The 72,089-nt window shown below is 36.9% G+C and overlaps 2 protein-coding genes and 1 long non-coding RNA gene across 29 annotated transcripts; all 3 read right to left on the minus strand.

Annotated features, from left to right (window-relative positions):
* Positions 1-722: 722 nt before the first annotated feature.
* Positions 723-6,592, minus strand: LOC110882692 (serine/threonine/tyrosine-protein kinase HT1). Its single transcript, XM_022130651.2, has 4 exons — positions 6,562-6,592; positions 5,251-5,606; positions 3,270-3,743; positions 723-1,031 (listed from the first exon to the last, which is right to left on the minus strand). The coding sequence occupies exons 1-4, from the start codon at positions 6,590-6,592 to the stop codon at positions 759-761; spliced, it is 1,134 nt and encodes a 377-aa protein (XP_021986343.1). The 3' UTR covers positions 723-758.
* A 2,533-nt stretch (positions 6,593-9,125) lies between these two features.
* Positions 9,126-14,211, minus strand: LOC110885801. Of its 26 annotated transcripts, none has more exons than XR_004883881.1 (10): positions 13,960-14,208; positions 13,022-13,574; positions 12,838-12,938; positions 12,515-12,738; positions 11,790-12,015; positions 10,338-11,733; positions 10,063-10,155; positions 9,732-9,945; positions 9,578-9,667; positions 9,126-9,496 (listed from the first exon to the last, which is right to left on the minus strand). It is a non-coding gene; the product is annotated as an uncharacterized LOC110885801 (long non-coding RNA). The 26 variants fall into 26 exon arrangements; XR_004883883.1 differs by having other exon boundaries at positions 12,515-12,595; positions 12,687-12,738; positions 12,838-13,574; XR_004883887.1 differs by having other exon boundaries at positions 12,515-12,938; positions 13,022-13,139; positions 13,389-13,574; positions 13,960-14,207.
* Positions 14,212-15,912: 1,701 nt separating this feature from the next.
* LOC110885802 (serine/threonine/tyrosine-protein kinase HT1) lies at positions 15,913-19,232 on the minus strand. Of its 2 annotated transcripts, XM_022133512.2 has the most exons (6): positions 18,813-19,232; positions 18,693-18,736; positions 18,409-18,472; positions 17,464-18,323; positions 16,885-17,358; positions 15,913-16,393 (listed from the first exon to the last, which is right to left on the minus strand). In XM_022133512.2, exons 4-6 carry the CDS (start codon positions 18,196-18,198, stop codon positions 16,103-16,105), a joined length of 1,500 nt encoding a protein of 499 aa, XP_021989204.1. In that variant the 5' UTR covers positions 18,199-18,323; positions 18,409-18,472; positions 18,693-18,736; positions 18,813-19,232; the 3' UTR covers positions 15,913-16,102. The 2 variants fall into 2 exon arrangements, with proteins under 2 accessions (XP_021989204.1, XP_035841173.1); XM_035985280.1 differs by having other exon boundaries at positions 18,693-19,232.
* Positions 19,233-72,089: the final 52,857 nt, after the last annotated feature.

Genomic DNA, 72,089 nt, shown 5'->3' on the forward strand with positions numbered 1-72,089 from the left:
AACGCACTAAACATATTGAACTTGACATCCATTTCGTACGTGAAAAGGTTCAACGGGGTGAGGTTCGCGTACATCATGTTCCTTCCCGATATCAGATTGCTGACATCTTCACCAAAGGCTTGCCACGTGTTCTATTTGAAGACTTTCGATCCAGTCTAAGCCTTCGGTCACCTCCGGCTTCGACTGCGGGGGTGTAATAGATAATATATTTGTATAGATTATCTTGTATTTATTATTGTTTCCATATTCATTGTATGTATCCCTAAATTATGGGATTATAGTTTGCTATATAATGAAAACCCTAAAGAGGGAGAAGGATCAAGGATCCTATTGTTTCAGTATCAAACAAAATCCTTAGCCAAAGTCGCTTCTGCTCTTCAAATTTTCTTGCATTTCATTTATTTTCGGTTGCGAAATTATTGTAATTTACTGCTTTCTTTTATTTTTTATCGTAATTCGTAATAAAATTGTTTTTCGTTATTTTATACGCGAACTATTCCCGCAATAAATTGGTGTTAGGTGAGAGAACCAACACTGGATCAGGACGTCACCTTTTAATAAAATCCGCCGTTCAAAAAAAAGAGAAGAATAGTACTAGTACATAGATATTTCACATACTAAATCGGACTATTAAGCTCATTAACTAGTTACACTTTCTCAAAAAGTCCAGTAAAACAACATCAATCAATATACTTAAAGAGTATGTACAAAGACAGCCTTCATACAGCAAACAACTACTAGATTAAGAACAAGTCATTTTAATTAGTGGACACAATGGGTGACTTGGATTGTTGATGATGATGACACCCGAGTTTCTGAATCCAGTGACGAAGCCCCTTTTTATGATCTAAACATGTCGAGTGTTGTAAAAGATTCAAATTTCCCTCGCGAGCGATGAATGCCTCAAACTCCTCTAACACCTTCACCACCTGCCAGAATTCGGGCCTTTTTTCGGGATGTGATGACCAACATTGCTCGATTAATGCTCTCATTGCCGGAGGACAGTTAGCTGGAATAGATGGCCGTAGATTCTGAAAACCGAATATATATATATAGATGAGTATATAATATAAAGCTATAATAGATCATTGGAGATGTTGCTTAGATCTGCTTAAGTTGTTTGCATTTAGGGGAACCCAACACTACATTTCAAGGTTCGAGTTGAATTTTGTCTAAACAAGTTGGGGCTAATTAAAGTGGTCGGGTTTGGTTGACACGTCTAACCCGTTTATATTTTGAAAGTGTTTTTTTATGTAATAACTTAAAATGGTGGGCTATTTTGTGTCAATATTTATAAACTAAAAGAAAATTTATGATTTTAGAGCATTAACATGCAAAACATTAAAAACATCAAGTTAAACTAGTTGTTTACTATGCGCGCGCGTTGCGGCGCGCTACACCAAATCGTTCTATAAGAATGACAAAACATGTCAAATAACAAAAAGTAACTCAAACTAAAACGTCACGTATTTTCGGTACCGGTTCGGCACCGGTATTCACCGATTTTTACCCTCAAATACAACCCCCGCCCAAGGGGCCACGCCGAAACCCAAGCCCACCCGGGGTGGTGACTTGGGCGTTTGTACCCAACCCACGACACAACCCCAACCCCATACCCCATATTCTAATATTTCCTAGATTTTTTTAACACATAGCCGTTGGCAAACGGCTCGCACAAACGGCTACTTGTCTTGGCCAATGAGATCCCGTCATGTCATCTTGCTAGCCCCGCCCAACGCTCGGGCTGAAACCCCCCGCCTAAGGGGCCACGCCGAAACCCAAGCCCACCTGGGGTGGTGACTTGGGCGTTTGTACCCAACCCACGCCACAACCCCCATATTCTAATATTTCCTAGATCTTTTTTTTAAACACATGGCCGTTGGCCAACAGCTAGCCTAAACGGCTACTTGTCTTGGCCAATGAGATCCCGCAATGTGATCTTGATAGCCCCGCTCAACGCCCGGGCTGAAACCCCCGCCCAAGGGGCCTCGCCGAAACCCAACCCACCCGGGGTGGTGAATTGGGCATTTGTACCCAACCCACGCCACAACCCCCGCCCCATTCCCCATACCTCATATTCTAATATTTCCTAAATCTTTTTTTAAACACATAGCTGTTGGCAAACGGCTAGCCCAAACGGCTACTTGTCTTGGCCAATGAGATCCAACCATGTCATTTTGATAGCCCCGCCCAACGCCCGGGCTGAAACCACCGCCCAAGGGGCCACGCCGAAACCGAAGCTCACCCGGGGTGGTGACTTGGGCGTTTGTACCCAACCCACGACACAACCTCCGCCCCATACCACATATTCTAATATTTCCTAGATTTTTTTTAAACACATAGCCGTTGGCAAACGGCTACTTGTCTTGGCCAATGAGATCACGTCATGTCATCTTGATAGCCCCGCCCAACGCCCGGGCTGAAACCCCCGCCTAAGGGGCCACGCGGAAACCCAAGCCCACCCGAGGTGGTGACTTGGGCGTTTGTACCCAACCCACGCCACAACCCCCGCCCCATACCCCATATTCTAATATTTCCTAGATCTTTTTTTTAAACACATAGCCGGTGAATTGGGCATTTGTACCCAACCCACGCCACAACCCCCGCCCCATACCCCATACCTCATATTCTAATATTTTCTAAATCTTTTTTTAAACACATAGCTGTTGGCAAACGGCTAGCCCAAACGGCTACTTGTCTTGGCCAATGAGATCCAACCATGTCATTTTGATAGCCCCACCCAACGCCCGGGCTGAAACCCCCGCCCAAGGGGCCACGCCGAAGCCCAAGCTCACCCGGGGTGGTGACTTGGGCGTTTGTACCCAACCCACGACACAACCCCCGCCCCATACCACATATTCTAATATTTGATAGATTTTTTTAAACACATAGTCGTTGGCAAACGGCTAGCCCAAACGGCTACTTGTCTTGGCCAATGAGATCACGCCATGTCATCTTGATAGCCCCGCCCAACGCCCGGGCTGAAACCCCCGCCTAAGGGGCCACGCCGAAACCCAAGCCCACCCGAGGTGGTGACTTTGGCGTTTATACCCAACCCACGTCACAACCTCCGCCCCATACCCCATATTCTTATATTCCTTAAATCAATATTTAATTAATATATGTACTGTTCATTCGCTTCAAATTTTATTAGTATATAATTGTTTGTGTGTCAAAACTTTTGAGTATGTGCCGGATTCGCCTCGCCAACTCACAAACACGACCAGTTTAGCACCCGTATATATATCTGACAAACGAAGGGGATGTACCTTATGAGCTACAGCAAATGCAGCTTGAACTGGAGTCATATCTTTATACGGGATAGTCCCAGCCACCATCTCCCATAAAATGAGCCCAAACGCATACACATCAACTTTCCGACCGTAGGATTTCCATTTAATCACCTCGGGAGCCATCCAACGGTAAGTTCCAAGACCATCTGCCAAAAACTCACAGTACGCCTCCTCACAACTAATACCAAAATCGGCAATCTTAAGCTGGAAATCCTCGTTTATTAGTATGTTTTCGGGCTTCAGATCCCTGTGAACAACGCCTTGTGAATGAATGTATTCCATTCCACGAGCAACGTCTAACGCCATCTTGATAAGCTTACTTATTGGAAGATATTCTTTCTCTTTTCTTGTATCATCCTCTAGCTTATTCAAGTATGCCCTTAATGAACCTTTTGAAAGGTACTCGGTAATAATACAGAAAACCTGAGGTTGTCTACAAGCAGCTTCAAACTGCAACATATAAAAAAATAAATGAGATGTGTTACTAAGATTCATATATCTACCTTTTGCTTGTTTATTATAACTTTAAGAGTAAATTACGTTTTTGGCCCTTGTGCTTATATCAGTTTTACTATTTTAGCCCAAAATAGGATTTTTTAACATATGTGCCCTCATGGTCTCTATAACTAACTATTTTGGCCCCTGAGTCTAACTCAATCCCAAACCTAGGTTAATTATTAGTCACATGACATGCACATGGTGGGTAAATTGGTAATTTCCCCTCCCCTTTGAGATTTATTCAGATCCGTTTGAGATTTGAATCGAAATACCAGATCTGTTTTAAGTCATGGTTGTTGTTCAGATCTAAAAAACATTTTTGTGTACTTGATTGTTGATTGTTAGTTGAAGGTTTTCGAAGAAGATAACAGGCGTATATTTGCGACGAGTCTTGGAATCCAGATTTGAATCGAAACTGAGAGCAGTATAGATCAGTATTGTTGTTTGTTGTTTGTTTCGTCGAGTTAAAATTCTGCATATCATATTCAAAGCTGAGTTGATTGGTTGTTGTTATTCGAAATCATAAAACGGAAGTTGCTGTGATTTAGGATCATAAATATGAAGTTGCCTTTTAATGTGGCTAGAAGTGTCAACGACATTTTGAATGTGTCGTTAATAAAAAAAGGATAGTTAGTTGCAGGTATAGTAGGCAGTTGTATTGTTAAAAAGAAAGAAATCAGGAAGAAGGAGAAGTGATAAATTACCATTATACCCATCAAGTGCATATCATGTGTCTAATAATTAACCAGAGTTTGGGGTTGAGTTAGACTCAGGGGCCAAAATAGTTAGTTATAGAGACCATGGGGCACATATATTAAAAAATCTTATTTTGGGCTAATATAGTAAAACTGATATAACCACAGGGGCCAAAAACGTAATTTACTCTAACTTTAAACATACATAATATAAATAATTTAGTTATTTTATTATAATTATTATATACAGTTATATTTATCATGTATTTCATATTTTTATTATATTAAATAAAAGTTATTGAATAACTATAATTAGATAATCTGGAACTCACAACCTGATGTCTGGATAAACATTTTTTGATTACTACGACTTGAAGTCACAACACCTTTTTTTAATATTTTCATAAAACAATTTTTGCACATGATTATTTGGTTGTCAAGCAAAGTGTACAAATGACCACATGCATTACACGGTTCTCTCCCATAATAAACGTGATATATATATATATAAAGGCCGGTTAACATACAAGTATACGTTGTGAAATTACGCACGCTATAAAACTCAAAACCCTAATTACGCATGTTGTGAAATCATAATCACGCATGTTGAAACAACATAATCACGCTGTATATATTATGGTTTTCAACATGCGTAATTAGGGTTTTCAGTTTTACAACGTGCTTTCACACCGTATGCTCGTCCGTTAAGCAATATTGTATTTCACACTTTCATGTGTATATATATAAGTGTACATACTACATACCTTAATGACATTTTGATGGTGAAGACGAGACAACAGATTTACTTCACTTGCAAACTGATTTTCGAGTCGAATTGCTAGTTTTTTGTTTTCGTTATCACCAGAAACCTGAATTATCTTAACCGCTACAGGTTCATCCTTATATGATCCATGGTAAAGTTGACTATTTGCACCATGAGCAAATCTATGACCAAGAAAAAGCTTTGAAAGGTCAACCATATAGTCATCAACCATCTCAACCGAAAGAACTTTCCCTCCACCATGATTAAACAACTTTGACCAACAATAATAATCCCTTTTCATCTTTCGTTTACTGCTAACCTTTGTGGAATTTTGATGTGTTAAAGGACTCGTAGTACCTATATATATTCAATCACCGTCATGTTCCTATATATTCGAAATAATTTTATGTTTATCAGTTATAAGATAAGATTATTAACTTAAGCTTATTATCTATATGTTTAAAATTATCTATATCTATATATTTGAAATTTAAAAACTAATAAATCAATATAAAAATACATATAACGTAGATTTAGTTATGAATTATTAATATTATTGTATTACACGGTGAAGTTCGGTTTATATACGTTTACATTAAAGTATTTGAAAAAAGAAAATGTGTGAAGTATTTATATTTTCACAACAATAAAACCAAAATATAAACATAGCTTAGGGCTTTCGAAACATATATTAACCTGGGATCTTGGGCATGCCTTAAAAAAGGAAATTTAAATATTAAACCTATTATTTTAGTTACGTTTTGTATTGTATTATTTACCGCTTATAATATATTTCCTCTATATTAATTATCTACAATAACAAAATCTATGGGCGGCAATAGTATTTTAATTGGATTGGTTGAGTTGGGCGGTCACATACCACCCACAATTTTTTTTCCCAAATTACAATTTTGTCCCGTTTATATATAGTAATGCATGGCACTTCCCTATTGGCCCAACAAATTTACGATTTTATCCCGTTTTAAAATTACAGTTTTACCATCAATTCAAAATTATGCTTTTACCCTCACTTAAAGATAAATTTACGCTTTTACTCCTAGCTAAAAATTTTCAATTTTGCCCTCGGCTCAACATTACGATTTTGCCCCGTTTAAATTTACAGTTTTGCCATTAGGCTTTGTTCCTTATAATAACGATTTTTCCATTTGTTGAAAATTATGTTTTTACCCTCATTTAAAAATAAATTTACGCTTTTGCTCCCAGCTAAAAATTTCAATTTTGCCCTCGTTTCAAAATTACGATTTTGCCCCGTTTAAATTTACAGTTTTGTCATTAGTTTTTTTCCTCACACAGCCAAGTTGCGATTTTGCCCTCAACCCCATTGGTCCATTTAATTTACGATTTTATCCCTGAAACAAAATTATGATTTCCCTCTCAGTTCAAAGTTACGTTTTCCCCATCGTTTTAATTTTTCTAGCAAAACTATAAAAGCTTTTTGTTTTAATTGGTTGACTCGATTTAATTTTTTTCGTCTAAAGGAGCTGTCTAACACTCACTCATTAGTCCTGAAAAATTACAGTTTTGCCCTGAGCCCAAAATTACGGTCTTATTTTTGTTTTAGTTTTTTCCCCTAGCAAAAGTATAGCAGTGTTTTTTAATTTATTGAAAACTATTCGGCTATCGCCCCGCAATACGGACCGAACATCAACTAGTTAACAAAAATTTTAAATTTCGATGTGAGGAATTTTACTATTCAATTTTAGAGAATTTTAGTTGTCCACATGTGACTGTATCATCTTTTCGCCCTCTAATATAAAACAACTAGGTTATCACCCGCGAATACTCGCGGATCGAAAAATTTAATTTGCATTAATCGAATTGTTATTAAATAAAATAAAAACACATGCTTTCAAAGGTTTTTGATGAACACGTTTGAGAGAGAGAGAGTATGAACGAATCCATGAGTTCTTGATGTTATTGTAATTGTGTGATCTTTATCTCTCTTTATATACATCCAAATGGAAACCCTTGATTAGATAATAAGGGTAATTGCGTCAATCAAATAATTACTAACTAATCTAATAAGGAATAAATATATTTTGATCAAATGTACAATCAAAAAAATTCAAAAAATCTAAAAACATAAAAAAATTCTAAAGATCTAAAAAATCTAAAAGAATTCTAAAAATAAAAAAAAATCTAAAAAATAAAAAAGACCTAAAAGAATAACTGCACAATTCCATTAGATCTCTCAAAACTATAAAGGCGCATAACGGAACAACTGGAGTCGGTGTATTTGTTTATAGTTAGTCATAGGAGATATGAAAATATTGTTTGTATAATATAACCTCATGGGTCCACATGAATCAAAAAAGAATAAACAGTTAGTTAATAAGTCAAGTAAGACACAGAGGATAGGTTAGATGAAACAACCAATCCTGTACATCTATTTATAATTCAGATTTCAAACATAATCATTGAACAAACACACGCACCAGAAAATTCGAGTTATCATCCGTGTTCATGTTTATTCGAATTTCAGTTATCTACAACCCTCTTCAAGTTTTTCAAACAATAAGTGCATTGCAATAGTAGAAAGATAGAAAATTAAATAATAAAATTCATCATGTTTATTCGAATTTCAAACATCCATTTCAAACATCCACCCCTCCACCTGCACATATAGAAGTAATATTAGACAAACTTCATTGAGATCTCAGAGATATATTAGACTTTAATAAATGCATATGGTTTAGTGATACTGCATTAGACTTTGTGCATGGAATTATTGATGAGAATTTTAGTTTTGGTACTGCATATGCTTACAAAATGTGAATGTATTCACATTTTCGTTACTAATTATATAAAAAAACAATTCAACAAAGTAGGATATATATATTGGATTTTTTTTATGATTCTTAAAAATCTAAATGGGTATTATATTAGTTAAAAAGTTGATTAATAAATTTTCTGTACTTGAGAAGTGTTACATCTTCATCGTACTAATTAGTAATTACACGGATGGTCTATGTGATGCACCTAAATTACGTATACAATTATAGGTCCGTTGCAACGCACGGGTTCCCAAAACTCGTATATATTAATTAGCAACCCGTTGTATCTCACTATTCACTTTATCCACTCACATGGTGTCATGTAGGAGTGTAGGACCTTTTTTCCTTTTTGTATTTTACTTTATATTTTCGTTTACATCATCTACTTTAATAAAGTTCCGACACAGCCCTTAAGCTTAAATCAAGTTAGATTTTCCTTCTTTGATGTCTATACTGAGTGTCAGTACAGTACTGATACTGTTGCAACGCGCGGGATAAAATATTAAAGTTATCACACAGTCCCTAAACTTAAATAAAGTTACTTTTTTTTCCTTCTTTTACAACTATTCCAAGTGTCAGTGTTGTACTAATGTTGTCGCAACATGCGGGGTAAAATACTAATTTATTATTAGTTATTACCTAACAAATATATATTAAGTTAAATATCAAATTAGAAAAGTACATATCGCTTTTTTAAAGTGCAATAATTTCCAATATTAATGGTGTAACTTTTGTAAGACTCATTCAAACTTTAACTAATAGACAGAACGTCAGCTAAAAACCAAGAGTTGGTTCATTAGCATTGGCGAAGCTTGAGATTTTCGACGGAGGGGTCGAAAACGTATATACCCAAAAATTTCTATAGAATCGGAGGTAGAAATGTATATACCCAAAAATTTCTATACTAAAACTACATATATAACACTACTGAGCAAAAAGTTCGGGGGGTCCCCCCCCCCCCCTTTTTCTAACCTGCGCCAATATTCATTAGACTGACCAAAATGGTTTTCGTTTTTAGATCGTAAATTGTAGATTTAGAACGATTAGAGGGTGTGTTATAGCCGTTCGTGAAAAAGAAAAAGAAAAAAAGAAAACGCCTTGAATATCCTTTTTACAGTTACCACCCTTCAAGTTACACAATATCATCATCCAGAATCCAAAATAACTATATACAACACATGGATCTTTGCAAACTCAACTATTCTACAGGACCAAAACCAACCATTGACATCAAAACTTCAGAATATCTCCAAAAGTCCAATTAGCAGCCACCAAAAGTCAAATGTGCCATTTCCTCGCAGAGTACCAGTTTTGGGCAAATTTCGCATCAACCGATAGGCCGACTTTGAGAATATTCTTGCCATCAAAAGGCTTCGACATGCAGTCAACAACTATCGCTTTTGCCACCTCCGCCGACTCTGTGGGCCCTTCCAGTATCACTTCGTCATGGACCTGCGTTCAGAATACCAACTTTATTTAGCCTGCAAATAGTATATTCATCGATTACCGTAACTTTGGGATTTAAAAGAAAACCTGTAAGAGCAGCTTCCACCCAAGCTCTCGCAACCGAGCGTTTTTGGATGTTTCCAGCATGGCACACATCGCCACATCAGCAGTGCTACCCTGAGTTCATAACACTCACAATCAGAACATTTTTTTGGGGTGTTGGAGTGTAATAGAAGCAAACCTGAACGGGTGTATTAATTGCGGCCCGTTCAATGTGGCCTCTATGTGACGGAGTAGCGTTTTTTTGTGGACGGGAAAGTGCGGGCCCGGCCCAACAGTGTATATACACATCCAATACTCCGGGCTTCTTTTTTACGGGCTTCTTGCCATCTGAGCACTTCTTCTCTGCCGTTATACCATCTTTTAACTGTTTCTTTTGCTTCGTTTACCGAAACCTGCAATCAAATAACGTAAAATAAATAAATACTAAAACAATAATAATATTTTTTCTTTAAATCCATCAAATTGTTAACCGTTAATCGTTTAGTTCTTAATGTCAGGAGAATTTTTACCTTCCAATCACGTGCAAGACCAACGGGGATTTTCCCGTACGCAATGGAAAAGTTGAGCATTTTCGCTTTTCTTCTTTCGGAAGCATACATATCCTAAGAAAAGAAATAATTAAATTATCTATGTCACATAATAATACTATAGAAGGCCTTGTTTAATCAAAACACTAAAGCTACAATATAAACAAAAAAAAAAAAACTCAAAATACCAACAATCTAATAAACAAAAAAAACCCTAAAAAGCAAAATAAAGACATAGTATGAAAGAAAATCCATACCAACATCAGGAGAAACACAGTGAGGTTTAAGAGCAACATTGTCATTGATGATCGGAAGTTTTTCTTTGATTGGGGTCCGGGATGACACGTGTAGCTGCAAATAAAACATGTTAAAAATTTGTCACACCATATATGACTTTGAAGTTTGAATAATATATAGATTAAAAAGTCAAAAAGCGTAAATGTATACCTACAACAATTCCTTTTCAGGTGATGAAGTTTGAATAATATATAGAATAAAAAGTTAAAAAGATGAAGTTGAAATATTAAAGCTACATGATCTAATGACCCTGCTTACAGATCAAAACTAATTGGTTTTTAATCAACTTATCCAACAGAGTGGCTCTAGCACTTTGTTTTAAAACCCAAGGTCCCTAAAATCATAAAATCTTATGATGAAAAATTTACTGATTTTCTTAAAAAATAATCATGTCAAATAGCTCGAAATTCACCCAAAGTGTCAATAATCTGCGCGACCCATTTTAACCAGAATTTGGATTGACCCTTTACATAATTTGTGCGACCCGATCACCTTGGTTACATGAGGTAAAAGCTTAAATATTGAGTTTCTTACCGCATCATCTCCTTTTTACAAAGATGATCAGCCACACGCCTATACCCGATTTCTGAAAATTTTTAGTAAAAGCTTACCTTTTTGTCTTCATCTTCTGTTCTAATTTAACCTCAACAAAAACTCTATAATTACAACAGCCATGGAAATTTTTAGTAAAAGCTTACTTTTTTGTCTTCATCTTCTGTTCTAATTTAACCTCAGCAAAAACTCTATAATTACAACAGCCAATAATCAATTATGAGGATTCCATCTCCTAACATATACAAAACACTCTTATAATATTATCATTACTTGATCAATATTCCAAACAAATTCAAAATGTTTGAAACAGAGGATTAGAAGTTGCAAAAACAACCTTAATACCTCCAATGTATCGCACGTTACCAGACTATGGGACAACTTGATAACCTCAACATCAAACCAAGTATATACCTTTTAACCATTTTCCCATCCATTCAGAATAAATCGGTAAATAACCAAAATAAACCAACACATCACATGTTTCGTAAAAACTGACCCTATGCAGCCCCAGGAGTGCCATGTGCCAATAGTTACAGGCTTGCTAGTGTCTGACAAAAATTGGCATATCGACGAATTAACCAGAACTGATTTCATCGGAGAAGCAGTAGTAGCAATGACAGCGTTGAGTTCAGTTCGGTTTTATAAGTTTTACCAGTTGTAGATGAATAGATCCTGAACTCATATAAAATGCAAACCAATTACAACACCATAAGCATATATTCTTCCTGATATCGATATTGTGTCAGTGGTCCCTTCCACTTCAACCAGGCAACAACCACCTACCACCATCAAAGCCCACACCTGTAGAATTCAGAAATGAGTAAGAACAACAAATCTGCAAATATTGAACTCATTACCTTTCATAGTCGAATCCGAAGGTATTTCGTTCAAACTCGCCGGTCTTATTTTCAAATCCTAAAGATTAAGAAAACTACGATCAATTAACTCAAATAATAGAAAATTAAAAGAACCATAATTATGATCCTAACAGTAGATGATGGAATGGATTTTGTGGTTTAGTTTCCACGCCTATTGGTGAACTTCAAAGATTTGTACAATCTCCTTAACCGAGTACTGCGATATCTACAATAATAAAAAATCCACATTAAAAAATCACAAATCCTTGAATTCTAAAGAACAGGTGAGATTAAATTAAATAGTAAAGAAACTAAGCAATCAAGAATAGCGATTGGAAAATGTTACTGGCCTGTTCGAAAACGACTACCAAACTGCAATTAAACCAAATCGGATGAGAAAAATAGATGAAAATTTGTTATGTTACTGGCCTGTTCGAAAACGACTACCAAACTGCAATTAAACCAAATCGGATGAGAAAAATAGATGAAAATTTGTTATTCCTGATCAATACATCTAATCATGATGATGAACTCATGTAAAAAAATGACCAAAAAAATGAAGCATTAACAGTTGTCCAATCCTAAACATCCCAAAAACCTTTAAAGAATAACAAACAAAGGGGATGGGGTGTACATGTGCTTTGTTGTGATTACGGGAGAATGCTAATCATGATGCTGACAACAGATTCAATGATTGAATAACAAAATTGAGAGAAGAAACTAACCATATCGTGAAGAACTTTTGGCGATTTCTCTGGTCGATTAGGGTTTCGGTGGAGGTGGATACGAAAGGGCACAAACAAACCCTAGATATGAGAAAACACACCGTAAATCATTAGTAAACAGCAAACAAATCGATCTCTTCAAATCTGGAAGCATGAAACAGATCGTATTTACATGAAGATGAAGAAAACATCAAAACATTGTCGTCCTTATGAATCAATCTCATCTGAATATGTGTAAGATAGTTGACGAAATCGAAAAAAATAATCAAAGATGTATCAGATTAGCAATACGAAAACAAAGAGGGAATGTCATAATAACATACCAACGACGATGAATCTCTGAAAAATGAAGAAGCAGATTAGGAAATGGTATGTAGGGTTTGTGAAAAGTGAGGTTATGAGATATCGTGGTAACCTTATACCCCTAAACAAATGCAAATAGTGGGCCAATAACAAATTTAGTTTATATACCACTCCCAACAAATAGTTCATACAAATTAAACTTACCAGTTCACGTGGACAAACAACTTCTGATTCATGAGCATTGTTTGTTTCATACGGATCAAACTGCGCTAGAATGATAATGCAATATCTACCACAGATGTGATCCCAAAGGCCATGAAAGCTTGCAACATGAAAGTTGAAAAAGTAAATGCATAAACTATCTATTCAGCGGCATCCAAACATCAGCAAACATCAGAGATCTAATGGAATTGTGCAGTTATTCTTTTAGGTCTTTTTATTTTTTTAGAATTCTTTTACATTTTTTAGATCTTTAGAATTATAGAGATTAAAGTGAGCATCTAGACATGATACTGAAAACAAAGTGACCAAACATATTGAAACACAAAGTGACCAAGCCACAGACCAATACCAATTGAAACCAGAGCCGCCATCGTTAACTGTCGTCCAGAAACCCTAAAGGATTCGAAGACGAACACGGAACAACAAAATGGTGGCAGCGGCGAATCTGTCCTCCCCATCATCACCAAATACTGAAACAAAGGATTTCCACCATCGCCAACGTCCAACGCCAAAAACCGAGTCAGGGATGATTATTCTGAAACAAACTTAACTAAATTAATAAAAAAAAACTCAGAACCCTAAAACAATTTAGGGTAAAAATTAAATCGAATCGTGTCACTCTTAGATGAATAGATATATGTTAAATCAACGTTAGGGTTTCAAGAATAATCGATTAGAGTTGGTATAAAAATTATAGCAAATCAAAAAAATGATAAACAATCAATAACTTCGATTAAAAAATATAGTACATAAACAACACAAATAAAAAACATGCCTGAAAACTTTTATGATCAGATCTACAAAAAAAATAAGAACAATGATGATGTTAATAGCATTCGAATGAATCTTTATAAAATCAACATTCTATGTAATCGAATAACATAAATAAACCAGATGTAGCTTTGATTTCGTAGACTTACCTTTGATCTTGTTTGATTAATTGTTAAAATCAAGCATATGCAGAAGAATTTTGAGAGGGAGAATGAGAAAGAAAAGTGAAGATGTCGGTAGGTGATGATACCAATAATTGAGATGAGAAGGATGAACATTAGAAAGGGGATCTTGTAATCGTGAAGAAGAAGAATGAAGCAGCAGATGAAACCGGCGGTGAAGTTTTCTGTTAGGGTTTACAGGGGGAATAGGAGAGAAAGTTGTCTCCGTGGCTTTTATATATATCCGAAAACACGGGTATTGAATGACCCAAACAAAAACGGATCCCGACCTTTCTTTTTGTTAAAATGGTGAATGATGAAGGCATTTGAGAATTCCCTCCTAAACTCAAAAATATAAGTTGCCACATCAACAAAAATGTCCCAAATCCAATGCCACCTAGCCCAAATCACATCTCATTTATATATATATATATAGATTACCACAAAAAGAATTTCGTTTATGCTTTATTGCTTTTCAAACTAAGTGATGATTTTTTGATTGTATATTGTGCTTTATGATTAGTATCATATCTCATAATTTTTATACTTTTTAAAACCTTTAGTATTTATTTAATTTCTTTACTTAAGAGTATTAATAAGTTTACTTTTATTCACTTAAAATATTACTAAATGAGCTAAGATTTTTTTTGTTTTTCCATTTTAGATGAGTATTTTATTATTTCGACTTAATTTTTAGAAGTGTAGTTCAACATTTTTACGTCTACTTTTTGTTTGATTTAATAATTTCGCAACAACGCACGAGACTTAAATACTAGTTATATTAATAATGAAATCGGTAAGGAGAGTTCTTAGAATTATTTATCTCTTAAACCTTTTAATATTATAGTAGAAATGAGCAATTTGGTACTATTCCTGAAAAAACAGGTATTGAAACGGAACTGGTATCGTATCGATCAAATTTAGGTACCTTTATTTAGTGTTTTCAGGGATCAGTATCTTTGGTTCGGTACCAGTTCGCTACGGCATTGTATTTTACTGACCTTTTATCTTCGAATACCATACCGTACCGAACACTTTCGATATTGGTACCCATTTTTGACGAATTTCAGAATCGGTACTTTCAATTCGATACCAGTACGTTTCTAATCCCTAAATTATAAGTTAATTTAAACGTCATTTGGAGATGGTTTTAGTCCATGCGTAATGGGGCATTATACTGGTGTGAAGGGCGGCTTGACAATGCTCCTAACACCGCCCCTGGGCGTTATAGGGTATGGGGGCCGGCTGAGGCCCGGCCTGGCCCGGCGCCGGTCCCCCACACCTCCCCCCATAGGGTCGGCTAGTCCTATCCGTCACCCACAAGCCGGACTCGCCGTGCCTCCGTCTCTCACATATACTTATACATACACACACACACACATATATATATATATATATAAAGGGGTTCATCCCCCACCCCCCTAGGTCCATCCCCTTCAAGCCCCGCTTACGTGACGGTGACATGGCGGTCCATCCCCTTGGGGATGAGGCTCTCCATACCCTCCAGTCTAATACCCAATTGAGAGAAAACTAAATGAAAGTAATGATTGAAAGGGCATTGCCATTAACCACTACACATTTTTTAAAAGGAGCGTAATGCCCAATTGAGAGAAAACTAAATGAAAGTAATAATTGAAAGGGCATTGCCATTAACCACTATACATTTTTTAAAAGGAGCGTTATGATGATGTAGCAGAAAATGTCCCTTAAAAATCATTAACTATTACGGATAGTCTTATATAATAATACGCGTTGTGAAGTAATTAAAAAGTGTTAGTTGCCACGCTATCGCGTTTTGATGGAATCACAATCAGACAACTTGCTTTCAGTTTATCCAATCACTTGTTTAATTTACTTGCGCATTAACAACATACCACATACAATTCAAGAAACAAATCAAACAAGCAGCAAGTTATCAAACATTTTACCACCAATCTAATCTAAATACCATAATCCAATCTCCAGAATCATATTCACCGTTATAATATGACCGAATCAATATGTTTCGGGTTTTCTGTAAGCAATCATTCACATCAATCAATGTACCGGTAAAAACTAAACATTCACATAAGAAAACGATAACAGAGGACAAAAACAAACACTCCGCGGTTTAATTACATTGCAAAAAGTTTCATGAAAACCTCGGTTTAGGCATGGGCGGGTTGGATTGTTGATGATGGTGTTGATGATGATGAGGGCCGAGCTTTTGAATCCAGTGACGAAGCCCCTTCTTATGATCTAAACATGTCGGGTATTGTAAAAGATCCAAATTTCCTTCGCGAGCGACTAATGTTTCAAACTCCTCTAACACCTTCACCACCTGCCAGAATTCGGGCCTTTTCTCCGGGTGTGATGACCAACATTGCTCGATTAATGCTCTCATTGCTGGAGGACAGTTAGCCGGAATAGTCGGTCGTAGATTCTGAAAACGCGAATGTAAAAAAATTTAAGAGCTTATTTGGGGGGGGGGGGGGGGGGGGGGGGAATTTATGATACCGCACGAACCTAATATGATATTCATAGGTTTGGGTTTAGTCTAAATGCTTTAGGGCCAGCTTCGGGCCGAACCCACGAGCACGTTTAGCTAAGCGGGTTCACGGGTTGACCCTTGTAACCCGTTTATATTTTCTAAATAGTGTTTTATGTCATAACTGAAGGTTGGCTATTTTGCGGCAACATTTAAAAATTATAAGAGATTGTAATTTAGAGCAATTATGCAAAACATAAAAAAAAATCGGGTTAAACGGGTCGTGGTTGTGTCAACCTGAGAATACTCATGCCGTGTTCAGGTTCACCTGCCAGACACAATTTTCAGGTTCATGCAGTGTTTCGGGTTCGTGCCGTGTTCAACCCGCCAACCCACGACCCGTTTAGCACACCAATGTATATATGTGACAAATGAAGACGATATACCTTATGAACTACGGCAAATGCAGCTTGTATCGGAGTCATATCTTTATATGGAATAGTCCCGGCCACCATCTCCCATAAAATGAGCCCAAATCCGTACACATCAACTTTCCGACCGTAGGATTTCCGTTTAATCATCTCGGGAGCCATCCAACGGTAAGTTCCAGGATCATCTGCCAAAAAATCGCAATACGCCTCCTCACAACCGATGCCAAAATCGGCAATTTTAAGCTGGAAATCCTCACTTATTAGTATATTTTCAGGCTTCAGATCCCTGTGAATAACGCCCTGCGAATGGATGTATTCCATTCCACGAGCAATGTCTAAAGCCATCTTGATAAGCTTTTCTAACGGAAGATATTCCTTCTCTTTTCCCGTATTATCCTCGAGCTTATGCAAGTACGCCCTTAATGAACCTTCTGAAAGGTACTCGGTGATAATACAGAAAACCCGAGGTTGTCTACAAGCAGCTACAAACTACCACCACAAAAAAAAAAAAAAAAGTTGGTTACGTCACACGGCTCTCAACATAAAAATTGGTTTTGTAATAAATGTGACATATGTATATATAATTATACATACCTTAATGACATTTGGATGGTGGAGACGAGACAAAAGATTAACTTCTCTTGCAAACTGATTCTCAAGTCGAATTACTAGTTCTTCATTTTCGTCATCATCAGGAACCCGAATTATCTTAACCGCTACGGGTTCATCCTTATAAATTCCATGGTAAAGTTGACTATTTGCACCATGAGCAAATCTATGACCAAGAAAAAGCTTCGAAAGATCAACCATATGATCGTCAACCATTTCAACCGAAATAACTTTCCCTCCGCCGTTATCAAACAACTTTGACCAAGAATAATCCCGTTTCATCTTTCGTTTAGTACTACTAATCTTCATGGAATTAAAATGTTTCAAAGGACTCGCAGCACCATTTTGCGGAGACCTCATGTCAACCGCTGTCATGTTCCTATTAAACGTTTTCTTCCCTTTATACCCTTTTTCGCTTTCTACCCTTTGAGGATGTGGAGTCGAGAACCGTTTGGTATTAGACCGTGCCTCCTTAAAGGTGTCGGGAACCGTCGTTTTGGGTGGCGGGGTTACGGTTCTAGACTTGTTTGTCACGGGGTTTGTTTGGATTTGAACCGGTTTCGGCTCACCAAGAGCTTTCGGAGGCCGGGTCTTCACACCCGCGAATCGAATCGGTTCAACATCCGTTAAATATGAGGCTAATCTTGCGGAATCTAACCTATGACAAACTGTATGAGAAAACTTTGCTCTTCTAATCCAAGAATTAGCATCATCATCCATTCTTGCCCTCTAAAATAACCTACCCTAAGACGGTTTTCGATTCGAATATTCGATCACAAGCAACAAGCTTTTATGAACAAGATGACTCCATATATACAATTATTATTCCCCATATCAAAGCAATCCTAAATGACAAATTACATAATAATTCTTCAACAAATCTTTAAAAAAACTTCAAGAACACAATCAAAAGCAGATTGGGTATTGTACCTTTGATCAATTGGAGATATAAACAGATCTTGAATTCTTGATGAATCAAATCAAATCATGCCATCTGAAATAAAGATGAAGACTTTTGAATTTTGATCATACAAAGTCAAGTTCCACCTACCCCAGAAGCCTGATTAACCCCAAACTTATAAATAAATAAATAAACAAACAATCCACTCAAAATATTATATAAATAAATCAAGAAACAGTCATGGATAGAGACAATTATTTGCCCCCAAAACACTAAAAAAACAACAAAAACAAACCATCAAATCAAAACTTACCAAAAGGGTATATAATTCTATGTCTTCCAGAGAGAATCTATGACCTAAAAATTAAAAAATAAATAAATGTTTTTTGGGGTAATTAAATTAAATCAAATCAAAACAAACCCACATCCCCACCTGCTTATTCTCTCACCAAGAAAGAATCTTTTATTCAGGGTGAGAGAAATTCAAGAACAAAGATGATTGATTTCTGGGTGTTTTGGATTAAATGTGAATTGGGTATATGAAAAAGATTAAAAAAAGATTTGATTTTTGGGTGTTTAGGATTAATTGTGAATTGGGTGTTTGAAAAAGAATAAAAAGATATGATTTTTTTTTTTTTTTTTGAAATTGAAAAGAAGGGGTGGAGGTATATTATACGGATCTTTTGGTGATGGTGAGTGGTGAGTTGATGATGATGATTCGGTGGGCCCGGCGGTAGGCGGTGGTTGTGGTGGTGGTGATGATGATGGTGGATGGGGCCTTCCTTGGTTGGTTATTAATGTGTTTTTGCAAAGTCAAGAAAAGAAACAATCAAAGGGTTGGAAAATGCTATTTAAATCAAGCTATATATAATATAAAAAAAAATAAAAATATATACATATAGATACAGATGTATCTATAGAGAGAGAGGGGGAGAGAGAGAGAGAGATGCTAGCGTCACAATCACAGAATTGGGGTACGGAACAAATGAAAGAAAGCCAAAGGGAAAGCACTTCTCTCTTTATTCTTGAAGAAGTCATCCTTTCTTTGCTCAACTTGTCATTCAACCCTTTTAATATAAATATATGACAAAATGTGGCCCTGACATTTATGAAACTTATGGTTAGGACACTCAAATTGGTTATGGATGTGAAAGTTTTTTATTTGAATCATGTATTTGTTTTGATGAGGTCTTAAAAAATGTAAGGGTTATATGACAAGAGTTTAATCTTGTTTGTGAATTTGTGTGTGTTTAGGAGAACTCACTAGATTTGTTTTAACTTTTAAATTGGTTATTTCAAATATAAAGTTTGGATCATTATTATTATTAATGAATGAAAAGAGTGACGTAATGTATGATTTACTTGGAGAAAAAGTTAATCAGACTCGGGCGTTTTGTTGAACAGATTAAGAAATCAACTGGGCACGAATCACATTTAAAGCTTACATGAATTAATGTGTTGTTTCATTCAAAAAAACATATTTAATGCATTTCTTATGCCTATTGAAACACGTCATTCAACATCCATACAACTTCGATGTACTATCAAATATGGTAAATAATGTGTTCTTTCATTCAATAAAAAGAACATACTTAATGTATTTCTTATGACTATTGAAAGTTGAAACACGTCATTCAACAAATCAACAATAGCTTACAATAAATTTGATTGGTTTGTTAGTTATCATTAGGAGCCCTGATACGGCATATAAAATTATCAAGCTAACATGTAATTATAAACTTGAAACTGAAAATGCTTACTCTTTTCATCATATATCGCTTTTAAAAATCCATTCGCTTTAAAGCTAAAATTAGTTTTAGTATTCAATCGTTAATTCAAACTAAAAACCAAATTGTTCTTCATCAATTAAGAACGGAAACATTAATCAATTGTTTCTTGCGGATATGATCTCAATTTACCATATACTATGTTACGTTAATTATGACCTGTTTGTAAGTATATAACCTTGATAATTCACATACTCACTTGTAAAGTTATAACATATGTATTATACGTGTTTTGTTGGTATACTTTATGTAACATATGTGTATTATCTTTACTATTCTTTACATAAAATATAAAAAGAAAAAAAAATTCATTAACATGGACCCATAACCAATGGTGAATTTAGAAGAAAAATTCAGGGGTATAAAAAATGTTTTTTTAGAGTACATTCCTAAAGAAAATATTTTTTTTCCGTACATTTAGAGATAGTTTGCACTTTACCAAAAGAGTTAGGGGGGTATCCCGAGCACCCCTAGCTCTTAATAGATCTGCCCCTATCCATAACGAGTTTGTGTAGTAAAAAAAGATTTTTATAATTACTTACCACAGTTATAACTATGAACTATGATACTCATGGATTGGATGGGTGCCCCTCTTTGCTACGTTTAACCTAGTAAAATGTAATATTTTGTGATCAATTTTGTAGCTTTATATACCTAGGGACCTATTTGGTCATTATTTCAAAAGTGGAGGTGGAATATAAAAAGTGTATTGTTGTTTAGCGTGTGGGTGTGTCGAATCAAATGCGGTACGCAGTACGCACGGATATTATTATGTTGTACCTTTGTTGTATGATGGGAAGATGCCACCAAAAAGGTAACATAGATGTTATTGTGTGGCTGAAAGTAGAGGATAATTCAATTTAAATGGAGACTAAGGGCATTTTTGTCATTATAGTCATGATCATAATTGTGAACACAAGTCATCTCCTTTCTTATGTTCTATAATTATATCTTTCTTTGACTAATATTCTCTAATTATATCTCTCTTTGACTGTTATGAAAATCATGATCGAAACACTCCTAATTCTAAAAGCAAATGTTAATTTAGAAGTTTATTATTAATAGAGTTAAATGACTGCTTAGTCCCTATAGTTTGCGAAAATTACAGACTTGGTCCCTGTCAAATGATATGAATATTTGATACGAATCACAAAGAATAACACAAAACACAAGAGAAGCGACAAAACGGTGACAAAATCTTTATTATTTAACCCAAACCAAAAAACACCCCCAAACTCTAGATCTTACTTATGTAAGATCTAAATCAATCACATACAAAAAATACAGAGATACAGGTGAAAATCATCCACTGGTAATCATCAATCTCTGAAATGCAAACTCTCACAGATGAGAGATAATACAGTAATCAAGAATGAAACAACTACAAGATGATCACCCTCCGATGATCACTTATAATAGAAGATTAGTCTCTTGTAAAATACAACAGAGAGACTACAAATCAATCTTCAACAATGATGCATAAATAACCCTAAAAACCAGAATAGAGAACTGAGAGAGAAGAGAAAGATCTGCTTAATATTTGAAGGAGGGTTAATAATGAAGATGTCCAGACAACAGCTCTCTTATACCAGTCCCCTTTCATATTTACACTTATGTCCAAAACTCAAGAGCATGATGATCGCGGCCCTTCATATGTTACACAATACACCCTCCAGATATTTAACCTGTTGCAACAACTTGTAACAACTAACAACTTCTAGAAACAGATCAATAATACAAGCCCAATCTCAATATAAGCCCAATGATCAACAACCGAGCCCAGAACATGTGAACGGTAATACAATACAAGCCCAAATGGATGACCAATGTCTTATAATATTTTAACATCCCCCCTTCATCCATTTGGTTTAAACAAATCAACCATTCCCAGTTTTTCACAGAAATAATTGGGTAGATTAACACTTAAACCTTTGGTAAAGATATCAGCCAATTGACCTTCAGTGTCAATCTTTTCAGTTCTTATAAATCCTGTAGAGATCTTTTCCCTTAGAAAATATAAGTCTATCTCAAAATGCTTTGTTCTTTCATGAAAAACTGGGTTTGCAGCTATAGAAATAGCTGCATTACTATCACAAAACAACTTAATAAGTAACTCACAACTTATTTGCAGCTCTTTTAACACATTAACAAGCCAAACAAGCTCACACGTAAGACCATGTTGCAACCTTTCTCAAAAATGCAAAACAAAAATACAACCTGATCCACCTGTAACAGTCATATACACAACAAACTAGAGAAATAAACCAAAAAAACAGGAATACTATAACCAATACCCTAACTCAGACATACTAAGAATACAGACAAATTACAAGACAAGACAGGAGATTCTTTGAAGAAAACACAAATACCAACAACAAATCAAAGAACTCTCAACAAAAGACAGTCAACAAAACAGATAAACTGTTATGACTAAGAACACCAGACAACAATGACAGCCTACACGGTTCTGGCAAAAACACACAACCAAAAACACATCTCTTACATAAGAGAAAACATACAAGGCTAACATCACATACATTCAAGAAACAATCTCGAGAACGTATCACATTAGATCTATTCAAATTAGAAGATATGACTTAAACATACAATATGACATATGAATGAGACACTAAGAAACATTTTATCAGTATTGAAGAGAAAAAGAGAAAAACTTATCACATAATGCATAATAGACCTGTTAAAAATAAGAATCACAAGATATGATAACCATTTACCATACTCATAAACTGATGAAATAAAGACTCAAATATGACAAGTTTTATAATTTCAAATTGAACAATAGGTTTTGACTCTACATTCTAAAGGATCAAATACTTAGCCAGGACATAAAGTCACATGTCTTAACATCTTAGACCTACATCTAAACTCTATACCTGGTCAAGAAACCTAAAAAGAACATAAAGATTCACTTGTTTTTTTTTACCAAAAAAAAACCTTTACAATTACACAAGACGTGAATCACAAAACAGAATCACACGAGTCAAACATATACAAACCAAAAGTGATAAAACACCTAGAAAGCATATTCTATTTGAACAATGAATCACACAATTCACAAACAATAGCATAGTTATATCATTTAAACTAAAAATCACATGATTTTTAAGAATTTGAACCAAGTCCAAAAAACTATACTTTTAAAGAACTTAAAGTCTAATTTGACTTGATTTAAAACAAACCTTTCACGAAATACTGAATCACAAGATTCATACCAAGACTGATAAACAAGAAGTACACACTTCTATATTAGACAACAATTTCAGCTTAAACAAATAATGAAATACAAAATCACATGATTTAATATCTCACATACAAGACAAATAACAAGACAATAAGACACAGCCAAACAAAATCACAAAATAACATAATTTGCAACCAAAAACATCTCACACGAGATTACATACAAGGCTGTCACATATACAGAATAATCTTGACAATACCATCGGTTAAACTTGAACCATACAGCTCAAACTAACCATACAAACAATATCATAGACAAGCAGACATCAAGACTACGAATACAAGACATTTAACAACATTCAAGACAATGATCCTAACATATAGATCTCATAGCTAGGCAGACAGACATCAAGAACAATGTTAACAGAACATTCAACCCACATGGATTGACTAACCATCCCACACACAAAAAAATAAGGCATACGGACTATGTGCAGAAGACACTTTGACAGTCTAAAAATATAATCAAATCACATGATCCAAGACAAAGATTCACACACATCAACACATTAAGAATCAGATAACATGATACCATAAAGTATACACAATCCGTGTGAAACCATCCATAATATGCATGTTTCAAAGAAGATGTGAGGACATGTAATCAACACAACAACGCTTTATTCCTAGTTATTATACTACAACAACAACAACAACAACAATCATACCCAGTATAATCCCACCTATAGCGGAGCTATTGATAGGGTCTGGGGAGGGTAGGATGTAGGCAAGCCTTACCTCTATCTCAGGGACAGAGATGCTGCTTCCAGTGAGACCCCCGGCTCTATAAACCATAACCAAGACATAAGCTTCTGGGACATTATATAAGCACACAACTACTAAAAAGGGAGGAATAAAAATAAACACATAAATGAATAAGTACGTGTTCTTAAAATTACGACACCGGGACTATGTGAGAACTTATAAAAGCTATATCACACCTTATACAAACTGAAAAATTAAACTCATAAGACGAGAACCTAAACCAAAAACCAGGCCACACTCCTAAAAGTCCTTAACCTTAATCCTACATCTCCACGAAGTTCTGTCCTCGACCATGTCCTCAGAGAGGTGCAAATCTAGCAAATCTTGCCTAGTCCGCTCATCCCAAGTCATTTTCGTCCTGCCTCTACTCCTCCTTCCATCTACAGTGAGTGTTTCAACTATTCTACTCGGGTCTGTCGTCTGCCTCCTCCTGACATGCCCAAACCATCTCAATCTCCCCTCCCTTATCTTGTCTGAAATACTAGCGACTCCTAGTCTTTTCCTAAAAACCTCATTTCTTATCTTGTCCAACCTAGTATGCCCACACATCCATCTTAGCATCCTCATCTCCGCTACCTCTAGCTTTCGAGCATGCATTTTCTTGATGGCCCAACAATCTGTTCCGTATACGCTAGAGGGTCTAATTGCAACCCTATAAAATTTCCCTTTTAATTTATCAGGGAACCTCTTATCGCACAATACCCCCGTGGCTGCTCTCCACCTACACCATCCAACCTGGATACGGTGAGCCACGTCGCTGTCTATCTCTCCATTACTCTGAACAAACGATCCTAAATACTTGAACTTAGTTGCCTGTGGAACCACCTGGCCCTCAATGGTAATCTGAGTGTCTTGTTCATCGCCTGCTCCGCTAAAATCACAGTAAAGGTACTCAGTCTTTGAGCGACTTATCCTCAAACCTTTGCATTCTAAGGCTACACGCCATTCTTCCAACCTCGCATTCAAGCTTTGTTTACTTTCTTCTATCAGCACAATATCGTCTGCAAAAAGCAAGCACCAAGGAACGGACTCCTGAATCGACTTTGACAACTCATCTAAGACAATCGCAAAAAGCAAGCACCACGGAACGGACTCCTAGTTATTATACTAAATGTCAAAAAACATATAAGCCATTCAAGGATAAAATAATACTAACAAATAATACCCTAGAGCAATAAAGACCTTCTAATATTTTGATCAATCAAAACCAAGCAAAAAAAACTAACATGAATTTATACTTATTCAAAAAACACTCGTTTGTCACTTGATTATGAAAGATTAGAACATTTCCAACGCATAAAGATAAGATTGTTACATGCCCACTCAATTCTAATCAGAAAATACTCAAGTCTAGTCATTTAAACCACATTTAGACCCTTGTTTTAATCTATATACTTGTTAGACCAAATAAGGAGACATACAAAAAACAAGCATCAACAGATCATACAAGAATAGTGACAAAAAATTTATTATGTGATGAAATCACGACCAGTATAAAGAGCAAAACAATATAGATGATAAGCAAACATAAATCACCAATAAAACTACACAACCAGATCAAGACACCAGATTTGAAAAAAAAAACTCACATTAGACAAGTCAGGACTTTTGAACTAATATAACCTTTTTATGAACATAAAAAGAATCAAAGTTTCATTCAGTAAATTTAATAGACAAATAAGAATGATTTTTTTAAAACCCTTTTACCAAAAACCATATAACATTGAGAAAAAAAATACATACAACTCATATAACAAACAGACATTTTGACTGTTCTCAACAAAAGACATTGAGCAGACAAACAATAAGAATTTTCACATAACAAATAACAATCTACACAAACAACAATACCCTAACATAGAGTTTAGAAACATAAGATCTCTACTAATGCTTTTATGGACCCTTTTTTAAATAGTTTAGCATTTAAAAAACAAGACAAAAAACAGATAAACAAACATAATATAACCAGGAGAACACAAGTCATCAGACATATAACTAAATACCAAAGCAACAGACAATAAGAATAAACAACTCTAAGGCGAAGCTGAGTCAGGGACAAGATTCCAGGTTCATCACTCTATGGTGCCTGGACATGCCTTTAATCGGGAGCCACAATCTAACAAATGACAATAACAACAGCAAACACTAGAAGCAATAAGAGCACAAATAAACAACAGAACAACAACCTGAACAAGAAGAAACAAACAAACAACAAACAAGTAACCACAGAATAGACAAGAATTAACTATAACAAACAATCAAAGGTGCCGGTCCTCACTACCCCAACTTCAACTAACCAAAAACAAAGTAACAAAAAAATAAGAGCAGACTGGAAAGATCTTACAGAGGGTGCAATATGCTTCAAAAGAAGACCAGAACTGTAGTTTTAGAGAACTACTAGAACTGATCAAGCCACAACCAAACAACACATTGTTTTCAGAAACAGCAGATAACAGATCTCCTTCTTGACCTCCAATAAACCCTAATTAGGATTTATGTAACACCAAATAACAACCACAGATAATAGACCTTCACCAACTCGTTCCTGCACACACTCCAAGAAACAATCAAAAAAACGAAAAAACACAATTTGAATCAAAATCATAAAACCCCAAGATCTCGAGGAGCGCAGAACAAACAATCAGCAACCAATCAACTGATCGGCAATTGCGCGGGCTGGTTAAACCCAACCAAATCACCAAGAACTTTCTGAGATTGCGACCATGAAATAAGTAGCAAAGAATTTCTGGGTAAGAACGGAAGACCACAACTAGAACAAGAATTAACCGATCCTTTATCACCCCTTCAAAAAGATAACGAATTTCCTTTGTGTATAAACTCCTATAGTTTCTTCTTCCAGAAAATCTAGACTTCCTTTTTTATTACCAGGAACCCTATCAGCAATATGAGGATTCTTTAAACCAGATGCATTTAGCGGAAACTATACCCAAAATACTTAAAAATAATCAGTAGACAAAAAACCTCAGACTGATTTTGACCAGAAACCGTAACACACAGCAATAATGAACTGAAACCCTAGATCGTATCAATCAAACCCCCGAAAACTTAAATAGAGCCAACCATGGGCTCTGATACCATGTCAAATGATATGAATATTCAATACGAATCACAAAGAATAACACAAAACACAAAAGAAGCGACAAAACGGTGACAAAATCTTTATTATTTAACCCAAACCAAAAAACACCCCCCAAACCCTAGATCTTACTTATGTAAGATCTAAATCAATCACATACAAAAATTACAGAGATACAGGTGAAAATCATCCACTGATGATCATCAATCTCTGAAATACAAACTCTCACAGATGAGAGATAATACAATAATCAAGAAAGAACAACAACTACAAGATGATCACCCTCTGATGATCACTTATAACAGAAGATTAGTCTCTCGTAAAATACAACAGAGAGACTACAAATCAATCTTCAACAATGATGCATAAATAACCCTAAAAACCAGAATAAAGAACTGAGAGAGAAGAGAAAGATTTGCGTAATATTTGAAGGAGGGTTAATAATGAAGATGTCCAGACAACAGCTCTCTTATACCAGTCCCCTTTCATATTTACACTTAAGTCCAAAACTTAAGAGCATGATGATCGCAGCCCTTCATATGTTACACAATACACCCTCCAGATATTTAACATGTTGTAACAACTTGTAACAACTAACAACTTCTAGAAACAGATCAATAATACAAGCCCAATCTCAATATAAGCCCAATGATCAACAACCGAGCCCAGAACATGTGAACGGTAATACAATACAAGCCCAAATGGATGACCAATGTCTTATAATATTTTAACAGTCCCAATGGTTCACTAATTACACACTTGGTCCCAGTGGTTGTAATTTTTAAACTCGAGTGGTCCTTAACGCTAACCAATGTTAAATTTCTTAATTAAGTGCGTGTGAAATGATGAAATTACCTCTTAACTAAAAAACAAAAATACCAATAAAATCATCATCCTCATCTTCTTCACTGTGTCATCCCACCGGGGAACTACCCACTGTCGCCACCACAATCATCCTCCACCAGACGCCCTCCAACCAACCAACAACCACAACCCCGACACCCTCGCCGCCCCTCTATGGCTGCTGTGCTTGAAACTCTCACAGTTCCTTGTGCCTCCGCTTTTTCGGCGGCATCGTCGTCTCCGATCGTCTCTTATGCTCATCGGAGCTTTGAAAATTTGTTGAAATCAAAAGGTTTCAAAATCCAATAGGTTTCTGTTTCTGGATCGGTGAGTTTGCGGTCTAAATTAGGTCCTTTTGGATCGCGTATCGTATGCCAGGCTCAATAAGCTGTTCAAGGTTAGATTCGTGCTTAATCGTTTTGTATTGTGTTCTACACCTAGGTTTTTTTGTGCAGATAACTGTTTAATCCGTTATCAATCTAATATTTCGTTGATGTACGATTTGAATTTGATATTCTGATTCTGTACAGCTCGTTATCAGTCTAGTGTATTTCGTTGATGTAGCGAGTTGAATTTGATATGTCTGATTCTGTCTAGTTCGTTATCAGTCTATTATATTTTATTGATGTAACGATTTGAAATTGATATATCTAATTCTGTTCATGAGCAGCTTGTTTGCCAGTTCGCTGTCACACCCTGGCTTTGCGGAAGCGTGGTTAATTTGGTGTGACTTCTTAATACCATAGCTTAATCATAACAAAGCTATATGAATTAAAAACATGCAAGATCATCCATTAAGTTTTGAAAACCAAATACAATAACATTGTTTTAACGGGAAAACACCCTAACAACCTTAACATTGTTCAACAAACATAAACATCAATATAAACACAGTTTAAGGACTGTGACTTGTCCAGGAAAGAGTCACATTCCCTAAACCCCGGATGACCTCGTACTAGTGCAGCGGGAAAACGTGCCATACCGTGCCAGATCTTTTAATTCCCTGAAATACATGTAAGTTGAAAAATCAACAATAATGTTGAGCGAGTTCATGTGTAAGTGAGTAAATAAACCTTTGTATTTATCAAAATCCTGGTATGTAGCAAATAAGGAAAAAGAGATCACCAATGGTTTGCAAGGCCATTGATATGTGTGAAATGCAAGTAGGAAGGCTCAAACCTAGCAGATTTATGCGTCGGGTACAAAGTCATCCCGAGGTCCGTTATGCTGGGCCTGGGACTGGGCTCGCTACACCCAAATAGATCTATCGCTCCTGCCCCTCGGTCCTACCCTGAGGACTAATGACCTCAAGTTTCCGCCTACCCATTCACATGATCTAAATAGTAACCCTCCTTACGCTAACCATACCATGTATAAAGTATTCATAATCAAAGTAACATGTATTTCACCCCCGCAGTTTAGAAAACTGAAAACAGTTAAGAGAAAAGGGGGACATGAACTCACAGTCGGTGCATCTCTACCAAGTACTCCAAATCAGGCAGCTGTGCAACGACCTACATGTGCTAACTCTATTAGACGGACGGCCGTGCCTTAGCTTTATAGTTTAAGTTTTTGGGAAATAGTTAGACAACTATTTCGGGTTTACTATTCGTATATACTTGGTAGTTAATCTCCTTCCCAAGGATGGGGGATTTAATACATGTGCGTTCGAATTATATCATTAAGTCTCACTTAATATATATTTATTTCTAATTCCAAAATATAAATATTTTTCTCAAAAATATTATACTTTCATATCACATAATTTCCCCAAAAATAATACGTCGACAAAATTACGCGTTCATAATTATTTCCATATAATGCGTAAGTTACGTTTTATCATTCGAGTGGTAATAATAATTACCGATGTAACTTATATATTTATTGTGAAAGCGTTCGTATTATTTTGGATCCGTTAACGTTTGAAAATATTATTTTTACTCTAAAAATAATATTTGTGTATTTTTCACAAAATAATCATAAACAATGTTGTGAAAATATAGTTTCTAAATATATATTTATCACGTTTAATTTTGTGAAAATCCCACCTCCGATATTTGTAAATAAAGTCGTGGCGAAACTTATATATTTTGAAAACATGTCAAAAAGATATTTCTAACACTTATAGTGAAAATAATTCTAAGTGTTAGGTTTTTAGAAAAATTTCGCCAGAGTTTCCTCTGTAACTGGAGGTGGCCACGCTTTCAAGCGTATCATTTTCTTTTACAAAATCAATTTCAACAACTTCTTTATTCAATCAAACAATTTCTGACACAACAAACTAGTCGACAAGTACGTAAATCGCATAATCACATGAACTTGTAGTTTTTCTAAAATTTATAGCGTACGTCTCCTTACATTTAGTGGATCTTCATATAAAGTAATGTGATCTCGTAAAAACCTCGTTTTTAAAGTAAATCCGTCTTTACAACTTCCCGTCATCTTTTACAAAGATTGTTATTTTGTCGAAACTTTTCATTTCACAAGTGTTTACACACTTGTGGTTTATAAAAATCATGCTTGTTAGTGTAAGATCCATTTTTTGAAAAACATGATTTCTTTGACATGTGGTTCTTTGAAAATACCACTTGCAGATACGTAGATCTGCTAGTTTTAAATACTATTTCACAAGTAAAACACTTTTACACAAGTTCATGATTCGTGTGAGGTAGAGTTTCACCTTTTAACCCTTGTTTCATTCAAAACAACCTTATGTCATGATTCGTGATCATGACCAACCCGGGTTAAATGATGATCTGAGCTACCACAACATAGATCGGGTCTAAATAATCACTAATTTCAATTACTACAACTTTTACACAACTAGTAAGCTTTTAACCATCATTTTTCATGTTTTTAGTAGACTTTAATGCACCATTTTGTAAGATTTCGAATTTTAACCGTTACACCACATATTAACCGCTTTAGATTAGTTCAAGATAGGGATTTAAACATCATACCACTAGCTCGAGGCTAGGGAAGAATCTACGCGCAAATGAGGTGGATAAAAGCTAGAGAAAGAGGTCCTTCGAGCTCCGAGTGCATCAAGCTTCCTAATACGTGACCCTTGATGTTTGTATGATCTTGGAATGGAATGAACAAAACTCGAAAATGGTGGGATGGCCAAGGGGGTGTTCGGCCGAGAATGGTAGAGGGCAAGAGAGAGTAGTTTTGTGGTGTTGGATGGTGATTTGTCTAATGTGCCATCTCAAGGTATTTATAGGCAAATTTAGAGTTTATAAGCCAATGGTTTATGTGTCCTCTTGATATGAGACACAAGGGAATATTAACATCAAAATGGTACATGTTCTAGTCCCATTGTGACCGAATCGGCCCAAAGGGGGGGGGGTCTTGGTTGAATTCTAACCATTAGTTTGTTTAAGGTTAGGTTAACTAAGTTAAGTTTAGGGATTAACTTGGTTAGTGGTGTGTTGTGTTTTAACGCGGGTGTTAGGGTATTCAGGGACCCTAACTGGCTCAGAAAAAGATCAATAATGTTAATGTCAATATTTTTATGTTCCGGGTATAGTCCGGTTGTTCGATTGGATAGTAATCCGTTAAAGCGCTTAATAAAGCTTTTAAGTGTCGTTAATACCATCTTTAGTGACACAACTTATTCCCGACACTTTGGAAAGTGTCTAGTAATATTTTTCTCATGTTTTGGCACTTTATTAGCTAGCTAGAAGCTGATTTGTTCATTAAAGCGCTGTGTTTTGTGCTTAGAGTACGTTTTAGGCACATCCAGTCATCGTAACTTATTCCTAGAGACGCAGTGCTACAACCCTTGTATCCCTACACTCACTATGGGTGTAGTAAAATATTTCTGGCTTATGCAGGCCTTAGAGGCAATATCTGCCTGATGCTGGCTTTATCAGCATGTTCAATAGGTTATCCGTTCATAGTGCTACTGTGCTTTTGTGCATCATGTTTGTCACTAGAGTTCAGTATGTAAATAATGTAGTGACAGTAAATAAAGTATGATGCAGATATGTACAAGTATCAACAGTCAAGTAGCAGTTCATCAGTAATTTCAAGTAGGCACAGTAATTAAGCAGCAATTAATTATTAATTAAACCGTACGGATACCTGGTTTAGTGAGGGTTGTCACATTCGCTTTCCAGCAGGTTTGTTTGCAGATCCAAGAAGTTCATGAGCAGCTCCGGAATCATCAACTCGAGGGGCGGCGAGGGTGTGGGGGATGTGGTTGTTGGTTGGTCGGAGGGTGTCTGGTGGAGGATGATTGTGGTGGCGACGGTGGGTAGTTCTCCGGTGGGATGGCACAGTGAAGAAGATGAGGATGATGATTTTATTGGTATTTTGTTTTTTAGTTAAGGGGTAAGCCCGTCATTTCACACGCACTTAACTGAGAAATTTAACATAGATTAGTGTTAAGGACCACCCGAGTTTAAAAATTACAACCACTGGGACCAATGTGTAATTAGTGAACCATCGGGACCAAGTCTACATTTTTCGCAAACCACAGGGACCAACCAAGCATTTAACTCTTATTAATATAAATAGGTTTTGTATAAATTTTACACGGATACATAGATAAAAATAAACATATCGTAATAGTATATTCAAAATTTTATAATACATCATATTTAAAAGTTATAAGAAAATAACAAAAAGTTATGTATGTGGGTTAAAAATATTATTATTATATTCAAAATTTTATAATACATTATTATTATTATTATTATTATAATTATTATTATTATTATTATTATTATTATTATTATTATTATTATTATTATTATTGTTAATTGGCGGTACAAAAAATACACCCGATTTGGTAAATTTGATACCGGTATCGGTATCTGATGTCATTTCCTCATCACTTAGTGATGTTGCTGTTCATTCAGTTCTAATTTTAATATATAGGTAACTAGGTTATAACCCCGTGTATTACACGGGTTGAATAAAAAAAATTAAATAGTTAATAATGAAGATTTTATAATTATAAACCATATTTTTAGACGATTTATAATAAAGGGTGATATACATTAGGAGCATGTGACGTTTATTAAATTTATTCATTAAAAGTTGGATAAAGATTATCTATAAATAATAATATCTTAGTTCATGAGTAATTAAAAGATATCAAGTTATCAACTAATTTAGAGAAAAAAATGAGCGAGAAAATAATTCTGAGGATGTATAGAAATACGACATGTGTCCTCTAACAGAATCAATGCAACAAATTCATCAGTTTCTGGTTCGAGTTTTCTTTTTTTATTAGCTGGATTAGTGATCAAAATGATGGGGTTTCAGTTAAATTTGTTTTTTGGTTCTGTCACACTTCCAATGTGGCTAATTTATTATTCTTACATGTTCATGATTGATCCATTTAGGAGTATAAATCTTGTAAAACTTTAAAGCTCGAGTCTGAACCACCGTTTATGAAATGGATTTTGTGGTCTTGTAAATGGACTATAAACATATGTGTTGCGGTTATGATTTTTGTGGTCAAGTTATTGTTCACCGTATTTTACATCAGGATCAAAAGTGGAGCATTCTTTTCGAACAGAACAACTAAAATCCTCGTAATCGTCCAGAGAAGATGATCGTAGAACGGAGGGTTTGGGAGGGTTTGGAGAAGATTTTTGGGGAAGATGATAATATCTGATCTTTATGAGGTCAAGGGTCAAAGGGATATTTACTTTAATTAGTTTAATTAATAATGTGTTAAAATAAAGTCATATTGACCATTTTGCCCCCATTTTGCCCCTAAGGAAAATGGCAAAGGTTATCTATAAATAATAATATCTTAGTTCATGAGTAATTAAAAGATATCAAGTTATCAACTAATTTAGAGAGAAAAATGAGCGGGAAAATAATTCTGAGGATGTATAGAAATACGACATGTGTCCTCTAACAGAATCAATGCAACAAATTCATCAGTTTCTGGTTCGAGTTTCTTTTAGTTAACTTTGTTTTTTGGTTCTGTCACACTTCCAATGTGGCTAATTTATTATTCTTACATGTTCATGATTGATCCATTTAGGAGTATAAATCTTGTAAAACTTTAAAGCTCGAGTCTGAACCACCGTTTATGAAATGGATTTTGTGATCTTGTAAATGGACCATAAACATATGTGTTGCGGTTATGATTTTTGTGGTCAAGTTATTGTTCACCGTATTTTACATCAGGATCAAAAGTGGAGCATTCTTTTCGAACAGAACAACTAAAATCCTCGTAATCGTCCAGAGAAGATGATCGTAGAACGGAGGGTTTGGAGAAGATTTTTGGGGAAGATGATAATATCTGATCTTTATGAGGTCAAGGGTCAAAGGGATATTTACTTTAATTAGTTTAATTAATAATGTGTTATAATAAAATAATATTAACCATTTTGCCCCCATTTTGCCCCTGAGGAAAATGACAAAATAACATGATTTTATTAGACAAATATCAATTGATTTAATTTTTGGACCAAAATGACAAAAAAAGTGAAACCATAGGGACCCAGATTTAAAAGATTTGAGTTTTGAACTAAAATGGCAAAAGTGGTCAAACCTCAGGGACCAAAATGACATTTTACTATGTTATATATAAAATACATGACACATGTTACATGTTTGAGTGGTCTAAATGGTAGTTATAATACATAAGTAAAGTTTAATACATAGTAAGTTCAAAAAAAAAACCGTTAGCAAAAGTAATTTTATGACAAACGTTATAAACAAATAATAAGATATTTTATAGAATTTTATCCGTAATTTCTTAAATGTTTGAAACATATTAAATTTAATAATTTAAATTAAATAATAATTATATACAATTAATAATGGTCTAGAATAATGACAAGTATCCCAAAACAGGTTTCTTTTATTATATAGTATAGATTATTATTATTATTATTATTATTTGAAAAAAGCATAGGTTTCAAATTGTAAATTAAATTTGAGGGCGCCAAATTACAATTTGATGAGGGATATATATTATAACTTTACTAGTTCATGCTTAAGAGGTTTGTATATCATCATCATACTCAGTAAAACCTATCAATAGCAAAGTTAAGGTAGCATACGAGGAGAGTAAGATGTACACAACTTTACCTCTACCCCGTAGGAATAGAGAGACTGCTTCCAATGAGGCCATCGGCTCCATAGTAGTTTTGCGTCAAGCTTTGGACATAAGCCACATAACACTCAGCAAAGGCCGATTAGTGTATGTACCCCCTTGTCTTTCGACTATCAAAGCCATCACATAATGCATGATTAACCGTTCCCCGTTTTTAACGTTATTTTCACGAAAATGGTAAAATAACGTTAAAATTAGTGCACTTTCACTTTTACACCCGAAGGCCCATACATATATACGTTATATGCGCATATCGCAAGCAGAGCGTAGCTTAAGAGGTTTGTACAAATGTGCTTAAACAAGTTGTACACAAGGATTTGCAATTGTGAACCTGAATTTGCTTAGACATTTTTTTTCATAGATCGTTTTGCTTTTGTGTTGTAAATATACAAACATAGGTTATTATTATTAATATTACTAGTAGTAAAACCTGTGTGCAAACACGGGTGGTTTTAGAAAAGTATGCATACCACATTTTATTAGTCGATGAATGACTAAACAGTTTTTAAGTTTTAATTAAAAATGGATTATAAAGAAAGGGAACATCATTTAAATACACTGTTAATAATTATAACACAATAAAGCAAAGATTAAATACAATCGAGCACTAATGCTTTATAGAAATTTTACATAGCCCATTTTATTAAAAGTAGTTAATACAGTCACAACCAACTTTTTATAATCATGGTTGGTTTTACTCATCGTTGTAAGAAAAATCGATGATTACAAAGGTTTCGGATACACCGCCTTTTCCGTTAGTCATTCGACCCTGGCTAGAAAATTTCTTGGCTCTGGCCATGATACAAACCAACCATGTCCCTACAAAATATTATGTACACAAACTTGTTGAATTATAACTCGCTTGTTAAATAACTGGCTTGGATTTGTAAACGAACTGAGCTCGAGTCAAGGTAAGTTTGTCTTGTTGACTCGCTTGTTAGGCTCGTTTTCACATATAGAAATTATAAGTCAAAAGTATAACACATGTAATACACTTAATATGTGTGTGTGTGTGTGTGTGTGTGTATATAGAAACGGGTTCGGGAGAAAACGCTCAAATGTGTGAGAACGGTGAGAACGCATCCTGGCCCAACACGTGTCCCGCGGCATAGAGAAGGGCGGAGGGGCTTTTTTGTCTTTTCATTCTTCTTTTATTTTCCCAACGCGGTATAATATTTTCTGGCGTCTAAGTTTTTTTTGGCGTTAATTGTATTTATTAAACTTTTTGGTGTTTAATTAATTGTTTTTGTGTCACATATATAACTTTTTGGCGCTATATCGTTTTCTCTGGTTAATTTTTTGGCGTTTGTGTTTTGTATAATAATTCACTACGAGTAATTAATATTTGCATAAGATTAAAATAAGTCCAATTTTTCTTTTGGCGTTTATTGAATTTTTTGGCGTTTTAATACCCTTTACAAGGTGCTTTGCCAGCAGCTGTTCTCCCAGTTTTCATTCTACTTGCGTTTTGGTGTTTGTAGTTTTTGGCGTTTTATATAATAACGTATTTTATTTATAGAGAATTAGATAACAAAACAACATATAACTTGATATCAATACAATATAAAATGAAAAAAACATAATTAAAAATGGTAATCTAATTTTTCCTTCCAACTTCAATGTCATCAGCCTCTTCCTTCTTGAATTTGTTTTTGACATTTTGAACCTTTTTTGAATAATTTAGCTAGATGCCAACTTTCCTTCTTAAACCCCGTCTTTTTCAGAAGAAGCTGCTTAGTGGCATCCTGTTTTTTGGTGTGATATTCTTGTTTGGTGGCATGTCATTAAAGATCAACTCTTGCTTGATGCTATTTGTAATAATGGAGCCCAAAATAGCATTTTACACTTGTGTTGAACCCTTTCTTCCAAGCCTATAATCATCAAGAACAAAGCTCACATGATGACATATCACTGTCATCAGTCTTTTTTTCTTGAATATTTGTCCATCTAATTCAGCAAAATATTATTGAGTTAACCCACTCAGAGAAAAGGATCCATTTCAGTGAAAGCTTTGCCTGTGGCGTTTTAAATGGAGTGGTTTCTAGAGGATATGGCGTTTTTTGTGTTTTTCTGGGTGTGATTAATTTAATTGTGTATAGACCCCTCTCTTATAGGAGTTTTTTGGCGCGTAGTTTAGGCGGGACTTTTTATTGTAATAAATGATAGTAATTAAGTAATTGTCTTTTCAGTTACTGTTTTTGTATTTAATGTGTTGATCAGCTTTTATCACTTTTATAGGTTATAGACGTCTCATCTTCTAAGTTTGGCGTTTTTTTTAAATGGCCTTATGCAGACCAACATGACAAAATACAATAACGGAGTAAATAAAATATTAAGCAGGAAAAATATTTGTTGTTATTTTTGGCGTTTTGTTAGGGTTAACCATTTTTAGTATTATTTTGGCGTTTTACTAATAAAGATAGAAATATATCATTTAATTATCTTTAAAAAAAAAAAGAAGATTACATAGAAGAAAAAAAAAGAGGAAAAAAAATTAAAATCCTTCGACAGAATGTACTTTATCCGAATAGTATCCATCACTTGTGTCATCTTCTTCTCCTCGGAGTATTCATCTTGATCTTCATCCATGTCATCACATTCACCTTCATCAGTTTCTTGTTTCTAAAGATTCTGAAGCCTCCACCTGAACATGTCTTGCATTAACTCCAATTTTGAGTCTATTTCCGTGTTGGTACAAGTGGTGTTATGCAATTGTTCCATGAAACCTAGTCGTTGCTTTGTCATGATGTTCTCTAGCCAGTAGACTTCCTGCTCTCCGCTGTCGTATGTAACCGTCACCATGTCTATTTCATCATCAAAACGCCATGATGTCATGATAGGGTCTGGCTTCACATCTCCTTTGATTGGTCCAAATTTGCTGGTTAATGCTTTCATAAGCATATGCGTCTCATGGCATTCGTTGTCTAGAGCGATGCTAATGGATAAGATTTGCCTCTGTATCTCTTCTTCCATCTTCAGAACTGCCTTGACCGTCTTAACATACACCCTCCTTCTGTTGTCAAAATGGAGGACGTATCGCCTGATTCCCAGAGTGTATCTCCACGAAACGATTGTTGCCATTTTTGGCGTTTTGTTTAAGTTGATGTTTTTGGTTAACGATTTTTTTTTTGCAGAAAATGGATAGATTGAAGTGATTATGGAAGCTATGTTTTACGTTTGTTTATATAATGATGTTTTTGGCGCGTAATTTAGGAGGGAATTACTTCTAATAAATGTTAATAACTGAAATTCAGTTATTTGTGTTGTTTCATCTTCCTGTAATATTCAACGCGTTTTATTACTAATTTTTGGCGTTTTGTTTTTAATGGCGTTTTATTTTTTTGTATGGCGTTTTATCATTTGATGGCGTTTTGAATATGAGGGGTAAAAGACCCTTTTACCCTTAATGAAGCGCGTCCCACATAATAAAATTGATGTTATTTACGAAAACGCCACCGCGCAATCTAGTCCATGGATTGTTTTGATCGGACGACCCATAAGCGTTCTCACCGTTCTCACACTTTTCACCGTTATATATGGTCAGGATTTAGAGAAAACGGTGAAAAATGTGAGAATGGTGAGAACGCTTATGGGTCGTCCGATCAAAACAATCCATGGACTAGATTGCGCGGTAGGGTTTTCGTAAATAACATCAATTTTATTATGTGGGACGCGCTTCATTAAGGGTAAAAGGGTCTTTTACCGCTCATATTCAAAACGCCATCAAATGATAACACGCCATTCAAAAAAAATAAAACGCCATTAAAAACAAAACACCAAAAATTAGTGATAAAACGCGTTGGATATTACAGGAAGATGAAACAACACAGTAACTGAATTTCAGTTATTAACATTTATTAGAAGAAATTCCCTCCTAAATTACGCGCCAAAAACATCATTATATAAACGAGGTAAAACATAGCTTCAATAATCACTTAAATCTATCCATTTCTGCAAAAACATCTTTAACCAAAAACGCCAACTTAACCAAAACGCCAAAAATGGCAACAATCGTTTCGTGGAGATACACTCTGGCAATCAGGCGATTCGTCCTCCGTTTTGATAACAGAATGAGAGTGTATGTTAAGACGACCAGGGCAATTCTGAAGATGGAAGAAGAGGTACAGAGGGGAATCTTATCCCTTGGCATCGCTCTAGACAACGAATGCTATGAAACACATATGCTTATTGTCACACCCCCAAAATACCACATGCGGAAACCCCGCTAGGCGTGTGACATACCAGGATATAGCCACTAATCATATTGAACTCATAACAAGATTTCAAATGGAGTTGTCAATTATAAATAAAAATGTATCAAACAATAAGTTTAATAAAATCCAACAAGTTCAGCGGAAGCAATAAATAAACCATTGTTTAAATGTTTCAAAACCAAATGTATGAAAATCAATAATCCTGTCATGTGTATGAAATCGACAGAGACATATAAAAAATAACATAGTCAATCAATGACTCACGTGTTGCGAAGAACCTATAAAATGAAGAGTTAATTTCCAAAATCGTCCCTGGGGTTTGGGCAGGTTTGCCATTTTCGTCCAAAATTACACTTTTGTACCAAATTGCCCCTAACGTTTGTAACTTTTTGCCATTTTCATCCAATCCACTAACTTAGTTTATTTTTCTGTTACGTTGAGGATATTTGGATGAAATTAGCAAATATAAAACCACAGGGATGATTTTGGCAATTTACTCAAACTCTTTTAAATTTCTTTTATTTAATTAATTTTGTTACATATATAATAAAAAAGAATATACATGCAATTTTTATATGAAAAAAATAATAGCTTTGTCACATAATTTTTATAAATTTTCATCCAACCACTACCTAAGTTAATTTTTCTATTAAGGCGAAGAAGGATGTTTATAAGCTAAGCAAAAAATTAATTTCTAATTTTTTATATAGATCACTTTTTTAAAAATAAAATCTACTTAAACCTCTAAATTTTATAAAACTAAAATGCGGGTGACCTTATTGAAAAAGGTCAAATAAAAAAATCTTATCATATATACCAAGTTTGTATTCCATCTTTTACTCTTTTAAATACGCTCCTAAGGAAAAACAGAAGCCAGTGCCCCCTATCAAACAATGTATCGTTACCAAACCTTAAAATTACCCACCAAATTTTATTTATAATGCTATAAACCAAAAGTTTTTTTTTACTCAAGCCACTTAGAATAAGTATTAGTTAGTTACCCTCATAATTTTAATTAAGTAAATATTTTATTTCTACCAACATATTTCCTATGTGCTCAACACATTTAAAAAATAATATGTAATGTTTTACAATTTTTTTCTATCTCTACAACTGATAAATGCTAAAAGTCGTAATCTATTGTTATGTGTTGCACACCAATGACGTTTTCTCTTTATAAAACTGATTTATATAAAGAAGCTGTAAATTAATTTCTGTCTTAATTTATAAAATTAAAAACATCATTCACCTTAATAGAAAAAATAAACTGAGTTAGTGATTTGAATGAAAATTTATAAAAATTATGTGACAAAACTATTTAATTTTTTTTTCTAAAAACTCCATGTATATTCATTTTTAATATATATGTAACAAAAATAATTAAATAAAAGAAATTAAAAAGGCTGTGAGTAAATTGCCAAAATCGTCCCTGTGGTTTTATATTTGCCATTTTCATCCAAATATCCTTAACTTAACAGAAAAAATAAACTAAGTTAGTGGTTTCGATGAAAATGGCAAAAAGTTACAAACGTTGGGGGCAGTTTGGTACAAAAGTGTCATTTTGGACGAAAATGGCAAACGTGCCCAAACCTCAGGGACGATTTTGGCAATTAACTCTAAAATGAAAAAAATAGACGTAAAATCTTGAACTACACATAGACGTTGCGCCTTATTACCTCGCAAAATTATGAACGAAGTGTAAAAACGTTGAAACACACACACATACGTTGCTTCGTGGTAACTCGCTAAATATAGTACGAAACGTAAAATGAAAATCTGCGAAAGATAAAAAGTATAGGGCACCAAAGTTAAAATATAAAAAAGTTGAGGTTAAATTGTAAAAGAAGAAAAGTTTTGGCTTTAAAGTAAAAAATTCGATTTTTTGAAATTAAAATTGCGAGAAATTCAAAGATTTTGGTTAAAAGTAAAATTTCAACTTTTTTTTAAAACCACCCAAAGTATACGGTTTAACACCCTATGCATACAAAACTTACTAATTCATAGTATATAATTAAGTAGATTTTGATTTTTTTTTGTTGACCACCCCGATCGGTTAGAACCCGAAAACTGGTTTTGATTTATTTGTTGACCGGTCAAAAGTGGACAAAACCCGGACCAGTTGAAACCCGAAAACTAGTTTTGATTTTTTGTTGACCACCCCAAATCGGTTTAGGGTTTGAATCTAATTTGTGCATCTATACTTAACCATGATTAGTGAATCACGCCAAAAATTCGTTAAACTTGTCATATTATTTGTGTATTGAATATCTTATATATTATCGTGTTAAACATCTCTTCTTGTGGCATTCGTGTTATTAAACTTCGTACATTTACTTTGTTACACATGATGTGTTGTTTAATATGCATGCAAAACATGTTTGTACAAATGTTTAAGAACATAAGACATTTAAATAAATGTTTCATATTTGGGTTCCTCTTTATATTAAATGTGTCATGTCAAATACAATAGGCACAACACGTTTTGAATTAAATACAACAAGGACAACACGTTTAGAAAACTTTAGGGGACAACACGTTTTGAACCAAATACAGTAGGGGCAACACGTTTTGAAAACTCTACTTTAATACACGTTTTGAATCAAATACAATAAGGACAACACGTTTAAAAAACTTTAGGAGACAACATATTTTGAACCAAATAAAGTAGGGGCAACACGTTTTGAAAACTCTACTTTAATATTTAAACAATCCAGAAAAAAGTGCAAAGGAGTGTCTCCTTTCGATAATAATCAAAAGGGTGTTGTTATTTTGAAGTCTAGCAGTTTTCTACTGTGACTTTGGAAGTATACAAAATTAACCATTTAAGTTTTTCAAATGTTGACTTAATTTTTCACACCCTATACTAACAAATGATTTTTTTTTTCTCATTCATGCCCTCACAGCCTTAAATATAATAATACTAACAATAATTTACTAAATCTAATTTTAATTATTATATAACACTAAAAATAACAATAAATAATATCTTTTTTGTTATAAACAGTACTAATATAGTAAAAAGATACACGAACAAAAAAAAATATTGAAAAGAGTAAACTGAAATTTTACCCCCTCCGTCTATTCTACGTTAGTCTGACCGTTTAGAATCGATGAAATGACCATTATACCCTCCATCCATCTTCTTCCTCGACACATATAACCCTACCTCCCTTAGATCTTCAATCGCTCCATCTTCCTTGTGCCGTCTCTTTGATCCAGCTCCAGCCCCAGCCAGATCTTGCTCCAGCTCCTTGTGCCGTCTCTGTCAAATGGAAAATGTCTAGTTCTTCTTCCAACCTATTTCGATCGAAAGGTAAAATGGTGAATACCGAACCCTCAGACATTATCTATCCTTGTGGTGGCCAAACTGTTTACAAACAGTCGGAATCGAAAGCAAATCCTGGAAGACGGTATCTGCGATGTGTAAGTGATTTCTAAGTTATGCATATTGAATGTAGTTGTGGGATAATTACTGACTTGTTATGTTTTTATTGATGTCCGATTTTAGATTGGAGGATGTGGATTCCTTAGATGGGCTGATGTTAGTGAAGAACAGGGATGTCAAATTTGTCGCGAGGTAATGCCTGCTTTAATTCAAAGTATCAAAGATAAGGATGAGTTGGCTAAGTGCAAAGACAAATTGGCTCAGTACAAGAATGAGGATGTGTTCAAATGGAAGTTGTACTTAGGGATTACTTGGGTCTTGATTGTGCTAGTTTATTTGCTTAAGTAGTTAAATGTAGACAAATTGTATTAGTATCTGTATTTTCTACTAGTTGTAACTGACTTTCCAGTTATTGCAATGCTAAATTTCCGTTTTCAAGTTCTTACTGTTTGTTTTAATGTTATATTGGTAGCCTGAATGTAATCCTGAAGCTATTGCTGAGAATGAGAAGATAAGGATGAAGATGTAGTTACAGCTGAAGAACCTGAAAGTTATGTATACTTTGAGGATTAAGACTCTGAGGTACTCAGACCTTAGTTGGAGGAACAAACACAAAATGAAGTACACTCGAAGATCCGACAAAAGACTATGACCCTGAAGTGCTGGAACATGCATGGAATTACAATTTTTGGGATGAAGAGGACGATTGGTACCACAATCCATATGAAGGGGAGCATGGTTCTGATTTGGATTGGTCTTGCTTGGATGATTGTCACTGGAAATAGGCTAGAAACCGGCATCTAAAATTTGTTGTATGTTGTATTTTAGACCACTAAATTATTTGTTCTCATGTATTGTGGAATCTGTACTAAACTTTGCAATGTAATCGAATTACTTTCTGTCAAAACTATGTTTGAACACAAATATGAAAATACTGAAATGCAGCCATATAAAAAACAACCAAACATTTTCATTATAACAAAATAAGGTAACAAACATAGTCATAACTGCAGAAATGAAAACAAACATTATCTGTAACAAATTCGACAAACATCCATACAACTAGAGATATTAGAAACCATAAAAACTTCCATCAATCATCAACATTGTCAATTGGGGCACCTTGAGTGGCAGTATGCGATTCTTGTGAAGCAGCAGTTTGTTCACCCCCTTGTCCTTTGCAGCTCCTAATGTTGTCTCCCAGGTTTCCACATTTACCACACTTGTTGGTGGTGCCCTTTCTGGTCATTTTATCTCCTTTGTCGAACTCCTTCCCAAGCTCTTTTTCCCCAAATGTCTTCTTTCGCTTCTTCTTTGGCCTTCCAACCTGTGTATGATGCTTTGGTAGGATAATTCTTGATGGACATTGAGAAGGAGTCCACATCTCCGGCCCATTAATTGGATTTCATGTTCTCATGAACGTGCCTCAAATAAAACCTGTGCTCATAGCATAGCTGGAATCAGACCCTGTCATACAAATTGGAAATATCCCTCTTATTTTTCAAGCAAAGTTTGCAAAAAAAAGAAAAAAAAAGCTAGGAATTACCATGCAATAATGGCTTACCTTCTGTCTGTCGCTGATGAAAGTGAAACATGAATCAACTGTGCACTCTAGGTCATCTCTCAATAGTTGCAAAAACCATTTCCAACTTTGTCTTGTTTCTGCCTCAACAAGAGCATAATAACCTGGATATATGCTATTGTTCCCATCTATACCAACAGCAGTCAAGATCTGTCTAGAAAAAGGACCTTTCATAAAACACCCATCGACACCCAGTAGTGTAACACCCCGTGTTTTCGAATGTCAAAGTCAAAGTCAAAGTCCAAGTCAACTTTGACTTTCTTTGACTGTAGATAGTCGATTTTGTGTTTTACTTGTATTATGTGGAGTAAGTGTTGTAATCAGCAAGAATCGAAGTAATCGAACGAGTTTTAATGCGAACCGATCTACGACTGTGAATGATAGGAAGTAACAATGCGATAAAGTTAACCTAATCAGTAATCAAACCAATCTAACAATCAATCAAACTCGAGACTCGAATTCTTGAATTATTGAATTGTGGTATTGTTATACCTGCGTGTGTGCCTTATGTGTTACTTGTGCTTACTTTATGTTTGGTGTGGTATTCAAGCAAATCAATCGAAAATCGAATCGAAACTCGAAAAACAATCGAACTCAATCGAAACCGACATCAAAACGTGACTTATAGAAGATTGTATGTTAGATATAGTGGTTGGGATTAAAAGTAATTTGACTAGGAACTCTATCGAAATCATATCATCATACGTCGAAATCGAAACGTCGAAAAAGGTCACAAAATACTCAAAGTGCGTGGCGGATCGAACGGGAAACATCCTGATCGAACAGGCCAGCCGATCGGCTAGCACCTTGCCAGCCGATCGAGCAGCCCACTCGATCGGATCTCCTAGCCGATCAGCTGCCACTTTCCTCTTTTGGAAGCCTATAAATAGGGTTGTCACTATCATACTTTCCATTTTTGGAAAGCTCTGACCGAACCAGCTATCTTCTTCACCTTTTCTCAGATTTCTCTCAATCCCGGTAAGTTCTCACTCTAAATCCTGTACGTTTTCGATCATTACTTGATTCTACACCTTTCTATCTTTCAAAACTTGGATTCTAACCGTGAAATCACTAAGATCTAAGTGTTCTTGGGTGATGTCATCATGGTGTTCTTGAAGAACATCATGTTTTGGCCTCATTCCACTATGATTAGCTTAGATCTAACCGATTTCCACATAAACAAGTTAAGATCCACCATAGATCTAAACATTTTCATGATGTGAAGGATTGAAAGAAGGATTTCCAACTTTCTTTCAACTCTTTTACACTCAATGCTTTCAAATCAATAGAAACGGAGCTTGAACCGACTAACCAATCATTCTAACAGTAAGAGGTTCAAGATTCGGATTCTATATACAAGGCTAACCCGATATCGGTTAAACTCTAAACCGACATTCCGAACCGTTCAACCGGCCAGACTTGGGTGATTCCTGTTTGAGCCAAGGGAACAGGTAGGAACGAAGGTTATCATAGTTCAACACGTTGTCAAGATGCCTTGAAAGAATGACAAATAAACAAACAACCAAGTGTTAGACGAAAGGCCGACCAGGTCTGAAATGCTGGCCGAATGGCTAGGCTGTTCGAACAGCCCAACCGATCGGACATGCCAGCCGATCGACCGGGCCAGCCGATCGGTTAGCACATGGTCCCACACTTCCGAACTTTTGAAGTATAGTATTGACGAAGTAATGTTCAATCGAATGGGTCACTCGATGGGTAAACATTACTGTTCGGATCATGAGATACTATGCTTCAACACTTAATCGTTTTCACGACTTGTTCGTAGTAAGGAATGCCAGCCGATCGAACAGACTATTCGATCGAGTGACATTCAGTTGAGGACTAATCCTGAAACTCCTAGCCGATCGAGTGAGCTAGCCGATCGAGCGAACCGCTCGATCGACCGACTTGAAAGGTAGGAACACTTCAGTGTTCTCAAATACTGCAACAAAAACTTCCAAAGTTCAAATCCTCTAACACAAACACACCAGAGGAAGAAACAATCCACTCGAATGGTCCAGCCGATCGAGCCAACCGGCCGATCGAACAGGACTGTCCAACCGGATATACTAGCCGATCGAACAGGTCGTCCGATCTAACCTGCCGTTCGATCGACCAGCCCATTCGATCCATCCATACTTGTTTACTTTTCCGCGTTACTTATCGTTATGCTATCGAACTATTCAGGCTAACCAAACTCTCAACGCTCCCTTCAATCCACAATCAATCACTGTGAGTATACTCGAACCCTTTTTGCTTTAGCACTTTTGGGTGTTACATACGTTACCTATCAAATCACAATCAAACACAAACTATTTGAACGCTGACCATTTGCATGTGCTACTTGACTAAATGAATGCTGTTTATTATGTTTACACGTGGAATGCTATCTACCTGCCTTAGCAACATAGTACTATAGTTTGGACTCAGCACCCGTTGTCACACCCCGAATTTCCACGTGTCACTGGTGGTCCCGGTGGGGAGTATCGTGACGTAGTTGATAACATCATAGTCAAACAACACAACTTATAAATGCACAGCGGAAGCAAAAGATAAATATATTACAGTCCGAATATAAAGTAATATCAAGTATTACAACGGAAAGTAGAGGATCCACAGGCGGATCTTAAAACTTAAATGTTGTTCAACAGACTTTAGGCGCCTAGAACTTGCAAGATTCCTTATTAACGCCCTGAGCAGCTTCCAGCCTATTACGTACTTATACCTGTCACTTAGACTTTGGAAAATACGTCAGTTTTCACTGGTAAATACACTCAACTGACTCATTTGAAAAGAGTTTATGAAAATTGGTTTAGGCGCACAAGGCACAAAACTATTTTGACACTTGATTAAAATGCACAAGGCAAGATTAATCTTTTATACTTGGGACAAACTATATCTCATGTTATCAGTTTTACATAACTTGCTCTACATACGGGGCCCGGTCCTATGCCGGTTCAAGATTAACCGACACACCACTATTCCCTTATTGGGAATCCCTTATTGGGTATAATCGATTTATAAGCATAAAGCATCTGTCAGGTGTATGCCTACACCCCGTGCTTAGGTCGTGGCCATTGCATTTAATGAGTCAAGGATATCCAGGACACGGTCGCATTAACCCCCAATGTTTCAGTCAAGCAATACGAATTAAAACAGGTTATTTGGATTTCCCGACTCATTGGTCTTCGAATCCCATACCTGACCATGCGGTATTTATATTACCGTATCCCAAGCCCGTAATAGGGAAAATAAGTTAAGAGTATTTACCTGAGCTAGCTCCTGTCTTAAATAGCAAGAGTTATAATAACTCAGCCGTATTCACTTAAGTAAGCGTAGGTACAATTTACCGGAAGGCTCTAGTCTGGAATGATGGTATAAATAACCAATTAGAATACTAACGGGTCTTTAATTAAGCCTAAGCTTAGACCGGTTAGTTTTAAGGAAATATACGGTTCAAGCGCACGATTAGGCGAAGACCGGATAGAACGTGATTTAGACCCGACAAGTTTGAATACTTGTATAATATGGGTATACTAAATACATTATGGATTTTGAGACAAAAATGATAACGTTTGACTCGTTTCGGTCAATTTATGCACACTAGTTACATAAACCGAACCGAGCGCTACAAGAGCGTTACGGGTAGGCAAAAGAGTCATATGCAAGTTCCCTGAGATAATATGCATGAGACGAAATATTTGTAGGTGCACCCGCCCTCAGTTGAACGGGGCTTATCATAGAGTACTAACTCCTGAGGTTCGCTCTTTTCATTTGAAGAGTGAACGGAGCTCTCCTTTCGAGCTGATGTATGCGTTTCCGTATGGATCTTTGAGTGAGTGACACTCGGTTCCTTTTTGTTCTCAAGTACCTTATCCACAACTTCACTAATTGCTGCGCTAATCAAGGCCTGAAGAGTAGTGCCATTAACATTTATATTTATATTTGCACCCTTGTTTTTAGCCGCTGCACTGCTGTGCGCTTCGTCGGAAACCTCCATTTTGGAGCTTTGGTACTAACACCAAAAATAACGTATGCTTAGATGCAAGTTATTATGAAATCATCGTAATGGACGATTTATAAAGTCATGGTATTACTAAACCATAATGGCTGTTTGGTTTATAACTTCCTTATAGTATGCTACTAGAAAGTATGTCAATTATATTTAGCCTAGGTCAAAAAGGACCATCAATTTTGTTTATGGTTCGGACCGAGTCCATTACCTTTTGACTGGGGATCACAATGTCACAACTGCCCTTGTCATAACGACAATCTTTAGATACTTGGAAGGCTTGCCATGAAGGACATTAATAATCATAGGCCCGAAGGCCTTGTCACAAAGGACATACAAAATATGGCACTTAAGGAATTAATATATAAGCTGCAATCTTATTGGATCAGAGATCTTAAGGTTCGAACATAGTTCTTCACCTTTGGACAGAGAGTCAAAGACTACAACCGTCATCTTGTGGAAGATAATTTATTTTGCCACAAAGGCTAGTCAATGTACATCATTCTGACTAACTAGATGATTGTGAGCCCCAGAGGAGTCAGCCATGGTGAAGCCTTGAAGGCCAACTAACCATGAAGTAATAACTTACTTAACTATAGGGAATTGTCGAACTTGATAATTTAAATAGCCATGGTGCAAACAAACCATATAGGCCAATAGATAGTATTTAGTTTATTTGATCATGTTTTGCCTAGATTTTTAAATAAACCATCTTTGGCGTTTAAATGGAATAAATCCTTAATACTTACTAGACAGGGGACGTAAGTCACGACTGTCAATGTCATAGTGACATTTTATATAGCACAACGGCTTGTTCCATAGGACTTTTCGATGGCACAGATGCCTTGTCACTAGGGAAATTTTTAATACATAATCAATGATTCCTCTGGATCGGAAAATTTCATAATCCATTGTCTTGACAAGAAGTTATGAAATAGAACTATCGTTTTCATGTATGCATCCTTGCCCGTAGGTATACATCCCAGGTGGATGTTTAGATGTGTACATCATGTTCGACGTTTATTAGCCATGATTCCTATCGATCATATAGGCTAATTAAGGGGGTTTGGAAGTTCCTAATATAGAGGTGACAATCGTGATTTTATCGCATCACTGTTGTCGGGAGTGTTAACACGTTTTCAAGTGTTAATCAGGATCTGAATCTCTTCTAAACAGGTTTCACCATCTTAGCAAGGTCTTCAATGACATTCAAGCTAGGTCAAACCTTTTAAGATTCTCTTTTAATACATACACTTAACAGAGAAGGAAATTTTTTTTTATTTTATTCAGGATTTTTATCACGAATCCTTATTTATAAGTTAGTAATAGCACAAATGGCCTAGTCGAGTAGACAAGTTAAATTTATAAGCCATGATTTCTGAGAATCGAGGAATTACAATTTATCCTAGTTATAAAACATTACGGATATTGAGGTGGCACCAAGGCCTAGTCACAAGGACATTTATAAATTATAAGCTAGGATTCTAGAGAATCAAAGCCTTGAGGTTTGAACCTAGTTCATTACCTTTTTCTGACAGGGAGTCATAGGTTACGACTGTCTTTATTACAATTTCTGGCCCGTGGGCCTATCAATTGACATCTCGTAAGATGTTAAGACATATAGTCATTGTACTGATGATACGTTCAGCGGTCACAGTAATGACATGACGCCATGATCAGTGTTATTAATTTAATCAACTGTCGTTCAGTGGTCATAATGATGACATGACGGCAGGATTATCGTCTAGAGGGCTTTTGAGCATAGCTCACCCCCTTAGGACGGGGAATCTCAAAAGATCACAACTGTCGATGTCGCAATCGGACAGGGTATTATAGCTCGTGGCACTTCATCCTTAAGGGATGATTATTTTACTTACAGGGAATTTTAAATAAATCCCAATTTTCAAATTTATTACCCGTAGGCACTTTATTACCACGTATGGTTAAAATATGATCATCTTAATTGATGATGTAAACCCAGGATTCAGAGATCATTAAACTGGGTTAGGAATCTTTTGAAGAATCCTTAATAACATGTGTGATTTCCAACGAATCACATCTGCCGAGAGTGTTAACATGTTTTCAGATGTTAACTGGGATACGAATCTTTTAAACAGGTCTTACCATCTTGGCCCGGTCTTATAATTGACCCGAAGGCTAGGTTTCACTCTTAAGATTCTTAGTTCATAATTAACGCTGAACAAATTTTAAATCGAGATGTTAATAAGGATCTGAATCTATGTTGAGGAACTGCCATCTTGGCCGGTCTTAATATGACACGAGGCTAGGTATTGTCCCTTTTAGATTTTTCCATTTTATTATAATGGTAGATCTTATAACAGAATTGTTATTTTAATTTACTTCATATATTATATTCATATAAATGATATAAATGAAATCTAGATAAAACATCCCAATGATTTTAAAAGGGGTATAGAATTACCCAAAAAGGGACTTAAAAGAAATGATGTTGTCCTCAGAGGGACCAAAAGATAAATATCGCTATAAAGACTTTTAAGGAAACGATCTTCAATAAAAGGAGTCTCCTCTTCATTTTTGTTCTGAATGTCCTCTCCTTGGTCGTACGTTAATCCTGGTCGCGGTACGAAGCTCAGCCTTCCTTAGGCTTCTAATGGGGAGAATTTCCATTATAGCTTCTTTGCTTGACGACATATCAAGAATATATAGAATTGAAAACAAAAATTCTCCGAATAGAGATGAGGGTATTCCTATGTTAAGTCTAGACTCAGAAGGTCAAGGAATGTGCTATTGTGTCATTGAGATTAAGCACTAAGGGCTAGTGTTTAATTCACTCAATGTTGGCTCTGATACCAACCTGTCACACCCCGAATTTCCACGTGTCACCGGTGGGCCCGGTGGGGAGTATCGTGACGTAGTTGATAACATCATAGTCAAACAACACAACTTATAAATGCACAGCGGAAGCAAAAGATAAATATATTACAGTCCGAATATAAAGTAATATCAAGTATTACAACGGAAAGTAGAGGATCCACAGGCGGATCTTAAAACTTAAATGTTGTTCAACAGACTTTAGGCGCCTAGAACTTGCAAGATTCCTTATTAACGCCCTGAGCAGCTTCCAGCCTATTACGTACTTGTACCTGTCACTTAGACTTTGGAAAATACGTCAGTTTTCACTGGTAAATACACTCAACTGACTCATTTGAAAAGAGTTTATGAAAATTGGTTTAGGCGCACAAGGCACAAAACTATTTTGACACTTGATTAAAATGCACAAGGCAAGATTAATCTTTTATACTTGGGACAAACTATATCTCATGTTATCAGTTTTACATAACTTGCTCTACATACGGGGCCCAGTCCTATGCCGGTTCAAGATTAACCGACACACCACTATTCCCTTATTGGGAATCCCTTATTGGGTATAATCGATTTATAAGCATAAAGCATCTGTCAGGTGTATGCCTACACCCCGTGCTTAGGTCGTGGCCATTGCATTTAATGAGTCAAGGATATCCAGGACACGGTCGCATTAACCCCCAATGTTTCAGTCAAGCAATACGAATTAAAACAGGTTATTTGGATTTCCCGACTCATTGGTCTTCGAATCCCATACCTGACCATGCGGTATTTATATTACCGTATCCCAAGCCCGTAATAGGGAAAATAAGTTAAGAGTATTTACCTGAGCTAGCTTCTGTCTTAAATAGCAAGAGTTATAATAACTCAGTCGTATTCACTTAAGTAAGCGTAGGTACAATTTACCGGAAGGCTCTAGTCTGGAACGATGGTATAAATAACCAATTAGAATACTAACGGGTCTTTAATTAAGCCTAAGCTTAGACCGGTTAGTTTTAAGGAAATATACGGTTCAAGCGCACGATTAGGCGAAGACCGGATAGAACGTGATTTAGACCCGACAAGTTTGAATACTTGTATAATATTGGTATACTAAATACATTCTGGATTTTGAGACAAAAATGATAACGTTTGACTCGTTTCGGTCAATTTATGCAAACTAGTTACATAAACCGAACCGAGCGCTACAAGAGCGTTACGGGTAGGCAAAAGAGTCATATGCAAGTTCCCTGAGATAATATGCTTTAAATATGATATAATATCAGTAAGTTATGTTCTATTATGCCCCGAATAGTTTTAAACTCAATTTAGGCCTCATAAGGGCATTTTGGTCATTTAGAAGATTATAAAAGAGTCAAATTAGAAATCTGAGTTATGGGTCTGAATTATACAGTAGATATACTTAATTTGACATGTCATAACAGTAGGGTATGACCCGTATATAAAACTTATCATTTAAAATCAAACTATGCACCGTAGGGGTATTTTAGTAATTTCACAAGGGCCAAAAATGCCAAAACTGGAAATCTGAGTTCAAACATTTATACTTACTGTTATTAAATGAAAATATACTAAATACATCAGTAGGTATGAGTCTTATATGTTTAATATGAGTATAACGCTTACTATGCGCTAAAAACGCTAAAAATGCGATTTAGAGCCGTTTCCGGGTTTTTCAAAAGAAAGCTGAGATTTTTATATTTCCAGAATACTTAAAATACTTTATTTATCAAATAAAATCAGTAGAAAAAGGTTTGGGGTCAAAAGGATTTATAAAACTCATTTTATGGCTTAAACGGTCAAAACCGGTATTAACCGAATCAACTTAGCGGCGTATGATCCGATCAGCCAAAAATTAAACAAAAATCTTCAAAAATCCCAAAATATTATATAACATTAGTGGGTTAAAAGTTTTATATCAAAACGTGGCCTGAAATAGGTTATACGCTAAATGCGCCGTTGATTAAACATAAGGCTTTGGTTTTACGCTATCGGCCATAATTAAAAATCTGGACCACCAACTGATCTCAAATTTTCGGTGCAAGTTTATAAATCATAAATAAAGATTTCTACTCTTTCACTTTTCCAAAAATCACGTTTTATAACAAAAAGGGCAAAATAGTCAACTTTTAAGCATAATCGAAAACATGCATATGAATCGATTAAGCATAGACTCAAGATGTAAAAATTTCAGAGAGTTAAGCCAAAATAAAGATGGTCAAAAATAATCTCTAATACAGATCTCAAACATGCATGCATGGATCCGAATCGAGAGTCAATGAAAAAGTCGTTTTATAAGACTTTCGGTTCCGATCCGAGTTTATACTAAAGATTGTCGAGTTTATTATGATAAAACACATTCTTATATTTATTATAAGATTATTTTGATGATCAAACTGATTGCATGTCATCTACATTACCATTTAAGCTATTTTTCGCAAAAAAAAGGATTTCTGTTGACTTTTTAAGAACATCTTTGACTCGACAAATAGCATGCTTAGAGTGGGAATCAGAGAATACCCTTCTGAGGGTTTGTTTCCCACATAAATACCAACTTATAAGTGGTTTCAATTTGAGAAATGACAGAGCCAAACTCGTTTAATCGAAAAGTCAAAGTATAAGAACAACGGTTTGACTTTTAACAATTAATCAATGCAAGAACGAATTATAGAATGTTATGAAGGCTTACAAAGGTCCTAATGAAGCTTAGTTAACACTAGGAGGTGGCCTTGTCGTTCAGATTTGCTCCAGAAGTGCCTTGAGAGCTTTTGCAAGTTTTGGGTGTTCTTGATCACAATGCAAGTGCCAAAGAAATGAGCTTTTTGATCAACTTATGGAGGAATTCAGATGTATAGAGAGCTTCTCAGTAGCCTAGGCATGCAAGGGATTTAATTGGTGCAAAATGGAGGTGATACCAGCTGTATACAACCCACAAAACCGACCCAAAATGCAAAATTCGCGATTTTCTGTTACTGGGCAGGCCATGCGGCCCGCTTAAGGGTGCCAGGCGGGCCGCCTGGCTTTATCTGATCCCCAAATATTGTTTAAATGTTGCAGTTTGGTCCCTGCACTTTGGTTACGAGGTTTTGGCCATTTATCTTGACTCGAAAACCCTCAAACTTGGTTTTTAGGAACCTTGGGACATTTACCAACATGGTAATGTCCTCGGTTAACTTTGCGCTCACCCGAAAAGTCATGAAATTCGACGTTGACGCTTTTAACCCCTCAAGTACGGTTTTGGCCATAACTTTCTCATACGATAACGAAACTTCATGAAATTTTTACCACATATTTTAGTGAGTATATTTTAGCATTACAAAGCTTCGGGTCTGCCAAAAGATCACTCAGAGGTATAAATTCAACATGTTGACACTTTTGGCCCCTGCAGTTTGTAATTCCTCACTTTCGTGCAATTTCCGCTTCGTATGATCCATGATCCATCCGTTTAAGGTTATAAACATTATGTAGGGTTATTATAGAGTCTATTTATCCATTGTTGACACTTTGGACCCTTACATTCCATAGTTTTCACTGTTTGTCAACTTTAGTCCCTCTAAAGTATGTTTTCGCATATGCAAAGTCTATGACACGTGTCATTACATTAATGGACGTAAATTTTCGAGGTGTTACACCCTGGTTATGCGTAAACTATTCGAACTCTATATGCTATTATCAAACTTGTGTGCTCACCTTTACATTTTATGTATTGACTTTATTTTAACGTATGTGATAGGTAATTAGGATGCTTACTTGCTAGGAAAGCGGGGCAATAATAAAGCTTTAGAGCCCATCTAGCAGTTGTAGGTCGTAGCCTACCTAGGGGTCTCTAGAAGCGAATAAACTATAGCCTTGGAGCCGTTGGAGTTGTTCGATCAAGCATCTATGGCATTAGTTGTCTGTAGATCTTGTCCGGATGAGTCTTAATGACTCTGGGCAGTACTTTAAACATTTGGTTTGTAATAAATTGAATCTGAGTTGTCGAAACAGTGCTGTTTGTTTAGTTGTATTCTATGATAACTTGTTTATTTATTTGGGATACGGTATGGGACGTATCACTTAACTGAATTTGTAATAATAGTTGTTGTGGAAACTTCTGGACAATCTGTTTCGCTCAGTGCCGCGCCCCGATGATTCCGCTATCGGTTGGGGTGTGACAGATTGGTATCAGAGCCATAACTATAGGGAATTAGGCAGACACGACCTAGTCCGGGCCGCTGTCTTAGAGACCTAGACTATAGTTAGGAACCATCAGACCCAGTTTAAGTGCCTTATTCTGCAATTCTTCACTATCACTGCACTCGAATTTCCAATTAAAGTCCGGTGATTTGGTTGGGAATAGGTGTGAAAGCCACAAACTCCTGATCAAGCTACCTGACTTATGTTAATTTTTATTCGTTTATTCATGCTTATCATAATATTTTCAATTTCATATAAGGAGAATTATACCAAATCAGGAGTGAAACCCTCATTTTGATGGAAATTCTCCCTAAAATTTCCTAAAATCAAGGAAGAAATTGCTAAGCCAAGGGGTGAAACCCTAACCTTGGCAGTTTGTTCTGGATATTACTTATCTCACCAAGTCATTCGACGGACTCCAACGACCTGAACTCACGAGTATGACCTAGGAGGCGCGTTTGGAATGCCCAAGAATCGAGGCAGAAACACAACCTCTAGAGTCGGAAGTGATGACAAGTCTACTGTGAATAGTCGAGTTGCCTTGGTTAGTCGATGTCTAGTAGCCGCAGACAATCTATCTCTCGATTTTATATGTTTCGAATTTGACAAGTCATCGGGTACACTTGTTGATTTTATGTGTTTATGTGTGCTTTCTCTGTTTTGTGTTATATTTGCTTTCTCTGTTTTATTCTGGGATGATATTCGATTCTGCTATCATTATCAACAACACACGACTCGTACTGTTATTCTATCCCTAATCGACACCCAGCTAGCGCAAATCTAGACAATATCATACTACACTGTGCTATACGACTAAGTTAGGCTATGACATACGATGCTATCAGATACAATATTCGAACGACACGCGAACTTTGAAGGATAGGTTTCTGTTTTCTGACTGCTTCAGTGATTAAGTGCCTAGGTATTTGCGTATTTCCATATTTTGTGCTCCAAGTATTTATGTGCTTCTGTGACCTACGTGTTCTATGTGCTTCTGTGCTTACGTGTATATGTGGCTATGTGCTTATGTGTTTCGACATGATTCTAAGCTTTAGATAGTAGTAAGACGTGTGAGGTGAGATTCGATTACGTTGTGTTGAGTCCTGTGACGATGTCTGTTGCAGACCATGTCGTCGTCTGGATCCCGTCAACGTCTGACCCGCCAAGAAAAGAGAGACCGACGTCTCGCTGCTATCATCTCCAAAACCGTGGCGAAAGCTGTGAGTGAGGTGTATGAAAATGCTAGCAAGTCGTCAGAAGAATCCCGAACTGAGATCTCCAAGGATTCAAGAAAGGCTGCTTTCAGCTTCAAGCAGTTCAAAGCATGCGGACCAAAAGAGTTCACTGGCGAAGATGGTCCAACAGCCATGTTTCACTGGTTTGAATCGGTCGAAGTCACTCTGCGCCAGAGCGGATGTCCTAAGCATCTCCGTACTCTCAATGCTACAGGCGTCTTCCAGTCCCGTGCTCTAGACTGGTGGATGGCTGAATGAAACAAGCGCGGAAATGATGCAGCTTACGGGCTATCATGATCGAAGAATTCTGCCCTCCTCATGAACGCCAAAAGCTGGAGGACGAGTTCTGGGGAATCAAGCAGAAGGATGGAGACAACGCTGCTCTCACTGCTCGCTTCAAGCAGCTTAGCATTATCTGTCCCGATCAAGTCAAGACCTCAGATCAAGCCATCAAGAAGTACATCCGAGCTCTACCCGAATGTGTAGCCGACTTCGTTCACGCCGCCAAGCCAGCAACAATCGAGGAAACCTACCTACTCGCCGCTGAGATCAACGATAAGCGAGTCAAGTCAGGTTTTTGGGATAAGCAAACCAAGTCTCTGCATCAAGCCACTGCAACACTCACCGACTCATCTGCTCAATCCTCCAAGTCCTTAAGAAGGAAGAAGAAGCACAACAACAACAGTTCCAGCAACAAGAGCTGTGCTGCCGCAACCACCGCTACTCCCCTACAATTTGTACCAGCTCAACAGCAGCAACACCAGCGTTCAGCTCCAGTGATCAATGCACCGCCAGCGAAGCGTGCATACACAGGCCCTCACCCACTCTGCCCGACATGTTCGTATCATCATCCAGTGGGTCTAGCTTGTCGTTTTTGCGCTCACTGCAACCTCTACGGTCATTTCACTGCGAACTGCCGATATGGTCCCCGTCAAACCCCAGCTCAAGCTACTGCCAACCATGCCTTACTCCCTGCTCCTCAAGGCCAACCAGCAGCTCCAGCACCAGCAGTCAATGCTCGAGTCTGCTTTGCATGTGGTGACCCTAACCACTTTGCAAACAGGTGCCCGAACAGGGTAGTCAAGCAAGAGCCCCAGCAGCAACAGCAACAACAGCAGCCTCAGCAGCAGCAGCAAGCAGCCCATGCCCGAACTTTCAACCTCAACGCCCGCCAGGCTCAGGCGGATAACAACGTGGTTAATGGTACGTTCCTTGTGAATGGTATTTATGCATCATGTTTGTTTGATACTGGAGCCGATAACTGCTTTGTGTCATTTGAATTCGAGAAGCTCCTTAGTCGTAAGCGCTCTTATCTATCCTCGTCATTCGAAGTCGAAGTCGCTACAGGGAGAACTATTGCTGTTAACTCAGTACTCCGTGATTGTACTCTCGAACTCAACAATCACATCTTTCCGATCGACCTTATTCCGATGCAACTTGGAAGTTTTGACGTTATAATAGGCATGGACTTTCTTCGTGAAAACCATGCTGAAGTTGTGTGCTTTGAAAATATGATTCAATTCTCGCTCGCGAATGGTGATCTCCTATGTGTATACGGGGAAACAACGTCGAAAGGCCTCAGGCTTATGTCGTGTATTCAAGCCAGCAAGTACCTCCGCAAGGAATACCGAGCCTTCTTGGCCAACATCGTAGTAGCGGAGAAGGGAAAGAAAAAGAAAGTTGAAGTTAAAGATGTTCCAGTGGTTCGTGAATTTCCTCAGGTGTTCCCTGACGATCTTCCCGGACTACCACCAAGTCGTGATATCGACTTTCGCATCGACCTCATTCCTGGAGCTAACCCCGTTGCCAAAGCCCCATATCGACTCGCACCATCCGAAATGCGGGAACACTCGAATCAACTCCAGGAATTACTCGAAAAAGGCTTTATTCGCCCAAGCACCTCTCCTTGGGGCGCGCCAGTCCTTTTTGTCAAAAAGAAGGACGGGTCGTTTCGGGTGTGCATCGACTATCAGGAATTGAATAAGCTAACCATCAAGAACCGATACCCTTTGCCCCGAATTGATAATTTGTTTGATCAGCTACAAGGTGCAGCATGTTTTTCTAAGATCGATCTGCGTTAAGGATATCATCAGCTACGGATTCAGGAGGAAGACATTCCTAAGACCGCTTTTCAAACCCGTTATGGCCATTACGAATTTGTTGTTATGCCCTTTGGTTTAACCAACGCACCCGCGGTTTTCATGGATCTGATGAATCGCGTGTGTAAGCCATACCTTGACCATTTCGTCATCGTGTTCATCGACGATGTCTTGATTTATTCCAAATCGAAGGCCGAACACGCGCAACATCTACGTTTGGTTCTCGAGTTACTTCAGGGAAACCAACTCTATGCCAAGTTCTCCAAGTGCAAATTCTGGTTGGAGGAGGTTCAATTTCTGGGTCACATAGTGAATAGTCGGGGTATCCATGTCGATCCTGCGAAGATTGAAGCCGTCAAAAGCTGGAGTACGCCTAAGAACCCGTCTGAAGTTCGTTCTTTTCTCGGACTAGCGGGCTATTATCGACGATTCATCGAAGGATTCTCCAAGATCGATGTGCCGCTTACCGCTCTTACCCATAAGGACAAGCCTTTTGTGTGGGGAAACGCACAAGAAACTGCCTTTCAAACCCTCAAGCATATGCTGTGCAACGCACCGATTCTTACACTGCCCGACGGAAGCGACAACTTCATTGTCTACTGTGATGCTTCTAACCTTGGTCTCGGCTGTGTTCTCATGCAGCGAGACAAGGTTATAGCCTACGCATCTCGTCAGCTCAAGATCCACGAGAAGAACTATACAACCCATGACCTCGAGCTAGGCGCGGTTGTCTTTGCATTGAAGATTTGGCGACACTACCTGTATGGCACTAAGTGTACAATCTACACTGATCACAGGAGTTTACAACACATCTTTAATCAGAGAGAGCTTAATATGCGTCAACGCCGATGGGTAGAACTTCTCAACGATTACGACTGTGAGATTCGTTATCACCCAGGCAAGGCGAATGTGGTTGCTGACGCTCTCAGCAGAAAGAGTTACGTGCTCAGTACCCGAAACATTCAAGCCCAGCACAACCTCGAAACCCTCATCCGAGAAGCGCAGCATGCTTGCTTTAACGAGCGTACATTGAAGAAAGAAAGGATCTATCACGATGGAGCTCAGTTAGTAAGCAAACCAGATGGGATATTCTATTATCTGGACCGAATTTGGATCCCTAAGCGGACTGATTTGCGAAAGATTATCATGAACGAAGCCCACAAATCCCGGTATTCTATTCATCCCGGTGCAGACAAGATGTACCAGGACCTTCGTTATAAGTACTGGTGGCCGGGTATGAAACGCGATATCGCTCTGTACGTTGGAAGCTGTTTAACTTGTGCAAGAGTCAATGCTGAACATCAAAGACCTTCTGGTTTACTCGAACAACCGCCGATACCTATATGGAAGTGGGAGAGTATAGCTATGGATTTCATAACGAAGCTCCCGCCCACGCCATCAGGTCACGACAGTATTTGGGTCATAGTGGATCGTCTGACGAAGTTAGCCCACTATTTGCCTATACGAGAGGACTACAAGGTGGAACGACTAGCTCAAATCTACACCGACGAGATCATTCGTAATCATGGTACGCCTCGTGATTTCATTTCAGATCGCGACGCTCGGTTCACTTCGCGATTGTGGGAAACGTTTCAAGCAGCCCTTGGTACGTCGCTTAATCTGAGTACCGCATTCCACCCTCAAACCGACGGACAGACTGAAAGAACGATCCGTACTCTTGAAGACATGCTCCGAGCGTGTGTCATAGATTTTGGAGGTAGTTGGAACAAACACCTGTCGTTGGTGGAATTCTCGTACAATAACAGCTATCATGCCAGCATCCAAATGGCACCTTTCGAGGCTTTGTATGGTAGAAGATGCCGATCGCCTATTGTGTGTGTCACGGCCCCCGACCCGGTTTGACCCGTTTCAGGAGCCGCGGGACAGAAATCCTGCGGTATTTTAATTTAGGCGACAGCGGAAGTCTTTTTAAAACAGTATCTTTAGTATTAAAACTGCTCGTTACATAATTTAGGGATAAAACCCAGTAATTTACAATAATATGATTTCCATGGAAATCTTTATTTTTTTAAAACATGTTCCTTTATTTATTTACACTGAGCCACTTTTCTAAGCTGGTAGTGCTTTCTGGCACTTTTCTTTGCTCACAACAGATTACCTGAAACATGTTTGAAAAAGGTTTTGTCAGCGGGGAAATACTGAGTGAGTTCATTCAGTTTTTAGGAAATGACCCATAGTTATAAATTACAGCATAAGAGCGATTACAATGGTTCATATCTTATTTTTATCTGGCTTTCTGTCACAATGGTGACAAGTCACAATGGTGACGATGGTCATACCACTATTAGGTCATACGACAAAGTACAATGCTTCAACTCATTTATCGGATTACCGACAAACGACAAAGCATAGCCCAATGTGGGCGGCACTTAGACATTCTTTGAATGTATTGATTCCGGAAACTGAATCGTAATAGCGATCGAGTAATTACCCTGTTATTGCGGCAGAATTTCGAGATTATGTGGGTTTTTTGTAGTATTTTGATGATATCTGGGTGTACAAATTGAATTTTACCGTCGAACCAACGCAGGAAATCAAGTGCCAAACTCCTCTATTTATACTGGAAATTTGACACCGTCGCGTAGCGCGAGGGGGTACCCCTATAGGCGTCGCGCTACGCGAGTGACCACCCTACTTTCATAGAGTAGCCCTTCGTGCATGTAGGCTTGCTGTGTTGTCAGTTTCCTAAAATTCGATTTTTACAGATAATTATGAAGATAATCGTTGGCTAGGGTTTATCCCCCTCTGAGTTTTAGGGGCCCTGATCCTGATTCTGAAAATTCTGAAAATTTTAGGGTTTGTGTAGAATCACTTGGGTTTCTCAATTAGGGTTTCCTTAATAGCTAATTACCATCCTAATTAGGGATTTTAGTGACAGTTGTTACATCCTCCCCACCTTAAGAAAAATCTCGTCCTCGAGATTTACTGAAATAGATGAGGGTATTTTCAGTTCATCTCTGATTCCAGTTCCCAAGTGTACTCTGGTCCTCTCCTGGATTCCTATTTGACTTTCACTAGCACTAGTCGTTTGTGTTTTGAAAAACTTAATCTTCCGATCTTCTATTTGTAGGGGTTTCTCTATGAATTTTAGCTTTTCATTTACCTCTATATCTTGAAGAGGTACTTACCAGGGATTCGTCTGATAGACATTTCTTGAGATTGGATATATGAAACATATCATGTACTCTAGCTAATTCTTCTGGTAGTTGTAAAGGATAAGCTACTGGTTCTATGCATTGGATTACTGGTAATGGTCCTACGTATAAGAGACTTAGCTTCTTCTCTTACCGAATTTATAAATTCCTTTCCAAAGAAATACTTTCAATAGCATTTTGTCTCCAACTCGAACTTCGACGACTTTTGTTTATTATTTGTATAATTCTTCTACCCGTCTTCAGCCTTTCCTTCGTGATACTAAATATCACAGTCGTAATCACCGAGGATTTCCTTTTTCTCATGTTTAATTCTTGTTGCTCAAATATGTATCTTAAATTCTTATGACCTATATGGATAGTAAGCTTGCTTAGATAATGTTTCAAAATCTTAAGGATAACTTGTGGTTTCTAATTTTTAAGCTTACAAGTGGTAAGGCTTTCTTCGTGCTTTTGCAATTGCCTTGATGCATACACAATTACCTTTTTGTGTCGCATTACCATACATCCAAATTTTTAACTTTGAAGCATTTACCGTATACTTTAAAATCTTATGTTCCTTCTGGTAAGGCTAGGATTGGAATATTTATTAATTTATGCTAGAGGGTTCTTATTTAGAATTAACTGTGTTAACTTAGTTAAGGATGTATCTATCTAAAAGAATTCTTAATAAATTGCCTATAGTATCCGGCTAAATTTACAAAATACCTACTTTCCATTTAAAGATTGCGAACTCTTCCATTGCTATCTTAGCAGGATCTAAGTGAATATCTTCATGATTCATCATGTGACCTTACGTGGTTTATTTCCTATAATCATAAATACTTCTCCGGCAGTTACCTGGATTTTCTATAAAGTTCTTATCACAGAGAATTCGAGTAGGGTTGGCTACTAACCAATCTATTTCTAACACAACATTAAACTTGGCTAATTTCATAGGAATTAGGTTAGCGAAGAATTATATGACCTGAGAGTTATATTTTCCTTTTTGCATGTTTTGACTGTAAAGATTTGTCTAAGTTAAGAGTTTAATAGAATGAAGTATTTATAGAACTTTGGTGTGCATCAGAGTCAGTTAATACTTTTTGTGTAAACGTTGTAACCTAGGACGTACCGGCTATTACATCTGGAATGAGATCTGTTTCCTGAGCAGTCAATTGAAAGGCTCTTGCATTCCTTTTTGCTTCTTCTGCAAGTTTGGCTTTAGTGTCAGATGGTTTGTTCAGTTTTGGACAATTTGGCCTAAGATGTCCAGTTTCTCCACAGTTGTAACAAACTGAAAATTTCTTCCTTCTGCAGTCTTCTTCCTGATGCCCCGGAATTTTGCAAAAATTGCAGTATCCTTTGCATCTTCCAAAATGCTTTCTTTTGCAAAAATTGCAAAATGAACTAGTAGAAGATTACCCATTCCCTCCTTTCTTAAAATCGTTATGGTTATCCGAACGGATTACCTGGGTAATCTTTTGGGCTACTTCCTTCCTTCTATTTTCTTCTCTTGTCCGTACTAGTTCGTCAGTCAGAGTATTGGCTAAATCCACCGCATCATCAATCGTGCGAGGTTTCGCAGCCTTGACGATGTTACGGATTTCAGAAATCAATCCCCAAATATATCGAGAAATAAGTACTGGCTCTGGCGAAGCCAGGGTTGGTACTACTCGAGCATATTCGAAGAATGTCGTAGTATACTTTCGACAATCTACATCAACCATTCGGTGGGTTAAAAATTTGTTTGTCATTTGTTCCTTTTCATATTCGGGACAGAATTTTCTTTCTACCAAGCTTTTAAATTCTTCCCAGTTCATAGCATACGCCATTCTTCTTCCTTTTGATTGTAACACCGTATTCCACCATTCTAGCGCTCCTTCTTTAAAAAGATTTGACGCGTACATGACCTGATCATCCTGAGCACATTTACTTATGGCAATTACTGCCTCAGTTTTCTCTAACCAACGTAGTGCCGCAGTTGCTCCTTCATTGCCTGCAAACTCAGATGGTTTACAAGCAAGAAATTCCTTGTAAGTGCAACCAGGCGTTGCAACTTTCATTTTCTTAGGGAACGGCGCTGGTTGTGGTTCATTGTCATGATTAACATGATTATTGCCTCCGTTTACGCTATTACTGAAGTTATCTTCAGAAATACGTTTGCTAGGAACGAGTTGTTGTGGTTCTATTGGATTTTTAACAGCAGCAACGATGGCTGGAATAGCGTTGGCTATCCCTTGAGCTATCATTGTTGGAATAGTGTTGGCTATCCCTTGAGCAACGATATTTTCTATATCCTGCCTAGTCATATATTGATCCCCCGGTTGTTGCTCAGAATCATTAACTGGTTCATTATTAGCGTTTTCCATTTGATAACTAATTTATAGATAAATAATTAGTATACAAGAAATAATCTCAATATCATACTTAATTGTACATAATCACGTATACGAACAAAATTTATAAATTTTCTAAAATTTCATGCTTCTATATACAACCGTTTTATTATTTATCTTACACATACTGATTTTACTATTACTATTACACAATAATGGTTTCATAAATCCCCTATCCTTTTGTCAACGATTTTCTAGTAACTATGTTTCCTCTTATCATATTTCCAGGAGATCTGTTTCCCAATCTCTTGGATCCTATTCCCAACATTTATTAGTTTTTGGTCAAAGTGGCGGAGTTCAGTTATATTCTTATTACTTATTGGTGGATTTGGTAAAGGTTCTAGATGGAACTTGAGGAAAAAGCTTATAGGGATGGTTTTGTAACTGTATTTCATTAATTAACCATTCGTTTATTTGCGAGTGGATTGAAGGGTTTGGAATAGATGGTTCTAAGTTCATTGGTAGTTGTGTTTCGAGATAGCGATTAAAAATATTTTCATTAACAGGCTTAATAGTATTATGGCTTGCCATTATAGAATCTAACTCTTCCTGAGATGGTAACTTTTCAATTTGCCTAGAACTTTCCCCAATTTCTATTTCCTTGGGCTTGGGTTTCTCGAGAGGTAAAGCATCGAATTCTATAGGTTCTTCTATATCTAGTATATACCTATTGAAATCTCTGGAAACTTCTACTCTTACTGGATAGAGATTTAAATTCTGAAGGGCCTCAGACAAGTTACTCATGCTGTTTAACAAAAATAGACATAGTCAGAATTTATACAATTTATAGAAAACTTTTTAAATATTAGTTCCTACTGGGTACTATTGAAATTTACATCATACAAGGTTTTATTTGAAAATTTTATGATTTTCTTGATAAGACTTCTAGATTGTAGATAATAAAGGTACTAATACTTGAGTCAAATTATTTAAGAATTTGCATGACTTACTACATTGACTAGCATATAAAGATCTGCTCATACTGTACACAATTAGTCAGATAAATAAACAAATAATCACAAAATAGCAATTAATGGAAATTAAGTATTTTCTAAATACTTAATTGGCTTAAATCAGTGGCTTGAGAACCTGGCTCTGATACCACCTTATTTCTGTCACGGCCCCCGACCCGGTTTGACCCGTTTCAGGAGCCGCGGGACAGAAATCCTGCGGTATTTTAATTTAGGCGACAGCGGAAGTCTTTTTAAAACAGTATCTTTAGTATTAAAACTGCTCGTTACATAATTTAGGGATAAAACCCAGTAATTTACAATAATGTGATTTCCATGGAAATCTTTATTTTTTTTAAAACATGTTCCTTTATTTATTTACACTGAGCCACTTTTCTAAGCTGGTAGTGCTTTCTGGCACTTTTCTTTGCTCACAACAGATTACCTGAAACATGTTTGAAAAAGGTTTTGTCAGCGGGGAAATACTGAGTGAGTTCATTCAGTTTTTAGGAAATGACCCATAGTTATAAATTACAGCATAAGAGCGATTACAATGGTTCATATCTTATTTTTATCTGGCTTTCTGTCACAATGGTGACGATGGTCATACCACTATTAGGTCAATGAACTCTAATAGTGACGTTTCTCCCTAGTAGGTCAATGAACCTAACTGGGAGAAATAGTAATGTGCACAATACCCCACTAACCAATAAATCAAGATATCCACGACTTAGTCCCTGTAATTATAACACTTTGAAAATAATTTGGAGTATTGTAAAACAGTTGATAAAAAGAAGAATGACTCACAAACTGTGAGAAAAGAGTTTACAAAAGAGGAATGACTCACATTGCAGATTTAACGAGCAGTGTATAAGCCTACTGATTAGCCTTGATTATTTCTAATTTAACAATAATGCACACAAAACAAGATTAGTGATCAATACAACAGTTACGATAATTTCCCGAGATCAAATACTCGCAATAAATGACCAAGTGCAATACTTCAACTCATTTATCAAAATGACAAACGACAAAGTATAGTACTTCAACTCATTATCGAATTATCGACAACGACAAAGTACAATGCTTCAACTCATTTATCGGATTACCGACAAACGACAAAGCATAGCCCAATGTGGGCGGCACTTAGACATTCTTTGAATGTATTGATTCCGGAAACTGAATCGTAATAGCGATCGAGTAATTACCCTGTTATTGCGGCAGAATTTCAAGATTATGTGGGTTTTTTGTAGTATTTTGACGATATCTGGGTGTACAAATTGAATTTTACCGCCGAACCAACGCAGGAAATCAAGTGCCAAACTCCTCTATTTATACTGGAAATTTAACACCGTCGCGTAGCGCGAGGGGGTACCCCTATAGGCGTCGCGCTACGCGAGTGACCACCCTACTTTCATAGAGTAGCCCTTCGTGCATGTAGGCTTGCTGTGTTGTCAGTTTCCTAAAATTCGATTTTTACAGATAATTATGAAGATAATCGTTGGCTAGGGTTTATCCCCCTCTGAGTTTTAGGGGCCCTGATCCTGATTCTGAAAATTCTGAAAATTTTAGGGTTTGTGTAGAATCACTTGGGTTTCTCAATTAGGGTTTCCTTAATAGCTAATTACCATCCTAATTAGGGATTTTAGTGACAGTTGTTACAGTGTGGCACGAGATCGGTCACTCGCAACTAACCGGTCCCGAGATTCTACAAGAAACGACTGACAAAATCCACCAGATAAGAGACAACTTGGTAAAAGCTCGGAACAGACAGAAAAGTTACGCCGATAGAAGACGCAAGCCCCTTGAATTTGAAGTTGGTGACTACGTACTCCTAAAGGTATCACCTTGGAAGGGTGTAGTCCGATTCGGCAAGAAAGGGAAACTCGCGCCTCGATATGTTGGACCTTTTAGGATTCTGGAAAGAATCAGAAAAGTCGCCTACAGACTCGAACTACCGGAGGAACTCAGTAACGTCCACCCGACCTTCCACGTCTCTAACCTCCGAAAATGCCTTGCTGATCATGATCTAATCGTACCACTCGACGATCTTCAGGTCAACGAAACGTTACACTTCGTGGAAAAGCCTGTCGAAATCATGGATCACCAAACCAAGCAGCTCAGGCGCTCTCGCATCCCGATCGTGAAAGTCCGATGGGAAGGCAAACGAGGTGCGGAGTTCACTTGGGAACTCGAAAGCGACATGAAGGCCAAGTACCCGCAGTTGTTTAAATAAATAGATCTGAAGCATCAAATTGGTAAATCACGGTGTCGTGTAGCCTTCGAGCCTAATTTCGGGACGAAATTCCCTAAACAAGGGGAGGCTGTAACACCCCGTATTTTCGAATGTCAAAGTCAAAGTCAAAGTCCAAGTCAACTTTGACTTTCTTTGACTGTAGATAGTCGATTTTGTGTTTTAGTTGTATTATGTGGAGTAAGTGTTGTAATCAGCAAGAATCGAAGTAATCGAACGAGTTTTAATGCGGACCGATCTACGACTGTGAATGATAGGAAGTAACAATGCGATAAAGTTAACCTAATCAGTAATCAAACCAATCTAACAATCAATCAAACTCGAGACTCGAATTATTGAATTATTGAATTGTGGTATTGTTATACGTGCATGTGTGCCTTATGTGTTACTTGTGCGTGCTTACTTTATGTTTGGTGTGGTATTCAAGCAAATCAATCGAAAATCGAATCGAAACTCGAAAAACAATCGAACTCAATCGAAACCGACATCGAAACGTGACTTATAGAAGATTGTATGTTAGATATAGTGGTTGGGATTAAAAGTAATTTGACTAGGAACTCTATCGAAATCATATCATCATACGTCGAAATCGAAACGTCGAAAAACGTCACAAAATACTCGAAGTGCGTGGTGGATCGAACGGGAAACATCCTGATCGAACAGGCCAGCCGATCGGCTAGCACCTTGCCAGCGATCGAGCAGCCCACTCGATCGGATCTCCTAGCCGATCAGCTGCCACTTTCCTCTTTTGGAAGCCTATAAATAGGGTTGTCACTATCATACTTTCCATTTTTGGAAAGCTCTGACCGAACCAGCTATCTTCTTCACCTTTTCTCAGATTTCTCTCAATCCCGGTAAGTTCTCACTCTAAATCCTGTACGTTTTCGATCATTACTTGATTCTACACCTTTCTATCTTTCAAAACTTGGATTCTAACCGTGAAATCACTAAGATCTAAGTGTTCTTGGGTGATGTCATCATGGTGTTCTTGAAGAACATCATGTTTTGGCCTCATTCCACTATGATTAGCTTAGATCTAACCGATTTCCACATAAACAAGTTAAGATCCACCATAGATCTAAACATTTTCATGATGTGAAGGATTGAAAGAAGGATTTCCAACTTTCTTTCAACTCTTTTACACTCAATGCTTTCAAATCAATAGAAACGGAGCTTGAACCGACTAACCAATCATTCTAACAGTAAGAGGTTCAAGATTCGGATTCTATATACAAGGCTAACCCGATATCGGTTAAACTCTAAACCGACATTCCGAACCGTTCAACCGGCCGGACTTGGGTGATTCCTGTTCGAGCCAAGGGAACAGGTAGGAACGAAGGTTATCATAGTTCAACACGTTGTCAAGATGCCTTGAAAGAATGACAAATAAACAAACAACCAAGTGTTAGACGAAAGGCCGACCAGGTCTGAAATGCTGGCCAAACGGCTAGGCTGTTCGAACAGCCCAACCGATCGGACATGCCAGCCGATCGACCGGGCCAGCCGATCGGTTAGCACATGGTCCCACACTTCCGAACTTTTGAAGTATAGTATTGACGAAGTAATGTTCAATCGAATGGGTCACTCGATGGGTAAACATTACTGTTCGGATCATGAGATACTATGCTTCAACACTTAATCGTTTTCACGACTTGTTCGTAGTAAGGAATGCCAGCCGATCGAACAGACTATTCGATCGAGTGACATTCAGTTGAGGACTAATCCTGAAACTCCTAGCCGATCGAGTGAGCTAGCCGATCGAGTGAGCTAGCCGATCGAGCGAACCGCTCGATCGACCGACTTGAAAGGTAGGAACACTTCAGTGTTCTCAAATACTGCAACAAAAACTTCCAAAGTTCAAATCCTCTAACACAAACACACCAGAGGAAGAAACAATCCACTCGAATGGTCCAGCCGATCGAGCCAACCGGCCGATCGAACAGGACTGTCCAACCGGATATACTAGCCGATCGAACAGGTCGTCCGATCTAACCTGTCGTTCGATCGACCAGCCCATTCGATCCATCCATACTTGTTTACTTTTCCGCGTTACTTATCGTTATGCTATCGAACTATTCAGGCTAACCATACTCTCAGCGCTCCCTTCAATCCACAATCAATCACTATGAGTATACTCGAACCCTTTTTGCTTTAGCACTTTTGGGTGTTACATACGTTACCTATCAAATCACAATCAAACACAAACTATTTGAACGCTGACCATTTGCATGTGCTACTTGACTAAATGAATGCTGTTTATTATGTTTACACGTGGAATGCTATCTACCTGCCTTAGCAACATAGTACTATAGTTTGGACTCAGCACCCGTTCACACGGGGGTTGTTAAGGACAAATACGTGCATGGATTACGGTGGTAATCATGTATTGCGAACCGTCTCGGACGGTCAACCCGCAGTCGTTGGTACCGATGGTCCCATGTCGATATCTGTGTACGTGCCTGGTTATGCGTAAATTATTCGAACTCTATATGCTATTATCAAACTTGTGTGCTCACCTTTACATTTTATGTATTGACTTTATTTTAACGTATGTGATAGGTAATTAGGATGCTTACTTGCTAGGAAAGCGGGGCAATAATAAAGCTTTAGAGCCCATCTAGCAGTTGTAGGTCGTAGCCTACCTAGGGGTCTCTAGAAGCGAATAAACTATAGCCATGGAGCCGTTGGAGTTGTTCGATCAAGCATCTATGGCATTACTTGTCCGGACGAGTCTTAATGACTCTGGGCAGTACTTTAAACATTTGGTTTGTAATAAATTGAATCTGAGTTGTCGAAACAGTGCTGTTTGTTTAGTTGTATTCTATGATAACTTGTTTATTTATTTGGGATACGGTATGGGACGTATCACTTAACTGAATTTGTAATAATAGTTGTTGTGGAAACTTCTGGACAATCTGTTTCGCTCAGTGTCACGCCCCGATGATTCCGCCATCGGTTGGGGTGTGACAAGTAGTGGTCTTCCAATCATTTTAAATGCTCTCATCATATATGCAAAACAAACATATATCATGCGAAACTGCCTTGTAGGACTACTAGGGTCCCCACATGGCTCCACATCTATCTTAATCGTACTACCTGGGTTGGCTTTAAGAATTTCATCACAGTACGACCTTAGAAGACCACACTGCTCTTGGTAATCACCAATTATCCTGGTAGTTACTATCCACTTAGCTCTGAACACCTTATGTAGTGATATTTCTAGTTGATTCTTCCTAAGAAGTTAAGTTTGAATTGCTTGAATTGGCATCTCTGGATTGCTTTCAATCATAGGTTGGATCTCCCTGGCAATCGAACTCATTGTATACAATGATACGTCCCTCGTTATCAAACAGTTATGATGATTATGAACTGTCTTCACACACCATTTCTCCTTAGTCGTCTTCCTTGAGATGTGAACTGCCCAAGGGCAGGTAGGCTTTGTATGCCTTTTAATGTGCCTGTATTTTTGCCCTACCTCATTGATTTTACTATTTTGCCTCTCCTTGTCTCCTTTTTTTGCAACACTAAGTAGTGGTGGATTACTACCAAAACACACTAATCTATACCTTAACAACTCATTTTTTAGGATAAAGACATCCCTCCTAGCCTTAAGAGCATAGTTTCTCACCATCTCATTCATCTTACTTTTGTCATCGATAAGCTGACCAACATAGAAGGGTACATCATCTGCACCCCTCTCTTTGACAGCAACCTTCCTTTTCCTCCTTATCTTTTTGGCAACCCTATCTCTAAATGTTGTATTGTCATCAGACCCACTTTCAAAGTCCTCCAGGTCTACAGGAAGATGACCTTCAACATTTCTCTCATCATCATGATCCCCATCACTTGAACGATCCAGTTCTTCACTAGTAAATTCTACATTAGCCCTAAACCTCTGCATATCGACTTCTATTTCATAAACCATATTATCTTCCTCAACATACTTATAATCAGGATCATTTTCTTCATCCACTTCATTCTGATCTTCACTTTCTTCCTCAATTTCATTCTAATTTTCATTTGCATTGTGGACTAAAACTGATGCTGGAACAATTTCTCTACATGGCCCTGCTTGATCTTGATACGACTCCATCAAGATTGTTGACCTCCGGTGTTCAACATACATGTCTATAAGGTGGACTCCTTGACGCACATGATCAAACATAGCTTCTAAATCAACATCACATTTTAATGTCCTAAGACCAAAATTCAAAGACATGTAAGGTTCCTTGTAATGAATGTAGAATAAGATACCATCATCATAACCTATTTTCTTAATCATCTCCTCTAAAACATCCATAGTCAATGCACGAAAATCTACATAATCAATGTAGTTGATCTTTCCATCTAAGTATTCCCTATTTGGTTTTTCTACAAAATTACCTCCATGGTGTACCCTTAATGTAAATTGTCTCTGAGTGTCACCTGTAAACAAACATCAACATCAGATTAACACAGCAAAAGGTTCATTTTTTACCTAACTAAGACCTGTAAGCTTGTATGTCACTTACGGTACATCTCGTCTGGTTCGAAATACTGATCTTCAGCTCTAATCTTCCGTAATCGAA

The sequence above is a fragment of the Helianthus annuus genome, chromosome 16 (genome assembly GCF_002127325.2).
Source record: "Helianthus annuus cultivar XRQ/B chromosome 16, HanXRQr2.0-SUNRISE, whole genome shotgun sequence".
NCBI lineage: Eukaryota > Viridiplantae > Streptophyta > Magnoliopsida > Asterales > Asteraceae > Helianthus > Helianthus annuus.

Coding starts and splice junctions, on each gene's coding strand:
- LOC110882692 (XM_022130651.2), bottom strand. CDS start 6,592: ATGGGGTTGAGGGCAAAATCGCAACTTGGCT. Junction 5,607..6,561: donor GGCAAAATCGCAACTTGGCT/GTGTGAGGAAAA, acceptor GAATATATATAG/GTACTACGAGTCCTTTAACA. Junction 3,744..5,250: donor ACCATCAAAATGTCATTAAG/GTATGTAGTATG, acceptor TATATGTTGCAG/TTTGAAGCTGCTTGTAGACA.
- LOC110885802 (XM_022133512.2), bottom strand. CDS start 18,198: ATGGATGATGATGCTAATTCTTGGATTAGAAGAGCAAAGTTTTCTCAT. Junction 17,359..17,463: donor ACCATCCAAATGTCATTAAG/GTATGTATAATT, acceptor TTGTGGTGGTAG/TTTGTAGCTGCTTGTAGACA. Junction 16,394..16,884: donor CATTTGCCGTAGTTCATAAG/GTATATCGTCTT, acceptor TCGCGTTTTCAG/AATCTACGACCGACTATTCC.